The sequence below is a fragment of the Pristis pectinata genome, chromosome 16 (genome assembly GCF_009764475.1).
Source record: "Pristis pectinata isolate sPriPec2 chromosome 16, sPriPec2.1.pri, whole genome shotgun sequence".
Classification (NCBI taxonomy): Eukaryota; Metazoa; Chordata; class Chondrichthyes; order Rhinopristiformes; family Pristidae; genus Pristis; species Pristis pectinata.
In genome coordinates, this window is record NC_067420.1 from 11,748,475 (window position 1) to 11,820,563 (window position 72,089).

General features: G+C 43.1%; 1 protein-coding gene across 1 annotated transcript; it reads right to left on the reverse strand.

Annotated features, from left to right (window-relative positions):
• Positions 1–4,774: 4,774 nt before the first annotated feature.
• On the reverse strand, positions 4,775–49,994 carry LOC127578772 (protein-glutamine gamma-glutamyltransferase 2-like). Its single transcript, XM_052031214.1, is given in 14 exon segments — positions 4,775–5,888; positions 8,848–8,984; positions 14,226–14,386; positions 15,223–15,492; positions 17,812–18,054; positions 19,040–19,143; positions 33,083–33,218; positions 33,990–34,086; positions 34,089–34,169; positions 39,735–39,863; positions 40,683–40,801; positions 41,005–41,244; positions 41,727–41,900; positions 49,890–49,994. Coding segments are annotated over 14 exon segments (2,052 nt in total). The 5' UTR covers positions 49,900–49,994; the 3' UTR covers positions 4,775–5,737.
• Positions 49,995–72,089: the final 22,095 nt, after the last annotated feature.

Here is a 72,089-nt window from a genome sequence, read left to right on the forward strand (position 1 = left end):
AGTGTGTGGAGGACTGCCTACCAAAGAAGACAATCCAGGTGTTCCCAAACAGGAAACCATGAATGAACCGGGAGATCCACTCCCTACTGAAGGAGAGGACTGCTGCACACAAATCTGGTGATCCTGATCTGTAAAAGAAATCGAGGTATGGCCTTTGGAAAGCTATCAGGGATGCCAAGAGGCAATACTGACTCAAAATAGAGTCCCAGACCAGCTGGCAGTTATGGCAGGGCTTACATGCCATAACAGGCTACAAGATGAAGATGGGCTGCATAGTTAACAACAGCGCATCCCTTCCTGATAAACTTAATGCATTCTATGCACGTTTTGAACAAAAGGGAAGTGGACTGTCACCACCCACCCTGACAGCCTCCAATGCAACTGAACCTGTGATCACCGCTGAGGACGCAAGATCAGTCTTCCAGAGAGTGAACACAAGGAAAGCATTTGGCCCAGATGGTGTCCCTGGACGTGTACTCAGATTTTGTGCTGATCAGCGGGCAGAAGTATTTGTGGACATATTCAACCTCTCCCTGTTTCATTCTCAGGTTTTCTCCTGTTTTAAAAAGACCACTATCATCCTGGTACCAAAGAAAAGCAAGGTAACATGCCTCAATGACTACCGATCTGTGGCTCTGACATCCACCATCATGAAGTGCTTCGAGAGGCTGGTCATGGCACGCATTAACTCCAGCCTCCCAGACAATATTGACCCACTGCAATTCACCTACCACCATAACAGGTCTACAGCGGACGCCACCTCCCTGGCCCTACACTCAGCTCTGGAGCATCTGGACAGTAAAGGCACCTATGTTAGACTATTGTTTATTGACTACAGCTTTGCCTTCAATACTATAATCCTCAGCAAACGTCACCAGACTCCGAGAACTAGGACTCAACATCTCCTTCTGGATCCTTGACTCTCTAACAAACAGACTGCAATCAGTGAGGACAGGCAGCAATACCTCCTGCATGATTATTCTCAACTCTGGTGCCCCACAAGGCTGTGTCCTCAGCCATCTACTCTACTCCCTATACACTCACGACTGTGTGGCCAGATTCTGCTAGAGCATCTACAAGTTTGCAGATGATACCACCGTTGTAGGCCATATCTCAAACAGGAAGGAGATAGAGAGTTTAGTGGAATGGTGTCAATGTCAACAAAAGAGCTAGTCATTGACTTCAGAAAAGGGGGCGGTGTACATGCACCTGTCTACATCAACGGTGCTGCTGCCGAGAGGGTTGAGATCTTCAAGTTCCTGGGAGTGAACATCACCAGCAGCCTGTTCTGGTCAAATCACGTAGATGCCATGACCAAGAAAGCTCACCGGCGCCTCTACTTCCTCAGGAGGCTAAAGAAATTCAGTTTGTCCCCTTTGACTCTCTCCAACTTTTACTGATGCACCATAGAAAGCATCCTATCTGGATGTATCATGGCTTGGTATGGCAACTGCTCTGCCCAGGACCGCAAGAAACTGCAGAGAGTTATGGACACAGAGCACATAACGGAAACCAGCCTCCCCTCCATGGACTCTGTCTACACTTCTTGCTGTCTTGGTGAAGCAGCCAGCATAATCAAAGACCCCACCCACCTGGGTCATTCTCTCTTCTCTCATCTTCCATCAGGTAGAAGATAAATGAGCCTGAGGGCATGTATCACCAGACAGGACAGCTTCTACCCCACTGTGATAAGACTATTGAATGGTTCCCTTATACGATGAGATGGACTATGACCTCACGATCTACCTTGTTGTGACCTTGCACCTTTTTGCACTGCACTTTCTCTGTAGCTGTGACACTTTTCGCTGTACTGTTATTGTTTTTACCTATACTACATCAATGCACTCTGTACTAACCCAATGTAACTGCACTGTGTAATGAATTGACCTGTACAATCAGTATGCATGAAAAGTTTTTCACTGTACCTTGGTACAAGTGACAATAATAAACCAATACCAATCTTATAAAGGTGTATGAAAGCATGAGGAACATAGATAGGTTGAATGCACACAGTCTTTTTCTCAGGGTGGGGGAATCGAGAACTGAAGAGCATATGTTTAAAGTGAGGGGAGAGATTTAATAGGAATCTGAGGGTGTCAGTACATGGAATGAGCTGCAGGAAGAAGTGGTACATTAACAACATTTAAAGGTTCCTTGGACAGGTACATGGATAGGAAAGGCTTAGAGGGATATGGGCCAAACATGGGCAAATAGGACTAGCTTAGATGGGAATCTTGGTCAGCATGGACCAGTTGGGCCAAAGGGATCATTTCCATGCTATATGACTCTGACTCTATGACCTATATATTCTATTCCTTGGTTGGGATATCTGGAACCAGGTTCCCAAGGTTAGGGATTGGCCATTCGGGACTGAGGTGAGAATTGTCCCACACAGAGCATAATGAACCTTTGGAATTCACAACCCAAGGTGGCTGTAGAGGCTCAGTCATTAAGTACACGCAAGAAAGAGATTATTAGATTTTTAGACAGTAAAGGAATTAAGGGATATGAGGGAAACTACAGGAAAGTGTGCAGTAGTTAGGATCCGATTGATTGACTGAGGGACCAAATGGCCTACTTTGGCTATAATTTTAGTTTTTTACATAATTTCATACAACATTCATCCATCAGGTCTCAGAGCATTCCCATCAGTCCCATTCCTCCACTTAGTTCCCTGTTATGTACACTGTCTCACAGGTCCATCAACTCACCCTGATTCACCCACCAGCCACGTACAGGCAGCAATTCGCAGCAGCTAATTAGCCTACCACTTTTTAACAGTGCGATGGGCCTCCAATTTCTCATCTCCTCCCTCTCCATGTTTTGCATGGTATTCATGTTACAAACATAGATATAAATAAATATAAATAATAATAGTCTGGAAGCCAGCTATCCTTTTGTGAGGGCCACTTACAGTTTCTGGAAATCCCTGGTACAGCACTACTTCATGAAATACTGTGACATCATTGGGCAGTGAGAACTGGTGGGACTTTTATTCAAAATGATTGGAAACCCCTAGTATATTTATTTTACTTTTGCTCTTCCTTCTCTCTTACAATGACTTGTAAACCTCTGAGCAAAGAAATCTCTCCTCATTTCAGTACCAATAAGCCAGAAGGATGAGCTATTTTTGCAAATGCTAATGTCTCTTTAGTAGGGGCTGAATAGCAGCCTAAGAGTTAATGCTGCTGCTGTACAGCTCCAGACACCCAAGTTCGATCCTGACCTCTGATGCTGCTTGTGTGGAGTTTGTACATTCTCCTATGGGTTTCCTCTAAGATCCCAAAGATATGCAGGTATAGGTAGATTAATCGATTATTGTAAATAACTCCTAGTGTGGTTGGGTAGTGGATTTGATGGGTATGAGAGAGAGAGAACAGGCTACACAGACATGGAGAGGAATGGACTGTTGGATTTGCACTGAGAGCTAGTAAAGACTCAGTGAGCTGAATGGCCTCCCTCTATGTTCTGAGGAAATATGAGAAACAGAAGCTGGGAATGTTGGAGTGGTTCTCTCTCTCAATTGCAGGAAAGAACCTGGTCATCAGGGAGGATGGTTCTCCAAGCTAATGGTAAAAGTCATCTGGCAAGACTTGGCTAGTAGTGAGAAGGTCCTCCCTATCTGATCCATCACACATAGCCAGTCCCACCATGCCACAGTCATTATGAGGATGAGACCATCATCCATCTCTTCTTGGAGTGCATGTTTGCCAAGACTGTCTGGAAAGGGATGGAGTGTTCTTAGTCAAAGTTCATTCTGAGCAGCCATATAGCATAAGACCCTGTGCTTTATGGTCTTAGGCCAGGGACACACTGAAACAAACATTGACTGCTACTGGAAGGTCATCAATGCAGTGAAAGGTGCACTTGGTCTGCCCAAAACTTGGCCTTCCAGTGCAAGGAGCTGCCAATTTGCACATTCCAAAGTACAGAGCTATATGTGCCGAGGAATACACTGGAAGTTGGTGCAGCCACCACAAGGGTCCTGTGGGGAAAGACCATGGTCAGACCACTCCCCATCCATGCCCCAGTGTTCTCTCAATACTCCCCCTGATCTGCAACCTGCCTACTCTCCTCCATTAGCTCTGCAGGTGTGCATTTTCACTTGTAAGTTCTTTCCATTATCCATGGAAAATACCTAGGTTAAACATGTTAGAAGAATTTTATGCAGGGGGTGGAAGCGTCATCTTTGAATAAAAGAACTCACATGAATATCTTACAGAAAGGAAAAGGTTTACATTTAGAAACCGCTTTTCACAAACTCATGACATCCCAAGTCCTTTATGGCCAATGAAATCCTCTGCACACATTTGCTATTGCAGTAAAGGAATCACAATAGGCACTTTATGTAAGACTGCCAGATGAATAGTAATTATTTGCAGATCAGATGTTGATTGAATGACTGATAATAGCTTGGATGTCCTGAACAACTCTCCAGAGTGGCGATGTGGGCTCTTCGACATCTATTTGAATGATCAGTCAGAACTTTGGCCTTTCACCCTCCTCTAAATGCCAGCACTCCCAACAACAGTAGTTCCTGGGTGCCACACTGGAAGGGCAGTCTAGACACTTGTTCTCAAGTCACTGAAGTGAATTTTGAACCCACAATCTTTTGGCTCAGACTCAGTACCTACACAGCAACTTTGCTGCAGTTTACTGAAAAAGAAGTACTTAAGCTATCAACTATAATTACAGGAACACAGGATGGAAAGACTCAAAATTAATTGGCTTACATTATTGTTGGTAGAATGCATAAAATCCAAAAATTACAAAATTGTTTCCTAGTTTTCAATATGAATTTTATTATCTCATGAAAAATGTAACAGTTCAGAGTAACAGAAATCCCAAAGCTTCACACAGGCATTGTATGATGAACTAATAATGCATGCCTCATTTGGGGGAGAAATTCACCCTTGCTACCAGATGCCAAAATACTTAGAACCATAGCCTTGTTTTTGTATCAATTGTATTTGCTTCAAGGATACTTTAAGAAGTTTCAGTTGGCATCCACTGTTCAGTCCAATGGAAGTCATTGATTCGTGAAAAGAATCAACTGGCACAGAGATCATTTAACTAAAGAACTTTAGAATCCAATATGCAATGCACGAGAATAGGCAGAAGGGCAAAAGCGGTATAGGCCATAATACCAGCAATTTGGAACAAACTATGTTGCCATACCTCAAAGAGTATATAAAAACTTACATATGAATATCTCCTATCGCCTTCAAAAATCTGAAACCAATTCAATCAGGCAAATTTTCCACAAAACAGGATCCTACAGGTAGCAGTGATGTTATTAGCCACGATTATATTCCTCATACAGTGGTGCTGTGTGAGAATTAAATTTGGATCGGTGACCAGGGGAACTTTCTCATTGTTCTTATTTGAATTGAACTCTTATGGCCATTTGAGGACACAGGTGGAGGTACAATAAGATAACTGATCCAAAAGTTTATGTTGTTAAGCACTATTTGTACTGGTTGACTGACTCTTCAGTCTCTCAATACTCCATCTGCAGGCTAGACATATGATCAATACTTACAAGCTTATTCCAATAAAATCTCCCACAAGCATAATACCATTCACTAAAGCAGTAGTGTCAAAGCTGGCCATCAATTATAATTACAGCCAATATATTTAAACGTGTAAGCTGGTAGTAAAACTAATAATATGCCAAAATCCCAGAAATTCAGAAAATAAAACAGGTTTCAAGAATGTTTCATGTTGTCCTCTTTCTCTATTTTTCTTGGACATCAATGACTAAGGAACCTTTTGCATTTTGCAGTAAGTTGGAGTCAAAATCCACCAGAAGTTTTCTTTTCCCTGATTTATGGGGAACAAAGTCGCACTTCACTTCAGCGTCTTCATTTGCTGCTACATCTCCAAATCTAAGAAAAATAGGGGAAGCAAAATGAATTTTTCCTTAAATAAGAAATTATTAATACAAGACTAATGCATGGCCAACTATTGTCAGTAACTACTTAACTCCAGTTTGCACTTGAATACTTTAAGGAAAAGTAACGTTATGGATTTTAAAAAACATCAAACAAAAGCACTGGCCACAACTCTCCAACATCAGACTTCCTCTCTGGCCCTGCAAGTGTTCCAAAAATCCAAGCATATTCATCTTTCTGACAGCACCAGTCACTAAGGTAGCTATCCACTGAAATAACACCTGTTGATGCTTGAAAGCAGACCAACAGTTTCTACAACCATGATCTTCACATCGCAAGGAGTTGGTGTACACAAGAATCAGTAAATGTATTGCTACTGACAGACTGTCAAACGTCAGCTCCTCCAAAGTATTGCACAAATGCCCCAATTTTTAATTTTCCCACGTTTTATCAGGTTCATAACTGAACTGGTAGAGATGAAACAAGGAAACTCTTGGTGTTTTCAAAAATATTTAAAGTTAGCTCAATTATATCTTCTGGGGTAACTTCCTTCCAACAGGGCAGGATTTGTTCCCATGCATAACATCTGCTCTATCCCAGTTGAATTCCTGCACTCAAAGGGTAGTCTGTTCATGCAACTCAGGAACCAGTAGTGTTGCCATCATTAGGATGCTAGTACAGCATTCAAAGGAGGAATTGGAAATGAGAGGACTTGAGGATAGAAAAAAGGAACTGGGGAAATATGCCAGTTCAATCTCAGGGCAGGCAAGGAGAGATGATGCAGACATAGTTAATTACCTTATAACTATATTTCTTGAAGTATAGGTCTTAAAGCCCATCGTCTATGCTAACTCATGGACAAATTCCATTCCACCATTAATTTTCTTAGTAATTTTTCCCCACACATTCCCATCAATTCCACCACCCTTCTGATCTACCAGCAAGATACAGTGGCCTAGTAACCTGCCACGTATGGCTTCAGTCTTTGTGACATATTGTCCATGGGTTTCTTGCATCTGTTCAATGTGACGGGGATAAGGCAGGGAAAGGAAGTTTAAGTCCATCTGCAGGAAAGAAAAGTAACTGGGAATGTCATTGCATCCCAGGGGAATCCTAAAACAATGAACAGTTTTGAGAGAGCAGACAGGTCCTGGTAGTGCTTATTGCAGTCCAGCCAGACCTGATGTTGCATGATTAGAACAGTTGTCTTCCATATCTATTTAAATCTATATCCCTTGGATTAAGAAACTAAAGTGAGGACTGTAATAGAGATAATGGCCAAGGTGAGAGATAGTTTTAATGTAACCAGGGCATCAAAGATGGAGATAAGTGATGCTACAGAAATGTCATGATGGATGGAGGAGTAAAGAGCTGGGATTTGGATAGCATAGTTGTAAGTGAACTCTGCTACATTTTTTGTGCAGAAGGAAAAACAGCTGCAAAGGCAAAGAAATCCTCCTGGAAGGACCTGGGTATCTTCTTCCATTTGTTTATCATGAGGTGGTAAGGAACATCCAGCCAAGGTTCCAGCAGGGCAAGAGGACAGGACCTAGTGGTTGGCACCAGAGCTGGAGGTCTTCCAGATGCATAGCTGCACCAGGTAAAAATCACAGCATAGAATTCTCCTCATCATTTCAGCTCAGGTAGACCCTCATCTTGTGCTTACTGCCAAAGTGCCTGACCGCGCAAACAACTGCCCTTGGAGGATACATGCCCCAGCACAGTTTTCCATTAGACCAACTGCCAGCTGGTTAGAATGGCCCAGTGTAGCACTGGAGCTTCCTGAGTGTAATAGACCAGCTGCCTCCCAGAATGGCCTGCCCCAGGCTCACTGGCTGTCACTGCTGGTGTTTCAATTCAATGCATGTGATTGTCTTTGATGTTCAAATTCAAAAGCTCTCAAGTAGTATTTCAGCCTAAAATCCTATTACAGACAATAAATCCTTCTACTTTTTGTAACATTAACACACACAAATGCATCAACACACACATAGTTAAATACATTTAAAATGACTGAATTAAAAGATGTGAAAAAAAAAGGAAGTTGGATTCTCCTTACTGTCCTTAGACCGATGTTTCTTCCCATGATTTCAGGAGAATCACTGGGCAAATTCCAGGTTAACTTGGCACAGACTCAGCTGGCAGACCTCCCTGCCTAAGTGTTGGGAAATCTGAGGAAGTCTGTGCTGCCCACTGGACCCCATGACCCCACTGGTCCATATGCTGACACTTAGTTGACTAGGAGACCAGAGGTCAGGAGGGCTGAGCTTCCATCCAGCTGTGGATTAAAGCAGCTTTTAGAATCTTACATTCAACCATCTTTTTGCCAAGTGGCAGATGGAGTACAATGTAGGGAAGTGCACTTTGGTAGAAAGAATCAAAGCGTAAACTGTTTTCTAAACAGGGAGCAAATTCAGAAATCGGAGGTGCAAAGAGACTTTGGAGTCCTAGAGAAGATTCCCTAAAGGTTAATTTGCAGGTTGAGTCAGCAGTAAGGAAGGCAAATGCAATGTTAGCATTCATTTTGAGAGGACAAGAATATAAAAACAAGAATGTAATGCTGAGGCTCTATAAGGCACTGTTCAGTCCACATTTGGAGTATTGAGAGAAGTTTTGAGCCCCATATCTAAGGAAGGATGTGCTGGCATTGGAGAGGGTCCAGAGGAGGTTTACAAGAATGATCCCAGAAATGAAAGGGTTAATGTATGATGAGCCTTTGATGGTTCTGGGCCTGTACTCACTGGAGTTTAGAAGGATGAGGGGGGATCTCATTGAAACCTACCGAATATTGAAAGGCTTGGATAGAGTAGACTTCCTCAGTCCCAAATATAAGGTTTCAAAATTCATTTGCCTTTTTTGTATCCTTAATTACTTTATCAAGTCTAACATGATTATTGGTAGCCAAATGTTACAGATATGTCTGGTTCTTGCCATTTTCAAAGTGTTGACTTACTTTATTTCCTTTGCACCCTCAATCAGACCTTTTCCCTCGAGAGTCATGACACAGTTCTTCAGTGCATCAGGAAAAGGGTTCTTAAAGCTGATCGTCACATAGATCGTTTTATTCACTTGAGCAAAATAATTCAGCATCTGATGAAGCAAATCAGTTTTTAACATTGTGAGTGATATTTCATATCCTTTGGAACAAAGATTAGTCAAACAGTTTCACAGATATAGCTTGCTCATGACTCAATTTACAACTAAATGGAAACCAACTGAAAACGTACAAAATCACTGCATCCAGATTTAGATGTTGAGCTTTCAATTCAGATATCAGGAGCAGGTCATAAAGGGACAATTAGCAATTGACTATTGAAAAAAGTATCCATATTTTGGCCACCCAAGACAACTACCACAATTTTCAGACAAGTTGTCTGTGGAGGCAGGTATTCTTATTGTTGATAGGAGGCAAGACTTGTAGATATGATTGGTGGCTGAATTAATTGATGCAGGGAGTGCAAAGTCACATGTTTTGATTGGCAAGTCTTGCTTTGTTTTAAATCTTCTCCAAAGTTGCTATACAACCAAGGCCTGTCATTAATTTTAAGTCCTTGGTGCACAATATAACTAAAGTCTGCTTCCATCCTATCTGGCTTCAATGTTGCCCCTGGTTCCATAAGGCCATAAGACATAGGAGCAGAATTAGGCCATTCGCCCCATCGAGTCTGCTCAGCCATTTGATCATGGCTGATTTATTTTTCCCTCTCAACCCCATTCTCCTGCCTTCTCCCCATAACCTTTGACATCCTTACTAATCAAGAACCCATCAACCTCCGATTTAAATATACCCAATGACTTGGCCTCCACAGCCATTTGTGACAATGAATTCCACAGATTTACCACTCTCTGGCTGAAGAAATTCCTCCTCATCTCTGTTCTAAAGGTATTCCCTTCTATTCTGAGGCCGTGCCCTCTCATCCTAGACTCTCCCACAACTGGAAACATCCTCTCCAAGTCTACTCTATTCAGGCCTTTCAATATTTGGTAGATTTCAATGAGATCCCCCTTCATCCTTCTAAACTCCAGTGAGTACAGGCACAGAACCATCAAAGGCTCCTCATTTCATTTCTGAGATCATTCTTGTAAACCTCCTCTGGACCCTCTCCAATGCCAGCACATCCTTCCTTAGATATGGGGGCCCAAAACTGCTCACAATACTCCAAATGTGAACTGAACAATGCCTTATAAAACCTCAGCATTACATCCTTGCTTTTATATTCTTGTCCTCTCAAAATGAATGCTGACATTGCATTTGCCTTCCTTACTGCTGACTCAAGCTGCAAATTAAACTTTAGGGAATCTTCTCTAGGACTCCAAAGTCTCTTTGCACCTCTGATTTCTGAATTCGCTCCCCATTTAGAAAATAGTCCACGCTTTGATTCTTTCTACTGAAGTGCATGACCGCACACTTCCCTACACTGTATTCCATCTGCCACTTCTTTCCCCATTCTCCCAACCTGTCCAAATCCTTCTGCAGACTCCCTACTATTTAATTTAAAGCTCTATCCACAGCCCTAGTTATACAATTCGTCAGGACTCTGGTTCCAGCATGGTTCAGGTGGAGCCTATCCCATCAGAACAGCTCCCTCCTTCCCTAATAATTTGCCAATGTCCCATGGATTCAAACCCACTTCTCCCACACCAATCTTTGAGCCATGCATTTAACTCCAATCTTATTGACCCTGTGCCAATTTGCACATGGATCAGGTAGCAATCTAGAGATTATTACCTTTTTGGTTCTGCTTTTTAATTTAGTCCCTGGCTGCTCAAATTCCCTCAGCAGAAGCTCTTTCATTGTTCTACCTGCATCATTGGTACCCACATGGACCACGACAACTGGAGCTTTCCCCTCCCATTCCAAATTCCTCTGCAGGTCAGATAAGATGTCCAGAATGCAGGCACCAGGCAGGCAACAAAGCCTTCAGGATTCTCAATCCTTGCGACAGAGAATTGCATCTATTCCTCTGACTATACTATTCTCAATGACTCCCTGAACCACAGTGCCATGGTTAAGTTGTTCATCCTTCCTACAGTCCCCACTCTCATCCACACAGGGAGCAAGAATCTCAGACCTGTTGGACAAGCTCAAGGGTTGAGGCTTCTCCAGCACTACCTCTTGGATCCCCCTACCTGCCTCACTCACAATCACACCCTCCTGTCCCTGACTACAGACTGAATTTGAAGTAGTTATCTAATGGGTGTGACTGCCTCCTGAAACACAGTGTCCAGGTAACTCTCCCCAATGCATCACAGTGTTTGAAGCTCATCAGCTTTGATGATGAGTTGCTCAAGCAACCAACACTTGCTGCAGATGTTGTCACCAGGAACCACAATGGGGTCCACCAGCTTCATCATGCAGCTACAACACATCACCTGATCCTGCATCCCTACTTTAGTTAATTAGTTCTGATTTGGTATCTTTTTGTTTAACTTCTATTAAAAACCTTACCTTTTGTTATCTACTACTCACCTGTGCCTCCTCACTGAAGCCTCTTGAGCTAAAGCCTCAAATTCCCACTCCTACACTGGTCCACTCACACAATGGCCACTCCAAAGTGGCCACTCTGCTTTACCCTTCCTTTCTTTTATTGGCTGAGTTGCCAACACTTAACCAACCACACAATTTAAAAAAAAACTGCTAGCTCCTCCCCTCTGCTGCTCTGGCTGCTGCAACTGGAGAAAAATGATGAAGCTCACTGCTTCATCGCCCTCTTTGTCATTGCAGCAATTTGGACCATGAAGTTGGCTCTTAATCATTGAGGCCTGGTGCTGTGGAAAGTAGTAAGACCAACCCCCAGCAGTGCTTTGGCAGCCAACCCCTGGGTTACTGGCTCTTAAAAAAGACTTTGAAAACCTGCAAATGTTTCTATTGGGGGAGGAGGCAGATATCTTCAACACTTATGAAGCACTTGTATGAGTACTTGAATCACTGAGGAAATTCATGGTCAGCATAGACATGATAGGCCAAAGGATCTGTTTCTGTGCTCTATGACTCCATGTTTCTATGACTCTATGACTATTAATAATTAATCAATCTAATAACCATTCTAAATTATTAATTATTACAAGTTAAATTGGCTTGAACATCCTAATAAGTATAAAACACACAAAAAAATTAAACTAATTTAATTGGAACAAAGAAATAAAAGTTATTTGAAAAGTACCTATCTTCCTCATAGCCATTCACCCCCACTGAAATGAATGGGGTTGGTAAATCTGTGCCAGGTCTAACCTGGTGTAGATTCTTTTTTTTAAAATTTTGTTTACAGCGTGGTAACAGGCCCTTCCCACCCAACGAGTCCGCGCCGCCCATTTTAAACCCAAATAAACCTACCCATATGTCTTTGGAATGTGGGAGGAAACCGGAGCACCCAGAGGAAACCCACGCAGACACGGGGAGAACATACAAACTCCTTACAGACAGCGACAGGAATCGAACCCCAATCGCTGGCGCTGTAATAGTGTCACGCTAACCGCTACGCTACCATGCCACCCCAAATTCAATGGGCAGATTCCTCATTATAACTGTCAGGAAACTGTTCTGCTTTTGTTTTGCAATTGAACTCCCTGAGCAGTCCAGCATTGGAGCAGGGTCAGAATGAATGGGGCAAGAACCTCATGGGAAGTTCAGGATTCTGAATCTATGGAAGTAATCCTTTAAAATATTTAGCATTGTCAATCTGTCCCTCCTCGCAAAAGACGTGCACCATAGTTCCAAATTGACATGTCAACCAACACATAATCCTGGTTTGTGGTTGAAGGCCTGGTTCCTAACTGAAAGTTAAAACTATAAAAATCCAAGATAATCCCTCCCTTTCTTCACCAAATATACTGCTGTTCTGGACCATTGTAGAAGCTTCAATGAAAACTATGTTCCAATGCTGTTACAGACATTCCTTAACACTTAACTCAAACATTCTTTTCATGTTCTGAGGAAAATGGCACCAGGAAAAGGCGGAGGGAAGGAAAATTAAAATAGTTGTGATCGGCTGACATTCTGGTGCTTTAGCTACACTCATACTTCCATGAACTATTGGACAGACCTCCAGAATAAGTAAGACTGGGTACAAGAGAGACAAATTGCACCTAAACTAATTAGGATCCAAGAGACTTGAAAGGAATATTTCTAAGTCAGGTGTATAACATTTGAAAAGGCCAAATTCAAAGTAATAGAGCCATAGAGTAGTACAGTATAGAAATAGGCCATTCAACTCACTGTGTCTATGCCGATCATCATGCCTATCTATACTAATCCCTGTTCCCTGCATTAATTCTATACTCCTCTATTCCTCTCATTCAAGTACCTCTTAAATGCTGTTACTGTGGTATGGAAACACCTGAAGTAAAGTTGTCATATATTCAGATGATAGGAAATCCAAAGGCGCATTTTAAAGACTGTTCAGTAAAGTTAATAAAATACTTCATTGGTAGAAAAATGGGAGGTAAATTTAACTCAATCAAGTATAATATTATAAATTTTTCATGACTGATATTGTAATAGGTAAGGACTTAGCTTAGGGTGATCCAGGAGTTTTAGTGTAGATGATACTCAGTATGTTGGACAGTGCACAGTAGCATTTAAAATGAGAAATAATGTGTTGAACTACATGAGCAAAACATAACTATAATTAGGTGTTGAAGTTGTGTACAAACTACTCTATGTTCTAGTTAGCCCATACTTCAATTATTGTGTCCATTTCTGTTCACCAAGATCCAGATTCTTGTCCAAAACCCTGGAATCTTGTGACAAAGAAAGTGAAAACACATAGAATCAAAGTTTCCCTTGGGCTTGCTCACCATTCTCCACTTTAATTCCATTTGCCGATATTTGCTCCACATCTCTTGGAATTCTTATCCAAAGCACTTCTCTCAGTCTTGAAGGTGCCTATTCTTTAACATTGACAGTTCTTCAGGAGAGAATTTCTACAACTCTTCATGTGAAAAAGTAAGGAAATTTCCCACAAAAAGGGTTCTTTCCTGGTCCTTGAAGATATGCCAAACAGTTTTTCTGAACTGTAACTATATTTGATCTTAACACATAGATTTTCCTGTTCATGCTCATTTCACAGATAGGCTAGGCCCTTCCAAAACAATGGGTAATTGGACAATGACTTTCATAACCAACTAAAAATAGTTCTTGTTTATTTCATGCAATAAAAATTCAGCAAGTTGATCTGATTTCTTGACACTCGTACTTTCATTTCCATTCAGTATGATAAAGCCTACCAGCATACACTCTGCCCTGGCTTTGTAAGAAAAGGAGAGAAACATCAACTGAGTTTTGTCTTCCATGATGAACATTCAATGAGGTGGACAGATCTGGACCCTTACCTTAATTGTGATGGGAGGGTTGATCAGAGCAACATCTTTTACAGCAGATGCATTATCTTGAGACGATACATCGGTTACAACAGTTATCAGTTTCATCAGGTTGTACATGTCAGGGAATAATCCATATTCTTGGTAGCTCACTTTCAAAGCAATTTTCTTAGCTATGAAATATCAGGAAATAACAACTGACGTACTTAAGGATCATATGGCATTTTAAAATATATTGATAGAAACAAGCTGTAGATTTTAGAGGGAAAAAAACACAAAACTTCCATCTTAAATTTATGAGAGCTGTATCACATTTTGTTATCACCTCTGATCAAGTTTTTGATAACAATGCTAATAGAGATGAGCACTTTTTGCAATGAGAAGACTTCAGGCAAGCAATAGCAAAGCTGTCTGCACTTGAAAACAAATTAACAAGACTATGCCCCTAGACAGCTGTGTGGATCATATACTTCCTGTTGCAGTTAATTCAAGGTCAGCACAGATCTCACCAAGGCCTTACAGATTGGATACTAGTGCCATTAACTGATGAATACCTAATGTCATATAGCATTGTTTTAGAAGTTATTATTTTGAGTTATGCTTGAAAGTCTATTAAAAATGCTAAATAACAATGTACGAAAAAGTGAAAAGTATACCATAGTGGTTACTTTTGAAGTGCTGAGGCTACATACTATGCATGTAGACATAGAAGTGACACTGCATATAGCAAGATTCTGGAAGTGGTCAGGAAATACATGTCTAGCTAATGTGAAGCAGTGGTGATGTCTGAAAGATGAATGTTTCTAAAGGCCAGAAGGAAGTGGTCTTTTTCTCAAATAGTTCTATGTGAGGCAAACAGGTGAACAATTCAATTCACTATTTAATTCAAAGACTTGAGCGGTCCCTCAGTATTGCAATGAAGAACAAAATCCCTGATGACTTGGCAATTAATCCAAGTTCTCCATAAAATGTCTAAAGCTATTCCTTAAATAAGTAGGGCTTGTGTTACCTTCATCAGAAGCGATAGTGACTTCTTCTTTATGTTTCTTGAAACATTGGCTCTCTGTACCTCCATTATATTTTCTTTTCTTAGCCCATAATCTGACGTTATAGACCTTTTCCTTTGAAGACTTGTTGAAAATGACCACAGAGACTGAAACAGGCTTTCCTATGTAACTGGGCTGGTCGGTGAGCAGAGACACTTGCAATGTCTTTTTGGGTGGTGGAATGTTTTGAATCATGTTAGCCTTTGCAAACACATCTGCTTCTTGAGTGGAGCCTTGGAATTAAAAAAAAGACTAGTATAATTGTGTAAAGACAAGAAGTCTTGCTGGCTTTATTTAATAACTGTGTTCTGATACAGCCAGTCCCTCTGGCAGTTGAAACAAGTGACCTTAAGTTGAAATATTTGTACATAATCAACATGATTCACATTCTGATGACCTCACAACTAAGAACTATTGTACTGTGTTCTTATTTTTAGAATTTAGTAACTTTGTAACCGAACCAAAATTCTTTTTATTGCGGTTTAAATATTATGTACTTATTTCAGTTTCAAACTTTCATTTTGATGAATTCATTTTTACAACACACTACATTTTAAGCACATGCTTTAAGGAAACCTTCTTTAATTTCACACAAAATATGTAAGACTGACCACAGGCAGATTGCCATTACATTGTAGGCCTAACAAATAACACTTTGCACCTGAAATTTTGTCATTCAAGTTTATTTTACCAGAATTCCTGATTGATTAGTGTAGATTCATCACTTTGAAAATAAGTAACAGGGATCTCAGATAAAGAAGAAAATCTCTGAGCATTTGCAGCTAGATCAACCTTTATTTATATAGTAACTTCAATATGCTGAAACAAAAAAAATATTTATAAGGTAAAATTTAATACCAAGGTACTGTATATATATTTAATGTGTACATTGGAGAAAGTTGGGATAGAGGGGCAGGTAAGGTTTAGGGGGAGAGTTTTGCAGCTTAGGATCTGGATAACTTCAGAAGATCATACCAGTAAGGAAAATTGAGACGCACAAGAGTAAAGACTGGAGAAGTGTAAACTTCTTAGCGAGTTAGTGTTGGAGGTGGTTAAGGAGCTGCGACAGGTAGTAAGACCCTCACCTCCGATATTTCCCCAGCACCTCTCTCTCCTTCTGATCCTCCTCCAGTTCCCATATTTTTGGCCTCCATCCCATACCCCAACCCCCCACCTCATCATCACCCATTTTTGTCCCCGTCCCGCTCCTATTTCCATCAATCTACTATCTACGCATTGTACCCACCAGCTCTCACCTTCCACCATCTGGTTCTGGTCCCATCTGCCTTTCACCTCTCCTCTAATGGTTCCCATTATCAACTTCTTTACTTCTCAGATTTCAACACGAGTTGCCTTTGTGTTCCTGCATATCACCCTCCAGCAGCTGTCTCCACCTTCACCCTCCTCTCTCCCACCTGGCCTCATCTGTCTCTTTTCCTTGTCTGCTTCTGTCTATTATCCATCTGCCTCTATCCCCCCCCCTTTCCACCCTTCCCCCTACCTCACCTGATCCGCCTGCCATCCTCCACCTCCGTCTGTCCACTAATTACCCCTGGCACCTGTCTCACCACTCCCCCTCTCTGGCTATGTCCACTCTCAGTCCTGATGCAGGATTTTGACATAGACAATTCCTTCCCCCCCTCCCCCACAGATGCTGCTCAACCCACTGAGTCCCTCCAGTGGGTCATTTGTTGGAGTCAATGTAGATTGCCCAGTGGAGTGAACATAAATTTGGATGGAGGGTGGAGTTTTGGATGAACCGAAGAATATTGGAATAATCACCAATTATAATTTTTTAACATTGCAATGATACTTTCAATGGGTAAAGTATATTTCATTAAAAGAGTGACAAGTAGAAAAAAGTGAAGATAAAATGCCAAAATGCCAAAAAGAAAGAACATTTTACATTTATTTTTAGAAAAAGCTAAGCAAAATGCTATGGAAGCATAATCTATGTGGAAGTAGGTGATTAAGGTTAGTATAAATAGAAGTGTCGTCTACTGACTGTTACATTGGTGACTTCTCCTTACCCTTATACTTGCAATCTTTTGTGCTACTGACTTTTTAAGATATATACCATTTGAGCATGGTATATATTTGAAATATTTTCAACATGGATGAACACAAAATTGTTGATTTTGTTTTATTTTATTTATTCTTTTCTGATATTGTTTTATTCATTCGTTCAGGGAATATGGATGCTGCTAGAAATGCCAGTATTTATTGACTAACCCTAATTATCCTGAATTTAGGAAGCAGCTAAGTGTCTAAAATAATGTTCATTCTGGACCAGATTGGCTAAGATGACAGATTTCCTTCTCTTCGCTTTAACTTACTAGGTGTCACTGAAGTATCCAAATAACACATTGTTAAAAGCAAATTGGTTTATGAGAGAATGTGGATTTTATGACAGCAGGAGAGCATTCAAAGAGGCAGCAAAGTTCATATATATTGAATTCCAGCTTATTTCATATAAAACACTTTAAAGTTTAGAGATTTTTTTTGAATATCTTTGCCTTTTTTAATTTTGTGCAAATTATTCTTTTTCTTACCATCAGGATATTTGTACGTGTCTGTGATGTCCTCACGTTCATCAGCACCACATCTCTTTGTGCTCACTTTGTGACCAACATGTTCTGTATCAACGTCAACTTGCATCTTCGTTCCATCACTGAACAACAGCCATTTCACACAATGTGCATTCACTTCAGCGAAAACAAATGGGACGTCATACTTCATGTCCATATCCCCTTCTTTGACTGCTTTTACTGGAGCTGGACCACAGCAGTAAACACCTTAAATTGGGAACAAATTATTGAGAGTTAGAATAAATGATAGTAATATAAATCTAACAATTAACTTAACATCATGCTTCTTTGTTTGCATATTGTATATGAAAAGGCTACTTGTCTCATGCATTTTGGCAGAGGGAACTATATGTCTGCTGAAACTAGAACCATTCCCTTAAATGAGGTAACTCTGGAGTCAAATTTCTGCAGGAAATTCCTAATTACTCTTAAAAAAAATTACTGCAAAGATCATTTCTCTTGTGATTCCATTCTTGAAGGACTTCTGAAAAATTTCTGGTGATTGCAATCAAGTTGCATTTCAGGTAAACATGAAACATTACAGCAATGTGTAAGACTTCTATTTCTTAAAAAAAAATAGATGGATAGCAGGCAGTGATTGAATTCCTGGGTACCAATTTCATAAACTTAGTTCTCATGATTTATCATTTAATATGATTTCCACAATTCAATCGGTTCTGATATTTGGCCATTGCATTCTACTATCCTCTTTGTAATCAATTCAATGCATTTTAGCGGTGTGACACTGGGGCTAAAAGGCTCACATTATGAGCCTTTTGATTAGATTGTGTTCCCAAAGCGTAAAAGACTGACAATGACTAAATTGATATGTTTAAGATGACTAAAGTATTTGCTAAGGTAAATATGAAAAAAAACAGCTTCCTCTGAAAAGAGGCCCAAACAATTGCCTTAAAATCATAGGTAACCCATTCTAAGGTAACATGGGGAAGATTTTCTTCACATGAATGATTCTGAAAGCACGTAACTGTCTCACATAAGGAGCAAGTGAAATTATGTCAACTAGATAATTCAACATTGACATTCAAAAGTCTTTGTTGAGTAAGAGAATGAAAGATTTAAATGTACATAGATCCAACTAAACTGTGATCTAATTGAATACTGGACTAGTCAGCAGGGATTTTGCCATGTTCCTTTTGCATATAACACGCCCAAACACTAGTTCAGTCATTACCTCCACTTAGCTCCTGTGGTGTTGCATCCACAACCTGCCATCCATCAAATCCTGAGGTCAAGTCAGTTCGTGCCATCCAACATTCATTCCAAACATGAAAGTTCCTGAAATAAAGACAATAGAAATGAGTCTTCAATTACAGAAGCAGAACTGAAAGTTAGTTGAGAAAAAAAGCATTATAATCAAGATTTTTAAACCTTCTTACACTGCAGAAGCAGAACAGATGTAAGAATGCTCTTGGTAACAAACTGCAATCAGTGATGCACTTCCCAAAATGCCATGTAATACTAACATACTTAAACTTCTCACAAATATAAATAAACCCAGAAATCTCATGCATATCTAAACACAATTATAGACATTTTCACAACTACTGACACAGGTAAGGATGTCTCTAAAATATATTGCCAATTATCCAAAGGAATAATTATCCAAATATCCAAATGCTTTGCAGAAAGCATTAAAGCATGCACTCAGAGAGAATAAGTTAGTAAGTCAACAATATAGTGATTTACTGATGCTGATCACCACTTGTCGAAGGACCTCAGTTTGAGAATCTATGTGATATATTAGAACTTTATATAAATTGCTACCATTTTCCACTAGCTCTCAAAACATCAGCCTCAACTAGCCAACATCAACATTCCTAATCAATATCCAAAATCAGTTGCCAATCAGCCACAGTTGATGAATTTAAATGATCTGCAACACTGAGCATGTTTTGTTGCACTTAACATTTGGTTTAAATATTTGATCACTAGGTATGCCAAACAAATATCTAAGTGTGACCAAACTACCAATGCATTCATAGTTTTACATGCAATGCACACTTTCTTTCTGTATTAACTCTTAAACTATACTGTTTTTGTTAATATTTATAATCGACAGCCTTAGCAAAATATTTCATGATGGCAATTCTTATCAACATTTGGGTGCAAATGAAGAATCCAGTCTCCAGTGCAACTAATGAAATTCCCAAGTCTTCCATGTGCCTACACACTTCCAGAAATCCCACATAGACTTAAAGACTTCACACAGATGTTGAGTGAAGATGAGAAGTTAGTAACAACAGATTTACAGGAATTACTTTTGTTTCTTCACTGCCTGGAACAGCATAATTTACGTAGACTATATATTAACTTCTTGAAATGTTAACAGCTGGTCATTTTTCTGTTGTAATAAAATATTCTCTATTACCAAACCTATCACTGCTCTCAAAACCGCAGCCAAAGTATTTCCCAACCTAGCTCCACCTTTTGCTTAGACCTGCCCTTATTCTGCTTAGTCTAATCCTTCCATTTCAATTTCCTTTCTTCCTACCCTTCAGTTTTTCTTCTGACACTGTATTTAAATACTGTCTACCAAGCATTCTTTTTAAATATGAAACCTTTTCCCTGGAGGGCAGAAGGCTGAGCTGTGACCTTTTGGAGGTTTATAAAATCATGAGGGGCACAGATAAGGTGAATGGTCACAGTCTGTTTCCCAAGATAGGGGAGTCTAACTGGGTGGGAGGTTCAGGGGAGATGTCAGGGGGAGGTTTTTCACCCAGAGAGTGGTTGGTGCATGGAATGCACTGCCTGGGGTGGTGGTGGAGGCAGATACATTGGACAGGTTCAAGAGCTTGTTGGATAGGCATATGGAGGAGTGTGGGATGGGGGGGATATGCGGGAGGAAGGGGTTAGGTAGTGTGAGGGTGGTTTGATGGATGGCACAACATGGTGGGCCGAAGGGCCTGTTTTGTGTTCTATGGTTCTAACACTAGAGGGCATAGATTTAAGATGAGGGGGGAAGGTTTAGAAGGGACCTGAGGGGCAACTTTTTCACAGAGAAGGTGGTGGGTATATGGAACGAGCTGCCAGAGGAGGTAGTAGAGGTGGGTACAATGGCAACATTTAAAAAATATTTAGACATGTACATGGATAGGAAAGATTGAGGGGGACATGGGCTAAATGCAAACAGATGGGACTAGCTCAGGTAAGCAACTTGGTTGGCATGGAGGAATTGAGTCGATGTGCCTGTCTCTGTGCTGTATAGCTCAATGACTCAATATCCATCCACCCATTCTCCCATGGCTCTAGAGATTGTTACAATAAGCTTGTGTGTTTTTGTGTTGTTCAGAAGCTTGTGTGTTTCGTGGGCTTTTCTTTTACAGAAGGAGCCCGGCAGCCATTGGAGCAGCAGTTCCCTTTCAGGTCCGATGAGTATATTTCAAAAACTTAATAAGTGGAGAGCGACTGAAGGGTTAAACAGCGTGTTGAGTGCTTGATTAATGGGAGTGTGTACTTGAGGTAATTGACAGGGACAAATATAAGGAGGAGTAACTGGCCCAGGGTAAGAGTGGAGTTTTGAGGCTTTGGCAAGCAGAGGCTGAGGAAGAGCTTGCTCCCAGAGAGGTAAGGCTGGTAAGTTCCTTTAATTTAATTAATTTAGGAGTAGGTAGTGATAGCAGCAGCTAGGGTGGTCGTGTGCTCTGTATGTGGGAAGTCAGGGATGGAACACTTGTCCCTGATGACTATACCTGCAAAAGGTGCATTCAGCTGCAGCTCCTGACAAACTGATTTAGGGAGCTAGAGCTGGATGAACTCCAGATCATTCGTGAGACAGCAGAAATAGACAGGAGTTTCAGGGAGATAGTCACCAATAGAAGTCAGGAGGCAGGTAGCTCGGTGACTATCAGGGAAGGGGTATAGACTGAAAGAGCAGAGCACCCCTGTGGATGTTCCCATCAACAATAAGTATACTGTTTTGGATACTGCTGGTGGGGACAACCTACAAGGGACAAGTTGCAGTGGTTGTGTCTCTGGCACTGAGGTGGGACCCTCCACTCAGAAAGGAAAGTGGGAAAAGAAGAGAGCAGTAATGATGGGGATTTGATAGTTGGGGGACAGATAGGATGTTCTGTGGGAGAGATTGAGAATCCTGGCTGGTCTGTTGCCTCCCTGATGCCAGGGTCTGCAATATCTCAGATTGAGCTCTTGATTTTCTCAGGAGGGAGGGTGAGCAGCCAGATGTCATGGTCCATGCAGGGACCAATGATGTGGATTGGAAAGAGGAGAAAGTCCTGTAAAGAGAGTTTAGAAAATTAGGTGCAAAGTTGAAGGACAGAACCTCCAAGGTTGCAATCTCAGGGTTGCTACCAATGACACGAGCTAGTGAGGCTAGAAATAGGAGGATCATGCAGCTAAATATGTGGCTAAGGAATTGATGCAGGAGGGAGGGCTTCATGTTTCTAGACAATTGGGCTTTGTTCCAGGGAAGGTGGGACCTGTTCCAAAGGTCCAGTTTGTACCTGAACTGGAGGCGGACTAACCTACTTGCAGGTAGGTTTGCTAGTGCTGCTCCAGGGGGTTTAATCTAGATTTGCAGGGGGAGAGGAACCAGAGTGTTAAAGCAGATAGTGAGGAGGAAAAAGGTCATGTGAAGACTGCAGGTATCGACAGAAATCAAAGGTTTGTATGTGATCGAAATGTTCTCAGGTGCATCTATTTCAATGCAAGAAGTATTGTAGGTAAGGCAGATGAGTTCAGGGTGTGGATTGGCACATGGGATTATGACATTATTGCTATTAGTGAGACTTGGATGCAGGAAGGGCAGCTTAATGTTCCAGGTTTCTGTCTCAGGCGTGATAGAGGGGGAGGATTGGCATTACTGGTCAGGGAAAATATCACGGCTGTGCGTAGACAGGACAGCCCAGAGGGCTTGTCTACTGAGGCCATATGGGTGGACCTGAGGAATGGGAAAGGTGTGGCCACACTAATAGGGTTGTATTATAGACTGCCCAATAGTCAGAATTGGAGGAACAAATCTGTAGTGAGATAGCAGACCGATGTAAGAAACAGAAAGTTGTAATAGTAGCTGATTTTAACTTTCTGCATATTGACTGGGACTCCTACACTGAAAGGGCTGGATGGCTTGGAATTTGTCAAATGTGTTCAAGAAAGTTTTCTAAATCAATATAGAGGTACCAACGAGAGAGAATGCAATACTTCTCCTATAAGAACCAGACAGGTCAGGTGACAGAAGTATGTGGAGGTGAGCACTTTGGGTCCAGTGACCATAATGTCATTAGTTTCAAGTTAATTATGGATAAGGACAGGTCTGGTCCTCATGTTGAGGTTCTAAATTGGAGAACTGCCAATTTTGTGGAAATGAGAAAGGATCTAGGAAGAATGGATTGGGATAAGTTGTTTTCTGGCAAGGATGTGTTCAGTAAGTGGAAGGCCTTCAAAGGTGAAATTGAGTGCAGAGTTTGCATGTTCCTGCCAGGATTAAAGGCAAAGTTAACAAGCATAGGGAACCTTGGTTTTCAATGGATATTGGCAATCTGGTTAAGAAAGAGGTGTTTAGCAGGTATAGGCAACTAGGAACAAATGAGGTACTTGAAGAGTATAGAAAAAGTAAGAAAATACTAAAAGGAAATCAGGAAGGCAAAAAGAAGACATGAGGCTGCTTTGGCAGATAATGTGAAAGTAAACCCACAGGGTTTCTACAAATATATGAAGAGTAAAAGGATAGTAAGGGACAAAATTGGTCCCCTAGAAGATCACAGTGGTGGGCTATGTGTGGAGCCTCAGGAGATGGGGGAGGTCTTAAACAGTTTTTTGCATCAGTATTTACTCAGGAACCAGGCATAGTGGATATGGAAGGAAGGGAAACAAGCAGTAGTGTCATGGAACATATAGAGATTAAAGAGGAGGAGGTGCTTGCTGCTTTACAGCAAATAAAGGTTGATAAATCCCCTGGGCCTGACAAGATATTTCCTCAGACCTTGAGAGAGACTAGTGTAGAAATTGCAGGGGCCCTGGCAGATATATTTAAAATGTCATTAGCCACAGGTGTGGAACTGGAGGACGGGAGGGTAGCTCATTTTGTTCCGTTGCTTAAAAAAGGATCTAAAAGTAAACCAGGTAATTACAGGCTCGTGAGCCTGACATCAGTAGTAGGTAAGTTATTGGAAGGTGTTCTGAGAGATTGGATATACAAGTATTTGGATAGCCAAGGGCTGATTAGGGATAGTCAGCATGGCTTTGTGCGTGGTAGATTGTGTTTAACGAATCTTGTAGAGTTTTGAGGTTACCGAGAAAGTAGATGAAGGAAAGGCTGTGGATGTTGTCTACATGGACTTTAGTAAGGCCTTTGACAAGGTCCCACATGGGAGGTTAGTTCAGTAGGTTCAGTCACTAGGTATCCATGGAAAGGTTGTAAACTGGATTTGAAGTTTTGAGACAGTGGTAGTGGATGATTGTTTCTCAGACTGGAGGCTTGTGACTAGTGGTGTGCCTCAGGGATCTGTGCTGGGGCCATTGTTTTTTGTTGCCTATATCAATGATCTAGATGTGGTAAATTGGATCAGCAAGTTTGCTGATGATACTAAGATTGGAGGCATAGTGGACAGTGAGGAAAGCTTTCAAAGTTTGCAGAGGGATCTGAACCAACTGGAAGAATGGGCCAGAAAATGGCAGATGGCATTTAATGCAGACAAGTGTGAGGTGTTGCATTTTGGAAGGACAAATCAAGGTAGGACATACACAGTAAGTGGTGGAGCACTGAGGAGTGCAGAGGAACAAAGGGATCTGGGAGTTCAGATACATAATTCCCTGAAAGTGGTGTCTCAGGGAGACAGTTGTAAAGAAGGCTTTGGCATCCTGGCATTCTTAAATCAAAGTATTGCGTATAGGAGTTGGGATGTTATGGTGTGGTTGTATAAGACATTGAGGCCAAATTTGGAGTATTGTGTGCAGTTCTGGTCACCTAACTATAGGAAGGATATTTGTAAGATTGAAAGAGTGCTGAGGAGATTTACTAGAATGTTGCCAGGTCTTCAGGAGTTGAGTTACAGGGAAAGACTGAACAGGTTAGGACTTTATTCCTTAGACTGTAGAAGAATGAGGGAGATTTGATAGAGGTTTACAAAATTGAGGGGTAGTGACAGTTAATGTGAGTAGGCTCTTTCCACCTAGATTAGAAGAGAAGTACAAGAGGACATGACTTTAGGGTGAAAGGGGAAAAGATTAGGGGAAACTTCTTCACTGAGTGGTGGGAGTATGGAACAGGCTGCCATCTGATGTAATGAATGCGGGCTCACTCTTAAGAACAAATTGGATAGATACATGGACAGGAGAGGTCTGAAGGGTTATGGACTGGGTGCAGGTAAATAAGACTAGCAGAATACAGTTTTGGCACAGACTAGAAGGGCCAAATGGCCTGTTTTCTGTGCTGTAGTGTTCTGATTCTAATAACATTTTCTACAATTAGAACATAGAAAACCTACAGCACAATTCAGGCCCTTTGGCCCACAAAGCTGTGCCAAATATGTCCCTACCTTAGACATTACTAAGCTTACCCACAGCCCTCCATTTTTCTAAGCTCCACATACCTATCCAAAAGTCTCTTAAAAGACCCCATCGTATCTGCCTCCACCACTGTTGCTGGCAGCCCATTCCACACACTCACCACTCTGAGTAAAAAAAAAACTTACCCCTGACATCTCCTCCCCAGCACCTTAAACTTGGGGGAAAAAGCCCTGGGGGGAAAAAGCCTCTGACTATCCTGTCACAAACCAGCAACAAAAGAAACACACTGAGCATGATTCAGTGTTAAAAACTATTTTATTAATCACTACTATTGATAATACGTAAAATAAAAGTAAAATGTTAGTATGTTAGAATTCAAGAATGTTAAACCTCGAACGTTAACCCCAAAACTAAACTCTTCGTGTGTGTGTGTGACAAAGTCCAAAACTCCCAGTTCCTGAATGGTTCTTAAAGTTCAGTTCCGCAAGCCATAAGGTGAAACATGAGCAAGGGCTTCTTCAACAACCACCGTTGTCTGAAGATAAGATGTAGATGTAGAAAAACATAGAGAGAGTACATACGAAATCCAAATGTTCCACGATGGAACCCAAACGACACTTCAGTGTTTACTCGGTAGTGACTTCCTCACCCCGAAAAGCATCCGAACGGTGGTCGTCCACACACAAATACCTGTTTCCTTCTACAGGTCAGCAACAAAGTGAACTCCACCGGATTACTTCCAACTTCCATACATGGATTTCAGTGGCAAACACAGTTATTGTTTCTCATCCATCGATAGAGAAAACAAGCAGGCTGGTGTGTCTCTCTCCCTTCTCTCTCTCTTTCTTCTTCTGACTTCTTCAACAACGTCATTACGTCCTTTATCTTCTATTGACGTAAGCACGCCCCACACACACATACACACACACTCTCTATCTTAAAGGGACTTTCACTGAGTCCGTAACACCTCCCACCTAAAAAAAAAATTTTTCCAAGAAAATTTTAACCGCGCATACAGTTAGTAATGTTAATAATTATCATGCTACACAACTACAGACTATCAGATTAGTACAGATACATGTTTCCCATTTAACATCGGGAAAGACAATCAGCAATCACATTATCTTTGCCTTTAATGTGAGTTATCATGAGATCAAACTCTTGCAAAATTAAACTCCAGTTTAACAGCCTTCTGTTCTTGTTTTTGACTCGGCTCAGAAACACCAATGGGTTATGATCTGTATACACAGTCAATGGTTTCTGAGCGGTGCAAACATATACACTGAAATGTTGCAAGGCTAAAACAAGCGACAGTAATTCTTTCTCTATGGTGGAATAATTCTTTTGATGCTCATTAAATTTCTTTGAAAAGTAAGCTACAGGATGGTCAATATCATCAAGGTCACCCTTCTGCAACAACACAGCTCCTGCAGCTTCATCACTGGCATCTACTGCTAATGAAAATGGCTTTTCAAAGTCAGGTGTTCTGAGCACAGGATGGTAGCATAAAATGGCTTTCAGCTTCTTAAATGCTTCTTGACAAGAATCTGTCCAAACAAACTTTACTCCCTTCTTCTGAAGATTAGTTAGGGGAAGAGCAATATCAGCAAAACTTTTACAAAATTTTCGATAATATCCAACCATTCCCAAAAATCTTCTAACAGTCCTCGTACCTGTGGGAATAGGGAACTCAGATATTGCTTGAACTTTTGCCTGAACAGGAGCTTGCTTGCCTTGACCTACAACATAACCAAGATACGTCACAGTGGCATGGCCAAATTCACTTTTAGCCAAGTTAACTGTAAGGTTAGCCTTGGAAAGTCTTTCAAACAACCTTTCTAACGCAGAGATGTGATCTTCCCAAGTATCATTCCCAGTCACTAAGTCGTCAATGTAGGCATCTGTATGTTTTAACCCATGAATCACTGAATTAATCATTCTTTGAAATGTTGCCGGAGCATTTTTCATTCCAAATGGCAAAACATTGTATTCATACAATCCAGAAGGGGTTACAAAGGCTGAAATCTCCCTTCCTCTATCTGTTAATGGAACACACCAGTACCCTTTTAATAGGTCAATCTTTGTAAGAAATTTTGCCTTTCCCACTCTGTCTATGCAATCATCCACTCTAGGAATAGGGTAAGCATCTGACTTTGTTACAGCATTCACTTTCCTGTAATCTGTGCAAAATCTAACAGTTCCATCAGGTTTAGGTACAATAACACAGGGCGAACTCCAATTTGAAGTAGAATGTCTAATAATATCATTTTCCAACATGTATTTTATTTCCTGATCAACAAGTTTACTTTTTTCCACATTCATTCGATATGGGTGTTGTTTGATTGGTTTTGCATCCCCAACATCAACATCATGGGTAATTATCGATGTTCTGTTTGGAACATCTGGGAACAGATTTTTAAATTTTAAAATTAATTCTCTCATCTGTTGTTTTTGTGAAACTTGTAAATGGTCCAACTTCGTTTCAAGGTTCTCCATGATATTTTGGTTTTTCAGTTTCAATGGAACAATATTTGGTCTAAATTGGCCTTCCTCAACATCAACATCAGGCATTCTAGAAACAACCTTTTCACCATCCACCAAGGCCACAACTGAATCCCTCTCATAATAAGGTTTTAGCATGTTTACGTGACAGAGTTGTGTTTTCTTGCGTCTATCTGGTGTTTTGATTATATATGTTAGATCAGTCACTCGAGATTCAATAACATAGGGTCCAGAAAAACGAGCTTGCAAGGGATTATTTTGGCTAGGGAAAAATACCAACACCTTTTGCCCCACTGCGAATGTCCTAGGCCGAGCACGTCTATCAAAATATGTCTTCATTCTTATCTGGCTTGTTTTCAAATTCTCTCTCGCTAGCTGGCAGACTCTCTCCAACCGAGTTTTAAATTTTTGGACATAGTCCAACAGACTCAAGTGAACTTCCTCATTAACCCATTGCTCTCTTAACAACTCCAAAGGTCCTCTCACCCTATGTCCAAACACAAGCTCAAACGGACTAAATCCGATTGACTCCTGGATCGATTCTCTAACGGCAAACAAAGTAAATGGATACCTTCGTCCCAATCCTTGGTGTTTTCAAAGCAATAAGTCTTCAGCATATTTTTGAGAGTAGAATGAAATCTCTCCAGAGCTCCTTGAGATTCTGGGTGATATGCAGATGATACAATCTGCTTTGCTTCCAGCTCATAGACTATTTGTTGAAAAATTTTTGACATAAAATTACTACCTTGATCAGATTGGATTTCTTTTGGCAAACCAAACAAGGTAAAAAATTTTACAAGAGCCTTTGACACCGTCTTGGCCTTAATATTTCTAAGGGGTATTGCCTCTGGAAATCTAGAAGTGGCACACATGATGGTTAACAAATACTGATTTCCAGTCTTAGACTTTGGTAATGGACCAACACAGTCCACAGTCACCTTCGAAAAGGGTTCACCAAAAGCAGGAATTGGTTTCAAAGGAGCCACAGGGGGTTTTTGATTTGGTTTACCTACCATCTGACATGTGTGGCAGGTTCGACAAAACATCACCACATCTTTTCTCAAACCAGGCCAATAGAATTGTTTCAAGATCTTCCCTACAGTTTTATTCACACCAAAATGACCACCCAAAGGCATACTATGGGCCAGGTTTAAAATCTCATCCCTATAAACTTTTGGAACAACAACCTGATGAATAACTTCCCATTCCTCAGTAACAGGAACATGAAGAGGTCTCCATTTCCTCATTAACACTCCATTTTTGACATAGTATCCAGTTGGCACCTTTTCAATCTCCTCACATGAGAGTGCTTTTTCTTTCAATTCTGTCAATTCAGGGTCCTTTGTCTGTTCCACCATAAAATCCTTCCTCGACAAAGACAAATCTTTAAATTCAGGCTCACTATAAGGATGTTGATCCTCCAGTGAAGACAGAAAAGTCTCAGATAAGGCATCAAAATTTTCTTCCTGTTTAGGACTGTCACAAGGAACTACATCAGACTGCACCGGACTGTCTGTCTTGGCTAATTCTTTAGCTCTAGCTCGAGTCACCGCACATGATGGGTAAACATCTGAATCATCCTCAGACTCATCAATCCTTGGTTTGGTTGTTAACCGTACCACGGGATCACTTTCTCCATTTGCAAGGTCATTTCCCAATAACAAAGAAACTCCTTCCACTGGCAAACTAGGTCTTATCCCTATCTCGACTGGTCCTTCTACGAACTTTGACTTTAAAATCACCCTGTGAAAAGGGACAGACATGGTCTCACCTGTAACGCCTCGTATTAGATTTACTTCACCAGTGTCACTTTCTTCACCAAAATTTAAAACACTGTCCAGCAAGAGAGATTGACTAGCCCCAGTATCTCTAAGAATTTTCACTGGCACCTGGGGTGACTCATCATTCAGTGAAACAAAACCCTCTGATACATACGAATGGAATTCTTTTCTCACCTCCTCCAACTTTTCCGCTTTTCCCTCTTGCAAGGACTGATCTTTAACAGCATCTCCTAAACCTTTTTGATTTTTAATTGCCTGAAAGCAAGCATTGGGCCCAGCTTCCTCCCTTTTCTTCAAAAGGGCACAATTAGATATCACGTGGCCAGGTTTCCTACAGTAATAACAAGTACGCTCAACAGGTTTCTCCAGCCCTGGCTTCTTTTCATCCTTCCCTTTTTGATTACCTCCCAATTTAATCTCTGGTTTACCTGGATTGTCTTTGTAACTCCTTTGAAAGGTTTTAGGTTGTCCCCATTTGGATTTATGGGTTAAAGTATAATCATCTGCCAACCTAGCAGTTTCTTGTAAAGTTTCCACTGCCTTTTCATTTAAATATGTTGTTAATTCAGCTGGAACACATCTTTTAAAGTCTTCCACCAGTATCAATTCTGTCAATTTATCGTAATCCCCATCTACATTTTTAGCCAGGCACCATCGTTCAAAACATATTCTCTTTCCATTGGCAAATTCCATATAAGTCTGATCTGCAGATTTCCTCAAGTCTCTGAATTTTTGTCTATAAGCCTCAGGGACCAATTCATAGGCCTTCAATATAGCTTGTTTTACCTTGGTATAATCAGCTGCATCCTCAACAGACAAAGCAGAATAAGCTTTTTGAGCTTTACCTTTAATCACACTCTGTACCATAAGAGCCCATCCTTTCCTTGGCCAGTTTGAACTCACAGCAACCTTTTCAAAATGTTGGAAATACTGATCAACCTGATCTTCTTCAAACGGAGGGACTAATCGAACCTCCCTGCTGGCTGAAAAACCATCATCAGAATCAGATTCCGAACTCCTACGCTTCATTTGTAACTCATGCTGCCTCTGTTTCTCCTCCTCACTATCCAGCTCCATCCTCTTCAATTCCATCTGCTTCATTGCTAGATCAGCCTCTATCTTCATCTGAGTTAGCTTTTGTTCGGCCTCTAATCTCTTTTGTTCGGCCTCTAATTTCTCTCGCTCGGCCTCTATCTTTAACTGGGTTTGCTCTCGTTCGGCCTCAAATCTCTTTTGTTCTCGTTCAGCTTCTAATTTATTTTGCTCTCGTTCAGCCTCTATCTTTGCCAGCTGCACCTGTGCCTCAGAAATTGCTATTTCACTGCCAGGAAACTGTTTTAACACTTCCTTCTCAAACACCTTCTTTTCCACATAATGGCCAGCTATCAGTCTCTGAATATCTGCCTTTCTCATAGACTGCTTTACTTCTGTAAGGTTTAGCCTTGCAGCAATCTTTATCAGATCATCCTTTTTCGCCACCTCCAATCCCTTTTGGGTTGGTGACTCCAAAAATGCCTTAATATCCATTGCTGCTGGTTTCCACACACACGCCAATTAAAAAGAATTTATCAGACCTCCCTCAAAAATCTTTGGATTGAATCTCGAACAAATCTCGTCAATCTGGGGTACAATCCCAGACGACACTCGTTAACCTTGGGAAACTATCCCGGACGAGCCCCAATTTTGTCACAAACCAGCAACAAAAGAAACACACTGAGCATGATTCAGTGTTAAAAACTATTTTATTAATCACTACTATTGATAATACGTAAAATAAAAGTAAAAATGTTAGTATGTTAGAATTCAAGAATGTTAAACCTCGAACGTTAACCCCAAACTAAACTCTTCGTGTGTGTGTGTGACAAAGTCCAAAACTCCCAGTTCCTGAATGGTTCTTAAAGTTCAGTTCCGCAAGCCATAAGGTGAAACATGAGCAAGGGCTTCTTCAACAACCACCGTTGTCTGAAGATAAGATGTAGATGTAGAAAAACATAGAGAGAGTACATACGAAATCCAAATGTTCCACGATGGAACCCAAACGACACTTCAGTGTTTACTCGGTAGTGACTTCCTCACCCCGAAAAGCATCCGAACCGTGGTCGTCCACACACAAATACCTGTTTCCTTCTACAGGTCAGCAACAAAGTGAACTCCACCGGATTACTTCCAACTTCCATACATGGATTTCAGTGGCAAACACAGTTATTGTTTCTCATCCATCGATAGAGAAAACAAGCAGGCTGGTGTGTCTCTCTCCCTTCTCTCTCTCTCTTTCTTCTTCTTCTGACTTCTTCAACAACGTCATTACGTCCTTTATCTTCTATTGACGTAAGCACGCCCCACACACACATACACACACACTCTCTATCTTAAAGGGACTTTCACTGAGTCCGTAACAATCCACACAATCAATGCCTCTCATCTTGTACACCTCTATCAGGTCCCCCCTCATCCTCTGTTGTTCCAAGGAGAAAAGGCAGAGTTCACTCAACCTGTTCTCATAAGGCATGCTCCCCAATCCAGGAAACATCCTGGTATATCTCCTCTGCACCCTTTCTATGGCTTCCACATCCTTGCTGTAGTGAGGTGACCAGAACTGAGCACTGTACTCCAAGTGGGGTCTGACCAGGGACCTATATAGCTGCAATATTACCTCTCAGCTTCTAAATTCAATTCCACAATTGATGAAGGACAAGACACCATATGCCTTCTTAACCACAGTCAATCTGTACAGCCGCTTTGAGCGTCTTATGAACTCTGATCCCAAGATCGCTCTGATCCTCCACACTGCCAAGAGTCTTACCATTGATACTATATTCTGCCATCGAATTTGACCTACCAAAATGAACCACTTCACAATTATCTGGGTTGAACTCCATCTGCCACTTCTCAGCCCAGTTTTGCATCCTATGTCCCGCTGTAACCTCTGACAGCCCTCCACCCTATCCACACCACCTCCAACCTTTGTCATCAGCAAACTTAGTAACCCATCCCTCCACTTCCTCATCCAGGTCGTTAATAAAAATCAAAAGAGTAAGGGTCCCAGAACAGATCCCTGAGGCACTCCACTGGTCACTGACCTCCATGCAAAATATGACCCATCAACAACCGCTCTTTGCCTTCTGTGGGCCAGCCAGTTCTGGATCCAAAAAGCAATTTCCCTTTGGATCCCATGCCTCCTTACTTTCTCAATAAACCTTGCATGGGGTACCTTATCAAATGCCTTACATCTACTGCTCTTCCTTCATCAATGTGTTTAGTCACATCCTCAAAAAAAAATTCAATCAGGCTTGTAAGGCAGGACCTGCCCTTAACAAAGCCATGTTGACTATTCCAAATCATATTATACCTCTCCAAATGGTAATTGATATACCTCTCCAGCATTCACAATAATACTGTAATGTTGTCCAGAGAGCATTTGGTAAAAAGGTATTGTTCTATTTCAATATTCATCTATTTTAACTCACCAGACACTGTCAGATGATCCTCCCACATCATCCCCTTCTATATTATAGTAGTCATCGATGGTTAGGTTTGCATCGGCATCATGAGCGGAGTCAAAGTTTGTAACCACACGGGTTGGAATACCTAAGCACCTTAAAACTGAAGAAAGAAGTTACTAATTTACACTTTATGCATATACTTTCAGTAACAAAGGAATGTCTTCTTGATTGAGTGAATGAATATTTTAATTTTAAATAAAGGTTTCAGCTAAACATGATGGTCATAGATTTAAATGTTAATAGCAAATTTTTAAAAACACCAGCTAGTAACTCAGAATAAAAAGGTGAACTTCGGTAACTGCTTCTTTCCTGACAGTAAAAGAAAATGCTATGATTAAATATTTCACTTTGATGTAAACAATCTGATTAGCAAATTTTATTGCTACCTGTTACACCTTGCTGGTTCAGTACATTTAGTCTGTCAGGTTATCTTGAATTTCTGGTGTGACATTGGCAGAATATCACCAGATAACCTGAGTCTATGGTGCACACAGTGGATTTGCTATTTTCACCCTTTCTCCCTTATTTTGGTTTGGAGAACAAGCATCTCCACACACCACAGATAATATTTAGGATCTCCTCAGCTTCTGCCATAACTTCATTGGGAGACCAGCAATAATCCCAGTGACATTAAGTAAACTACCATTTATGGTGTTCCATCTGATTTCTGCTGAACTTCCACTGAAGTCCCGTTGCCAAGCAAAATTCAGAAAAATGTTGCTTAATATTAATCAAAATATTTTTTCTATAACAATTTATCAATGAAAATATTTTAATTATTCTTGGAAATGTGTAAATATATATCTACATTTAACATATATTTCAACAATGCCCTTTTATTTGTGAGATCAGACGCCAATTGTCTCTCCACCTGTACAAGTCACTGCTGCAAACACCCAGCATTGCCCATAGCGAACAGCTTTGCAGTCACTAGCATTCCATTGCCGAAGAATTGCACCACTTCCATTCCCATGTCCCTGGATACAACCCCATCGGAATATGGGGGACTCCATCTACCATGCAGAATTCCTCTATCATCCTGAGAATTCACCTGGAAGTGAAATTGTACAGATATTTTAGTGAAGATGGAAAAATGTGACAACACTGAGTACATGATGGAATGAGTATATTGGATAACTTGCAATCACTCACAAAGGAACTCATTTCCTTTTTTGTATCTGGCTCTCATGAGAATTTCACTTTTTGCAACATATAATTTGGTCCTGCATCTCTTTGTTATTTGTGGGTCTACTGCTAAGGAATTGAATAATCCCCAAACATGGTGGTAAGGGACAGCCTTCCCTTATTTAAGTGCTATACTACCCGTAGCAACATGCATAGGAATTGAATTCACTGTGAAAAGTCACCAGAAATATCCGAGTCATAGAGCAATACAGCACGGATACAGGCACTTTGGCCCAATGAGTCTGTGCCAACCATGGTGCCTGCCTATTGAGTCATTAATTTCCTACATTTTGGCCCATATCCCTCCAAGCTCCACCTCTGCATATACCTATCCAAGTGTGTTTTAAATGATACTGTTGTACCTGCCTCAACCACTTCCGCTGGCAGCTCGTTCCATATACTCACCACCCTCTGTTACTAAATTGCCCCTCAAATCCCTTTTAAATATTTCCCCTCTCACCCTAAAGCTATGACCCTGAGTTTTGGACTCCCCTACTCTGGTGAAAAGAAAGCTACTATCCACCTTCTCTCGGCCCCTCATGGTTTTATAAAACCCTATAAGATCAACCCTTAATCTCCTACGCTTCCAAGGAATAAAGACCTAGCCTGGCCAACTCTCCTTATAACTCAGGCCCTCTAGTCCTGGCAACATCTTTGTAAATCTTTTCTGCACTCTTTCCAGTGTAACTAAATCTTTCCTATAACAGGGTGACCAAAACTGTACAAAATACTTCAAGTGCGGCCTCACCAGCGACTTATACAACTGCAACATAATGTCCCAAATCCTATCGTCAATGCCCTGACTGATGACCAGCGTGCTAAAGGACTATTTCATCACCCTGTCCCCCTGACCTATGCACTGGTACTCCTAGGTCCCTCTGTTCCATTACACTCCCTAGTGCACCACCACCTATGCTGATCTGACTTTCCAAAATGTATCACCTCACATTTATCTGTATTGAAATCCATTTGCCACTCCTTGGCTCACTTCCCTAACTGACCAAGGTCCCCCTGTAATCTATGATAACCTTCTTCACTATCATCAACACCTCCTAATTTCGGGGCATCTGCAAACTCATTGATCAAGCCTTGTGCATTCGCATTCAAATCATTTATATGAATAACGAATAACAAGGGTTCCAACACTGACCCCTGCGGCAAAGCACTAGTTACTGGCCTCCATTCCAAGAAACAGCCTTCAACCACCACCCTCTGCTCCCTACCTTCGAGACAATTTTGAATCCACTTAACCAGCTCTCCCTGGATTCCATGGGACCTAACCTTCCAGACCAGCCTGCCATGCGGGACCTTGTCGAAAGCCTTGCTAAAGTCCAAAGAGACAACATCCACTGCCCTACCCTCATCTACCTTTTTGGTTACTTCTAAAAATTCAAAAAACTCCGTCTGTCCAAATGCTGGTAGATCCTGTCCCTCAGAATTCCCTCCAGTAACTTCCCCACCACTGATGTCAGGCTGACCGGCCTGTGGTTCCCTGGCTTGTCCTTGCTACCCTTCTTAAACAATGGGACAACATTAGCCATCTTCCAGTCTTCGGGAACTTCACCAGTGGCTAACAATGAAGAAAAGATCTCCACAAGGGTCTCCGCAGTTTCTTCTGTAGCCACCCACAAAGTCCTAGGATGCACTCAGTCAAGCCCTGGGGACTTATCCACCTTAATGTGCTGTAAGCCTGAAATTACCTCCTCCATGGTAATATGAATGTTCTCCAAAACAACTCCACTAGTTTCCCTTGTCTCTTGAGCAACCATGATTTCCTCCTCAGTAAACACCGAATTCGTTAAAAATCTCACCCATTTCCTGCGGCTCAAGAGATAGGCAGCCCTGCTGATCTCCAAGGGGATCTACTCTCTCTATAGATATCCTTTTACTCTATAGCTATAGAACCTCTTGGGATTTTCCTTAACTTTACCTGCCAGATCCATCTCATACCCTCGCTTTGCCCTCCTGATTTCCATCTTAAGAGTATTCTTAATCTTTTTATAGTCATCAAGGGATTCACTCGTCCCGGACCTCCTAAACACAATATATGCTTCCTTCTTTTTCTTGACCAGAGCCTCAATATCTTTCATCAACCAAAGTTCCCAAAATGTGCCAGGTTTACCCTTCACCCTAACAGGAACATGCAGCTCCTGGACTCTTGATATCACACTCTAAAAAGCCTCCCACTTGCCATTTGTTCCTTTCCTTTTAAACAGATTCACCAGTTGGATCCTGCCTAATTCCCCCCAAAATCAGCCCTGCTTCAGTTTAACACCCTAAGCTGTGGACCTGTCCTATCCTTTTCCATCACTATCTTAAAACTAATAGATTATAGTCACTGGAGCCAAAATGCTCCCTGACTGCTACTTCTGTTACCTTGTTCTCTAACAGAAGGTCCAATATTGCACCCTCCTGAGTACAGCCCTCTATATATTGACTCAGGAGACTTTCCTGGACACATTTCACAAATTTCACCCTATTTAGGCCCTTAACATTCTGGGTAGTCCAGCCAATATTAGGGAAATTAAAATCTCGCACTAATAGAACCCTATTATTATTATTATTACTACTACAACTATAAGCAATTTTTCTACACACCTGCTCCTCAAGTTCCCGCTGACTACTGGGGTAGTCTATAACACAGCCCCATGAGAGTGACCCTCCCCTTCTTGTTTCTAAGTTCTATCCGTATGGCCCCATTGGATGATTCCCCAAGAATATCATCTCTAAATACTGCTGTTCTCCTCTCTTATCTAAAAGACAACACCCCCTCCTCACTTACCTGTACCTCTCACGCCTGTAGCATCTGTATCCTGGAATACTGAGCTGCCAGTCCTGCCCTTCTCTCAGTCATGTTTTTGTTATGGCTATAATATCCCAGTCCTCGGAGATAATTCATGCTCTGTTCATCTGCCTTACCTGTTAAACCTTGTGCATTGAAATAATGCAGTTAACTGGGTATTCCTTTCCCTGCCTTTACTGTGCTCCTGGCTATCCTGATTATTAAACTTGCTCTCACTGGCTACTGCTTTATCCCATGACTGGCTCCTACCAGAGTCTCATTCCCCTTCCAATCTAGTTTAAGCCCTCCCGTATAGCATTAGCAAATTTCCCTACAAGGATATCGGTCCCTCTCTGGTTTAAATGCAACCTGTCCCTCTCGTACAAGCCACCTCTACCCCAGAAGCGATCCCAATGGTCCAAGAACCTGCCCCAGCTCCTCAGCCATGAATTCATCCGGCCTGTCATGGGATAGAACTAGAAATCTTAGTTATGCTGCCAGTGAAAATAAATCTTTGTCCAGTACAGATCAGTCCCAGATGAAGGGTCTTGACCACACTAGCACATGGCACCAGTAGTAATCCAGAGATCGCCACCCTCGAGATCCTTCTCCTTAACTTCTTACCTAACTCCCTATACTCAGTCTGCAGGACCTCATCCCTTATTCTACCTCTGTCATTTGTACTACATGTACAATGACTTCTGGCTGTTTGCCCCCCACTTGAGAATTTTCTGCAGCTGCTCAGAGACATCCTTGACCCTGACACTCAGGAGGCAACACACCTTCCTGGCATCTCTTCTGCAGCCACAGACTCTCCACTCCGCCCCCTCCCCCTCACTACTGAGTCTGCTATCACTATCACCCTGTCTGACTACACCTTTTCCCTCTGAGCCTCAGAGCCGGTCACAGCGCCAGAGACCTAACTACTGCTACTCACCCCTGAAAGAACAACCCCCTCAACAGTATCCAAAGAGCTGTACCTGTTTGTGAGGGGAATGGCCAAAGAGGAACACTGTACTGTCTGCCTACTGCCCTTACTTTTCCTGGTGTTCATCCATCTATCTGAAGCCTGTACCTTGGATGTGACCACCTCAGTAAAAGTCTCATCTATGAAGCACTCAATTTCCCAGATGATCCTGAGTATATCCAACTCCAGCTCCTTGACCCAGTCTGTCAGGAGCTGCAGTCTGTCATCATCAGGGAGACCATGAGGTTCTAATCTAGAATCAAAATATCAAGATGGCAGGAAAGAGAAATGAGAAGATGAAAATGTTAAAATATCTAGCGGTGAGCAGACCCACTTTTGTTCTTACCCAGGTCATAGGATGAACTAGAAATCTTAGTTATGCTGCCAGTGAAAATAAATCTTTGTCCAGTGCAGATCAGTCCCAGATGAAGGGTCTTGACCTGGACATTGACTGTCCATCGCCATCCACAGCTGCTGCCTGACCACTGAGTTCCTCCAGTGTTTTTGTGTTGATAAAGAAAGCTATTGTATCATTCTGCACACCAGAATCTAACTGTACCCAAGGTCAATCACTAATTAGGATCTACCTAAGATTTAACTATCATGGAGTCATAGTCAGACAGCACAAGAACAGGCCCTTCAGCCCACCACCATGCCAACTATCAAGTATTCATCTATACTAATCCCATTTGCTAGCACTTGGTCCACAGCCTTCTATGACTTGGTCTATGCCTTCTATGTTTTCTTTTGTTATAACACACAGACAGACAACTGAGATAATGAATATAGGATTGTCAACAATAATAGCTAATTGCATAGGTGAGGAGCACTTTGAGAACCCTATAATTTATAATCATTTGGATTGCACCAGCTAATCTTATATCATTATTCAGTAACCCTTCATTTGTTATCCTTATTAAATTTGCCCCTTTATTTGTCACAGTGTCAAACGAAGAGCAAGATCGCGGAGAACCCAAATGTGGAACACCGGTACGAGACAGGAGTCGGGATGCTTCCTTGGAACCGAATGCAGGGGGCGACCAGAAGGAATCCCAACACAGAAACAGGATATCCTAGGAGAAACAGCAAAACCAGGACTGCTCTAGAGTGGACAGCTCTAAGCAGCCGGGAAACAAAATATACCCAAAAATTGACCAATACTATGGCAACCAATGCTAGTGAAACCAGGGGTCTTATACTAGTCTCCTGATGGAACTCAGGTGTGTGTTATTATGCAATTAGTAATGCATGGAAATCACGTGCTGCACAACAAGGCACCGTCAATGGGGCCGAATCGAGGACCAGCACTCGGAACCATGACATTATTCTCCTCCTCTTTTTCTGATTGTGCTGATTTGTGGGTTTCTATCAATGCCATGCATTCTCCAGTTCCTCACCCAAAGTGATACTTCTTCAAAGTGAGAACTGGCACATTAATGTATCACTAATTCTCTCAATAGACATCCACAGGAATGGATCAAGGATCACAACTTAACTAGACCAAATTCTTTCTTCCTTGATGCAAAGTTTAAGGCTAACTAGTATGCCAAATGGTCTTTCTGTCCAAGGTCACTTAAGATTGGAAAAGATATCTTGGACCTTCATGCTCACATAGTTTGTGGCACTCTGTCAACAGTACACCAGGGAAGTTGTACCTTTATCCTTGATGTTTAAATGCTTACCATGGCAGATACAGTTCTAGCAACAAACACAGCAGAGTTTCTTTTTTGAATCTCCGTATTTGGTGTTTTCAGAAATTTGGGAGTGTTGTCCAATAGCTTAAGGCAGATGTCCAAAATATCATCTTCAAACTGGAAAAATAAATGTTTATATCAGTATTAAATAGAACAAATTTAAGTCCCGGAGTTACTCTCATGCTATAATATTCCACTTAGTTTTATTTGACTTTTCTTCAGTAATTAATGTAATATTTCAGCTGCTCTCAGTACTCTTGCTCGTTGACCATGATTCGAAAAGTGACCCATTCTTTCTCAAGACTTCAGATTAAGTTCACTTGCCTTAAATTTTTCTTTTCAATTAAAGTACTGACTTTTAAACTCAACCTTGGAATCATAAATCTTCTCTCTTTGTTTCAATCTTAGAGGGTGTCCTGTAATTTACTCTACTATCAAATGCATAGCTGACTGCAGTGATCAATTCATGTAATAGTCCTTCTCTTGCAGATCAGGATTCTGTACTCATAGCTATAAAATTCAACTGTTCACAATTTCAATACTCAGACATAGGCCCAATGCGAGAATCGTCAAATCTTCTGTTACAGCACATTACACACAGCTTAATCTCAGTACATTATGTAATGTGAAAAAGGCAGTCTGAAAGTTCCTGTGTTTAATATTCAGGAACAACTCAAATCAGTACTTAAAAACATCTGTATCTCTGGGAATTAACACATCTAAGCTGATTTCCATTATTTTAGTGCAAAATAAATATATTTAGTGCTTTGTGTATTTAATACAGAGATTTAATACAGAGATACGCAAGCATCAAAAAAGCCATTTGAATTAATACAGAGCTCCTTCCATGTCAATCAGTAGAAATACAAAAATGTTATGTGATTTTACTCTGTCTGGCAAAGCAAGGCAATAAAATGTTTCCTAATACTCCTGTACCTGTCCAAAATTCCAGTGTTTGTCACTTATGTAATCACTACCACCAACATAAATTATTCCATTTTCATTCAACAAGTATTCATTTCGTTGAACATCGCTGTTGAGAAAAACTTCATCCTCTGAAAGATAAAGGAGACAGGATGATAATCATTTTATTTGTAAGATATTAACTGTAGAAATTCAAGTGAGACTTATACAGCACCAGTTCCAGCGTCTCCTGTTAAAAATAGACAAACTCACACTACATTTGAGGGATCCATCACAACGGCTATTGCAATAAGTCACTAATTGCAGAAATACAATTACTTAAAATGAGCTGTACCTGAGCACCATGGATTAAAGAGTACAACAAAGGTTCCAAGATGGTACTTCACATTCTGTTTATAAGAATGTTGCAGAATTAAGGTGTAGTAACCAATTATGGCTTTTGGCGATGGTGATATGGCCAGGCACAATTCATTTGTGGTGGCAGAGGAAATTACTGCACTCCATCTTTTTACATTTATTGACTCTGTGAAGGGAAACACTATGCTGGTATTGTTTGCTTTCTGAGGTTCTCGACCTAAAGCAAGACAAACACAATTGAATTAATAAAATATCAAATGTAAATCATATTGTTTTTAAAAAGCAACAGTAATTCTCTTTTAACCAAACTATTTTGTGAAGATCATGCAATTTTATTTTAGTATACAATAAGCTAAGTATACATTGACTCTCTTGCAAGGTAATATTTCATTAGGACGTATAATTCTCTTACAGTACAGCTTTAACATCACTCAAAATAAGTTTGAAAATTGTACCAATTCTAATTGTTCAGTTCAGATCTGGGGACAAGCTCTAGCTTTGCTCCAAAGGGGTTCTACCCCAATCGCAGGCATTGGACAGCTATTGGTGGAAACAAGCTTAACTATACATGCAAGTAAATGCATCACGTTTGTTCATTTACTAAATAAATATCACAGTATAAGAGTACAGTTTACTATCCTTTTATTTATTTCACATTGCATTGAAACATTAGTCCCTTTAAAGTGCATGCCTCATTACCTGTCTCTAAAATCAAGTTTAGCTTGGCCTCTTGGGGATTGAATCCATCTTTGAAGTTCACCTTAATATTGAAGGACTGTCCCCTTCTAACTATCAGTCGCTTGGTGCTGATCTCAATGGTTCTGTGCTCCTTGTTATTCTTTTCATATTGAAAGTCAACTTGGCACTTGTCACCTTTTAAATAAAAGAATATTTTTAAAGCTTTAAATGTTGCTGAGGTCCCCTGGTTGTGGAGACTGTTGAGGAAGTAAAGGGTTAAAAACTGTGACTAACTGCAGCCTTGCATATAGCTGATGGAAAAATACCTCGCAAGCAAGAGCACGCAAGCTTGCTAACTCAATGGATAAGTGTGAATTACTGTATCCAGAACCTTAGTTGCAGACCAGTTATGCTGGACAATAAGGGTGCTGGGTGCAATAAACAATGAGGTGGAAGCTTGTCTTAAACAATGAGAGGGAGACCTGTCTTTGAATCTCTTGATTATAACTCAATTATGCTGGACAATAGGTACGATGTCTGTCTTTGGTTCTCTGAGGCCTGACTGAGACTTGTAGAGCCGAATTCATTAAATGTGCATGACAATATCTGTATAAATCACTGTCTGCTCCTTTGCACTGTGGAGACCTCCGATAAAGACTCTACATGAGAGTTTGAGGAGAATTCTCCTGCAGTATACTGCTAATAAATGCGTTTTAACAGAATTAATCTGTGGCACTGTGTTACTTTGCAGCAGACAGGAGTGCGAACTTAAAATCGGACAACACTGTGCCTCTTGAAGGGAGAATCAAGATAACCGATCTAAATGAAAAGGGCAAAAAGAAATGGGTGAGAATTCATAGTCGGCAGTAGCCAACCATGCTCACTGCCCATGTTTGTCACCCACATTCATGCCTTACTGCTGGAGTAACTTTGGACTTACCTTATGCATTCCATTCATGGAGTGGAAAAAACTCATGGATGAGGGTGTGCCCGAACTCTGACAGTGAGGCTTTGCATATTGACAGAGCCTTCTGGGTAGTAATGAGATCAGGTGAGGGAAGCAAGGGTGTGGCAGGAGAAGAAGAAACTCCCTACACAAAAAAATTCCCTTGCCTCCCATAGCAGCCTGAGATAAACCTCACTGGCCCTGGGGATTTATCCACCTTTAAGCTTGTTCAGACCTCAAATAGCTCCTCTTTATTTATGGAGACTTCACCTGTCCCTATGTATATCCTCAAAAATTCTAAAGTTGCTGATTTGCAAATGGGGAAATATCAACAAGTTTGCCTGCATGCTCTATAAAAACTGGGCCATCCTTAAATTTACTCAGCGTAAATTCACATATTTATTTCCTTATGATAAAGAATGGGCCATTCTGCCCATTGAGCCACTGCCAGTTTGCAGAGTAATCCCATCAATCCCACTGTCCCACTTATTTCCCTTTAACCTAGACTCCGCCCATTAACTCTTAACTCTTACAAATGCCCATTAACTCTTACAAATTCCCTGATTCTCCTACCAGCCACCCACACTGGGGGCAATTTACAGCAGGCAATTAAACTCTAATCAGGACATCTGTAGGATTTAGGAGGAAACTGGATCACCCAGGGGAAACCCATATGGTCACAGGGAGAATGTGCAAACTCCACACAGATGGCCACTCTGGAGGACAGGGCTGAACTCAGGTCACTGGAACTGTGAGGCAGCTGCACTACCTGCTGCATCTGGTGCCCCGGGGAGAACAACCTTATGACATTCATTTTAATGAAAGTAACTAACCTTGGAAAGCATTGTAGTGCAGCTAGTAGAGCATTTGCCTCACACCTTCAGCAACCCAGACCAGGATCCTTACCTCAGGTGCTGGCTGTGTGAACACCCTATGACTGAATGGATTTCCTCTAGATGCTCTGGTTTCTATTCACGTCCCAATGTTGTGCTGGCTGGAAGATTAATTGCTCACTATAAATTGCCCTCGTGTATAGGTGAGTGGCAGAATCTAGTGGGAGTTGATGGGAATGTGGGAAGAATAAAATGTGATTAATGTATCATTAGTGTAAATGAATGTCTCACTGATAGTCGCCACACAAGTAGTAAAGAAAGTGTATGTCATGCTTGCCTTCATTGGCCCAGGCATTTGGTATAAGTGTAAAGGGGTCATGTTGCCGCTGTATGAAACTTTGGTGTTAGGCCACACAGAATACTGTGTGCAATTCTGGTCGCCGTATTACAGGGAGGATGTGGAGGCTTTGGAAAGGGTGCAGAAGACGTTTATCAGGATGCTGCCTGGATTAGAGGGGACGTGCTGTAAGGAGATGTTGGTCAAACTTGGATTGTTTTCTCTGGACCGTCAGAGACTGAGGGAAGACCTGACATAAAATTATGAGAGGCATAGATAGGATAGATAGTCAGGATGTTTTTCCCAGGGTAGAAATGTCAAGTACCAGAGGAAATGCATTTAAGATGAGGGGGGAAAGTTTAAAAGAGATGTGTGGGGCAAGTTTTTTTTTACACAAACAGTGGTGGGTGCCTGAATCAGGCTGCCGGGGTGGTGTGGAAGCAGATACAATAGAGGTGTTAAGAGGCTGTTAGAGAGATATGGATCATGTACAGGCAGAAGAGATTTAATCATGTTCAGCGCTGACATCGTGGGCCGGAGGGCCTGTTCCTGTGCCGTTCTATGTTCTAAGTTCGATATTCTATGAATGCTTAAATGTCGCCAGGAACCCAATGGCCCAAAGACCCTGTTTCCATGCTGTACGACTCTGACAGAAATCCACTGTAATTTATATTTAAATACTGTATGTGCAGTTACTATTAAATGTCTGCTATTGTGTTCACCAAGGCACAGGGTTTTAAGTTGGCATTCAGGGTGCCACAGGAGGATCCCTGACAGAATCAACATCTTCATCAATTCTGTTCATGTTTTTAGTGTTGAGTTGATTCACCAGCAGCATGGTTTGAAAAGCAGTGCCTCGAAGGAAGATGACAAAGTAAATAAGTGCTTTTAAAGTCACACATAATGTAAACATATGTTCTAATAACACAATTTGAAATTTTTTGATCCATTATTCTGTTTCTTCCAGATAATTTCTTGCTTCTATTTGGTTGATTTCTTTATCCTAACATTCTCAGATTCTCTCAATTGATTTGTTCAGGTTAAACTCCTCAGAGCTTTCCTATCAATCTCACACTGTCCTGACTATCCCACTAGGGTAATTTGCATTAGCAGGTTTTTCTGGTTTCTGATCTTTCTTGTCATGCTTTGCCCAGTTTTATCCTCTCCCTTTCTGGAGGTGCCAAAATTCTGTCAACAGTTTGGGGTGGTGGCTGGTCATATTTAAATTCAGCCACCCACCATGACAAGAAGCTATTAGCCTGGTAGGAGTGTTAGCTGATCATTGTTCCAGATGCAACAACACATCTTCCAACCCCACCCTCAAATACTCCTACACCCACCAATCACCAGGCCATTAGAGGTCAAGAATAACACCCAACATCAGAAGTCAGCAGATTTCATTCCTGTTTTCTGGTTCAACAACATTAAAGTTGGGCCATAAGCCTCCACACCAGATTCACAGGTTGGGATCATCAAATTTGGCACTTGATCAAACCAGGATGAGTTCAGTTTTTCAGAAATAGTGATGTGGCATGTTCAGCTTACCCAGCACAGTGACATCTAATGCCACTGCAACTACTTTAATGTAGAAGTGCTGGCACATCACCAGAATCTGACTGGTATACATATTACTGTAGCGGCTAGCTACACACTACGAAATGAAGACACAGAGTCTCTGGTTCGAAATCAGAAGTCGAATGAACGACAGGAGTGCAGTGCACCTTTGGTATCCCAAAACTTCCCGTGCTACAGTTCCCACGCTGACGCCATGCACGGGTCACCTGACCTTCCCGCACGCGGGCTTTCCTAGCTGGACGATGGGGAAGAAGGACGGCCCCACGCCATCTTGGATCGGGGCCTCCAATGACGTTCGCGATATCGGGAGCTGGTTTGACGCCAGTGGGGTGAGTCGCTACATAAACCCCACCCCCAGAACAGGCAATACCGTCGTGAAAACCAGAATTAAATAAACTATGACTTGGGTGGCCTGCCCCTGCGCTGTGCTGGCTGGACCACCACGGGTTGGTCCAAGTCTAAATAAGCCGGCTTCAGCCGGTCAATCGTAAACACCTCCTCACGCCCCCCAATGTCCAGCACGAATGTAGACCCATTGTTCCTGACGACCCGGAATGGCCCTTCGTACGGCTGTTGCAGCGGTGATTGGTGCGCGCCCCTCCTGACGAGGACGAACTTACAGTCTTGGAGGGAAGTCGGCATACGGGTCGGGGCCTGTCCACGTCGCGAGGTGGGAATCAGGGCCAGGTTTCCAAGCCGCTCGCGCAGCCCCGAGGGGCTGGTAGGAACTCGCCTGGGATGACTTAAGGGCATTCCGTAGACCATCTCCGCGGACAAGGCGTGCAGGTCCTCTTTTGGCGCAGTGCGTATCCCCAGTAGGACCCAGGGGAGTTCGTCTACCCAGTTGTGCCCCTTAAGGCGGGCCATGAATGCCGACTTCAGGTGGCGATGGAACCTCTCCACCAGCCCATTGGATTGCGGGTGATAGACTGTGGTGAGGTGGATCCAGGAACCCCACAAGTTGGCGACGGCAGACCACAGGCCGGAGGTGAATTGAGCTCCCCTGTCCAAGGTGGTATGTGCTGGGACACCGAAAAGGGCCACCCAAGTTGACAAAAGGGCCCGTGCGCAGGACTGGGTGGAGGTGTCTGCGAGGGGAATGGCTTCAGGCCAGCAGGTAAAATGGTCGACAATCGTGAGGAGGTACTGCGCTCCTCAGGAGACTGGGAGGGAGCCGACCAGGTTGACATGGATATTGTTGAACCTCCGGCGGGTAGGTTGAAAATCCTGCAGGGGGGCCTTGACATGCTGCTGTACTTTCAAGGTCTGGTGGTGAGTGCAGGACCGGGCCCATTCGGAAACCTGTTTACGCAGGCCATGCAAGACGAACTTGTCTGACACCATCCGGACAGTAGTCCGGATGGATGGGTGTGCAAGGCCGTGGATGGCATCAAACACCCATCAGCGCCAGGCAGCTGGGACGATGGGGCGGGGTCTACCTGTGGAGATATCGCAGAGCAGGGTGTGCTCATCGGGGCCTAACAGTAGGTCTTGCAGTTGCAGGCCCGAGACTGCAGCGCGATAGCTGGGCATCTCCATGTCCATTCGCTGTGTCCTCCGCCAAGGCGCCGAAATCCACCCCGGGACAAAACTTGGATGGTGGGCTGTGACAGTGCATCCGTGACCACGTTCTCTTTCCCAGACAGACGGCGGACGTCAGTGGTGAACTCTGAGATGTACGACAAGTGCCGCTGCTGCCGTGCTGACCAGGGATCTGAGACCTTGTTGAAGGCGAAGGTCAACGGCTTGTGGTCAGTGAAAGCTGTAAACGGTCTGCCCTCCAAGAAGTAACGGAAATGTCTGATGGACAGGTACAACGCCAACAGCTCGTGGTCGAAGGCGCGATATTTGAGCTCTGGTGGTCGAAGGTGTCTGCTGAAGAACTAAGCTGCTCTGGAACGCCTCCGACCGCTGTGCTGGAGGCGTCGACCGTGAGGGCAGTCGGGACGTCCGTGCGAGGATGCACCAACATGACCGCGTCCGCCAAGGCCTGCTTGGTTTTGACGAACGCAGAGTGAGCCTCTTCCGACCAAACAATGTCCTTGCTTCCTCCTGACAGGAGAGCAAACAACGGGCGCATGATGCGGGCCACGGCTGGTATGAACCAGTGATAAAAGTTTACCACACCGAGGAATTCCTGCAGGCCCTTGATGGAGGTGGGTCTGGCGAAATGGCGGATGGCGTCGACCTTTGCAGGCAGTGACGTGGCGCCGTGTTTGTCGATCTGATGGCCCAGGAAATTGATTGTCTCCAGCCCGAATTGGAATTTGGCTGGGTTGATGATCAGGCCAAAATCCCTCCGGCGAGAAAAGAGTTGGCGGAGGTGCGTGAAATGTTCCTGGCGGCTGTTGCTGGCGATCAAGATGTCATCGAGGTATACAAAGGCGAAGTCAAGGTCGCCCCCGACCGCATCCATCAGTTATTGGAAGGACTGAGCAGCGTTCTTGAGACCAAAGGGCATCCGGACGAATTCAAAGAGGCCGAAAGGTGTGATCAGCGTCGTCTTCGGAATGTCGTCCGAATGCACCGGGATCTGGTGGCACCCGCGGACGAGGTCGAACTTGGAAAAAGTGGACCGCCCGTGCAGGTTGGCAGCAAAGTCCTGAATGTGCTGCACAGATTACCGGTCCGGGTTAGTAATGTCATTGAGGCGTCAGTAATCACCACAGGGTCACCGGCCTCCAGCTGCCTTGGGGACCATGTGGGCTGTTCAACCTGTGGATGATCCCCAGCTCCTCCATTTTTTGGAATTCCACTTTTGCAAGGCGGAGCTTGTCTGGGGGTAGCCGCCGGGCACGGGCACGGGAGGGCCCTGAGGAGTGGTTGCGCAACGGCGGCCAAGATGAACCTCCAAGTAAAGTTGCAGGTGCCGAACTGGAGGTGTACCAAACGGGTGCCAAAGGTCCGAATGGCGCTGCCGTTGGCAGCTCTGAGGGCAGGTCCTGGTGTGCAGTTGCGAGTCTCGCGGCTGTTGGGAAGCATGATGCTGACTTCGGCACCGGTGTCCACTAGGAACTGATGTTCGGAACGCCTGTCCCACACATGCAAGAGGCTATCTGGGTGGCCAGTCGCCGTAGCCATCAGCGGCGGCTGGCTCTGGCATTTCCTGGACCTGCATGGTGGCCAGCATCTGCGGGTGTCAGCGCCCCACCGCTGGTGGTAGAAACACCATTGGTCTGTCAGTGTCTCAGACCTGGTGGCGGGTGGGGTGCGTTCGATTGCAGGGTCTGGCCTGCTGGCCCAGTTTAAGGGCTACTGCCTGTACCTCTTGCTGTGCAGACATCATGGGTCCAAAAACATTTGGGTCCATTGGGGTCACCAATGTAGCGGCTAGCGGCTAGCTACACACTATGAAATGAAGACACAGAGTCGCTGGTTCGAAATCAGAAGTCAAATGAATGACAGGGGCGCAGTGCGCTTTTAATGTCCCAAAACTTCCCGCGCTACAGTTCCCGTGCTGACGTCACGCACGGGTCACCTGACCTTCCCGCACGCGGACTTTCCTAGCCCGATGATGGGGAAGGAGGAGGGCCCCGTGCCATCTTGAATCGGGGCCTCCGATGACGTTTGCGATGTCGGGAGCTGGTTCGATGCCAGTGCAGTGAGTCGCTACAATACATTACATTCAGCCCATCAGGTTCATGCCAGCTCTCAACACAGGAACCTTGCCCCCTCCTTCCTTTCCTGTAGCCCTCCAGCTTTTTCTCTCTCACACGCCTATCAGCCCATGTTTGGTTCCCTTGTGACTTGCCTACACCAAGGTGTGATTCACAGTAGCCAATTAAAGAAACCCATACGATAACGGGGAGAACATGCAAACTCGACAAAGGTAGCGCCTAACATCAGGATTGAACCCAGGTCCCTGGAGCTATGAGACAGCAGCATTAGTTGCTGCACCACCTTGTCACCCTGAAGCCAATCATACCAATACCCACCACCCCCACCCCACACAAACTGTCTCATTATCAACTGGCAATATATAGACCATGTAGAGTACAATTTGATTGTATCACAAAGCTGGCTTCAAAACTTCCTTGATTTTTCATTGCTGAGTTCATTCATTATTATGGTAAAGGAACACCTCTGATTATTCTCTGCTAATATTAAATAGACTCAGATTTGTAACATTCTCTACAATGCTATTCTTCTTAAAACATATTTTAAAATTTTAAAAAATGCATGTTAAGTACCTCAGCAAAAGATAAACATCGACAAGAAAAGCCAGGTACAAAACAGGTATAAATATTCAATCTCAACTTTCATCCGTGATCAAAATAATACCAAAAAGAGAGGAGTTTTAGCTTTTCTAAAAACAAGGATCAAAAGACAGACACCATTGTCACTCACTGAGACAACCATTATTCAACCATATTATATGCTAATTGCTTGCATATTTATAAACACAAAGCAGAACAAAGAAATCATTTGTCAGGAATGAACATTCAAAAGAGAAAGCAAAGGAAGCAATCCTTCAGCATTAAAACTGAACTCACGAATGTCCATGTCCCTGCAACAAGATGATCTTTCTCTCTCTGTCAAACACCCAGATCAACTTCTCTAGATGAGAAAGCCACTTCTACTTCTGCAGTGACTGCTTATACCTATTTATAACCTCAGACTTAAACATTACCACGCCTTAGTAGGTGGTGCTTAAATTAGGACATATTTCTGAAACGGATGTAGATACTATCTTCGTTTAACCTGCCAGGCAATTAAGTAAATGCTTTCAAAAAGTTTCCAAAATACTTGTACAATGTTCTAAACATACACAGCGCCACCCTGTTACTTCTTTAGACTGTGACTTAAAAAAACAGAATACAATAATCCAAACCATAGTTTAATTGGAATTTTTTGACTCACCCAATAGTCAGCCACAATAACTGCCAGTAAACGGATGGCTGCACAACCATCCAAAAAGGGTAATTCAACCCCAATATAAAATGAAAAATGAGGACACTTGCACAATGTTAAGTTCCTTTCACACCTCCTAGGATAGTGCAGCTTCCCATGTCTGCATGATGCAAGACTTAGAGAGAATTCAGGCACTTGTGGTCTCTGCCAGCTAGAAAGGCAACAGGTACAAGCAAGCTCACATCCAAGTTGCACACCACTGAGAATCGGACTCATATCTTTCATTTCGTCAAAATCCTGGAATTTCCTTTTCATAGAACCATAGGAAGGTCTTCATCTAAAAACGTGTAGTGGTTCATGAGAGAAGCTAACTATTGCCTTTTTAAGTGCAATTAGGATGAACAATTGCCAAAGAACCATGCATCCTATTAAGGAATAAGCAAAGGTAAGTTAAATGCTTTGTTGTAGCCAGACCAGCAAGAACAACACATTTAACTATTGCAATATTACAATGGCCAAAAGGTTCAATAGCAAGACACTTTACTGACCTACAGACAAAAAAATGATCACACTTGGTTTTTCAACATTCCCTCAAGAAGCAAAGGACTTTATAGAGAACACATAACAACTAAACGACAGCACAGGCAGCAGTTGAGAAAGCTGATAGCCTCACAGCTCCAGCTACCCATGTTCAATCCTGATCTCCAGTGCAGTCCATGTAGAGTCAAAGTCGAGTTTATTGTCATGTGCACAAGTACACGCATGCACACATGCAACAGAAAACTTACTTGCAGCAGCATCACAGGCATATAGCATCACATAAGCAGCTTTCACAAGAAAAACATCAATTAAACATAAATTATACACAATTTTTACAAGGAAGAACACAATTAGAACAAAAAGAAAACAAGGTCCATGTTAGTGCAAAGTGATCATAGTGTTGTTAAGCTCTCGTGATTAGGGTTGTGCCAGCTGGGTCAAGAACTGAATGGTTGAAGGGAAGTAGCTGCTCTTGAACCTCTGCACGTTCTGCCAGTGACCACACGGATAATCACCAGGTGCTCCAGTATCCTCCCACATCTCAAAGACATGTGGGTTTATGGGATACTTGGCCACCGTGAACTGCCCTTAGTGTGTAGATGAGTGGTAGAATCTGGGGGGGGGGGGAGTTGATGGGAATGTGGGGAAATTTTTTTTAAATGGGATTAGCATAGATGTGTGCTTGATGGTTGGCATGGACTTGATGGGCCAAAAGGCCTGACTCCATGCTGCAGGACTCTATGACTAAGCTTTGACTGAAGGAAATGCCGGAGAGTTGGACATTTGTCTGCTGAAGTTCCATAATCTGTTTTGCACTCTGTATCTCTGCTGTTTAGTTCTCCACAAGACAACAAAAAAAGCATTGGTAGGTTGCAACCCTGGCTGCATCAAATCTGGATACTTTTTCACAAAAGGCTTTGGAGATGAAATCATCCACTTAATGATGGAATGAAATGATTCATCCGTTATTCAAATGATTAATGAACTTTGCGTATCGTTGCATGCTATTAGCTGAACATTAAACAAAATAATATTTTCTTAATGAAAGTACACTAACTCATGGAATTACAACAAAAAATCAAGATCATACTAATATAATCAAAGGAAAAGAGGTTGTGAAATCAGTTGTGGGCAGACAGAGCAACCAAATGTATTTTCTCACGTGCAGAGCAACTTAATTATAGATTTGTGAGCTATTGAATTATACTAAAATAAATGGAAGGTTAATGCAAGATAAACAAAGATAATATTGGTGAATTCTTGCAAATTTGGTATAGGTGATTCAGAGACTTGACAAAGAGGATTTGCAGCCTATGATCAATGTGGAGGGAGGTACCATGAACCAAGTTGGAGATCAGAGGGGAACTGGGGAGATTGATGTCAATGGCCAGAAAGGGTCTCAGCAATTAGGCACTGGGGTCAGGAAGGAGTGGCCCAGTCAGTCACCAATAAATATCAGTGGCATCCTCAGTCAGAAAGGAGAGACATGGTGAATCATGAGAAGTTGTACATCACTGGATCACCACATGGGGTTAAATTCATAATATTGAGAGGATATTGAAGGTTGTAGTGTCCGCGAATATTGTTATTGTAATCTCTCAACTCAATTAACTCTAGATCATCATGGGATAAGAAATTCTGATTCATTGCCATTTATTAAATCCACAGGTCAGACTCTCACACAGCCAATAACAGTTAAATCTCCGTCAGTTATAAATGTGGGGGCAAACATCCAAGTCTCGGCAACCGCAAAGGCAACCAGGATGACAGTTACAAATGACTGATGTTCCTTTGGGCAAGCAGGTGGTGTGGTATATCGCAGGCAAAGGTAGGCTGGGTTCAGGTTTTCCTAAAAGGTGGAGTCTATTAAGTAAGGCCTACTTATGGACATTCGTGTCCACATGTAATGGGGAAAGTGATATGAATGATAGTATATCAAAAATATCAGCACAGTGGTGGGGGCACCAAACTGCACATGCTGGAAACTGGCAAAACAGAACAGAAATTGCTGAAAGTATTTAGCAGGTCAGGGAGTATCTGTAGAAAGAGAAACTTCTAGTCTTTCCACAGATGCTGCCTGACCTCTGACAGCTTCTACCATTTTCTGTTTTTACTTCTAGCATTCCTAAAAGTTTAAAACACAGGTTTCTAACCTATCAGATCATTTGACCCTTGAATGGTTTGTAAGTTATGAGGTCACATGATATTTGGTAACTTTAGTGTTCTTTTGACATACAAGGGAAGATAGAGAAGGAAGAGAGAAGGGAGAGAGAAATGCCAGGGGAGGCTATTTGCACTAGAAAGAAATTTTGAGTTAATCCTATGTCCATCTAAATCAAGATCTGAAATATTCTGTGGTACTTAATTAAGAAGTTATACAAATGTGAGTTGTGTGATGGTTCACTTGCAATTTCTCTTTTCTTCATTATCATCATGAATTATGCCAGAATCTCTAACTCCAGTTATGTGATCCCTATGTATTAAAAAATCATATTCATTTTTGGGATCTGGACAACACAAACCAGACTAGCACTTTCTGCCCATTTCTACTTGCTCATGAGAACATGGTGGTGAGCCACATTCTTGAATTGCTAAAGTCCTTCTGATGAAGCTACTCCCACAGTGCTTTCTTCCAGGATTTAAATGATTCATCATTCTTCCAGCTATGATGAATGACCAGCAGAATATTTCCAAGTCAGTGATGCAAGACTTGGAAGGGAACCTGCAGGTGCTGGTGTTCTCTTCTGCCTGATGTCCTTGTCTTTATTGGTGCTTGGGTTTGCAAGTTTGGTAGGTGCTGTCAGAATAGACTGGGCAAATGACAAACAAAAAAAAAATCTGAATTGTTACCTTGGGATATAATTTGAGACAATTAGGGGAGATCTCAAATATTGTCTTTCCAACAAGGTTTTTCTCCCTGAATACATGATCTTCTTCATGATTTTTGCTGTTCCAACTAACTTTCTGGTTCTTAAAAGTAATATTTGTATTACTACATAACAATAGTAGTAAAACATTAATGATAAAAGTCAAAAAACATATCTATGATATTAATGCCCCAACAATAGTTTAAAATATATGGCAAAAGCAAATGGATTATGTTTGAAATAAAAGTTTGCCTTTTTTGTTGTTGTATGACTAAGTAACTAATGAAGAACTTGTATTCCAAAGCTACAAATACAGATTAGTAATTGGCCTGAAAATAATTGAGTTTACTTTAATTTTAGTTACAATTGAGAACTGTATTTAATAGAATGCCAGTTATAGTATCAATTGAAATATCTACTAAAGCACAGTAAGATTAAGGATGAAGACAGTTGAGAGAATTGTTCCTGTTGCTGAGGGTGGCAGATTTTAAGGTTTGCTGCTCCATTCCAATTTCAGAACACAAAATGTGAACATTATCTGAAATAATCTGAAGAGAACCGGAGGAGTAGGTCAGAGGAAGAAGGGAATGGGGAAAAGTTAGATCAAACAGGTAGAGAGGATTTGGGGAAGGAGAAGCAGAATACAGGCTATAAAAGTAGTAAGGTAGATGGACTGAAGTGTGTTTACTTCAGGAATAAGGGGGATGGAATAAGGGGGATGAACTGAGGGCTGGATAAGTATGGGGGACTATGATATTGTGGCTATTACTGAGACGTGGCTGACGTCAGGAGAGGAGTGGATATTAAATATTCCTGGTTTTCGGTGTTTTAAGAGGGATAGGGAAGGGGGGAGAAGAGGAGGAGGAGTGGCGATACTGGTCAGGGACACTGTTACGGCTGTGGAAAAGATGGATGTTGTAGAAGGATCATCTCTAGAGTCCGTATGGCTGGAATTAAGGAACAAGAAAGGAGCAGTTACTCTACTAGGAGTATTCTATAGGCCCCCCGGTAGCAGTAGAGATATAGAGGAGCAGATTGGCAGGCAGTGTTTGGAGAGAAGCAGAAATAACAGGGTTGTTATAATGGGAGACTTCAACTTCCCAAATATAGACTGGAACCTGCTTAGTGCCAAAGGTTTAGATGGGACGGAATTTGTTAAATGTGTCCAGGAGGGATTCCTGACGCAGTATGTTGACAGGCTGACTAGAGAGAATGCCATGCTAGATCTAGTTTTAGGAAATGAACCGGGACAGGTGAAGGATCTATTGGTGGGTGAGCATTTGGGGGACAGTGACCATTGTTCCATAACCTTTGAAACTGTCATGGACAGGGACAGGTGCAGAGAGGACAAGAGGTTTTTCAATTGGGGAAGGGTGAACTATGAGGCTATAAGGAGAGAACTTGGGAGTGTAAATTGGGATGTCCTTTTTGAAGGAAAATGTACCATGGAGATGTGGTCGATATTCAGGGATCTTATGCAGGATGTTAGGGATAAATATGTCCCGGTGAGGCAGAGAAGGAATGGCAGGGTGAGGGAACCATGGGTGACGAGAGAGGTGGAACGACTTGTTAGGGAGAAGAAGGTAGCATACGTGAGGTATAAGCAGCAAGCTTCAGACAAGACCCGAGAGGAATATAGGGTAGCAAGGAAGGAACTTAAGAAAGGGCTGAGGAGAGCAAGAAGGGGACATGAAAAGGCTTTGGCTAGTAGGGTTAAGGAAAATCCCAAGGCCTTTTTCAAGTACGTGAAGGGTAGGAGGATGGCTAGGGTAAAGGTAGGTCCGATTAAGGACAAAGGTGGGAGAATTTGCCTGGAGGCGGCGGAAGTGGGAGAAGTTCTCAGTGAGTACTTCTCTTCGGTATTCACCAGGGAGAGGGGTCTTGATGATGCGGAAGGGAGTGTTGGTAGGGGTAATGTTCTCGAGGTTGTAGATATCAAGAGAGGATTGTTGAAGTTGTTAAATAATATTAAGACAGATAAATCTCCAGGGCCTGACTGGATTTTCCCCAGGCTGCTTCAAGAGGCGAGGGAGGAGATTGTTGAACCGCTGGTAAGGATCTTTGAGTTCTCGTTGTCCACAGGGATGGTGCCAGAGGATTGGAGGGTTGCGAATGTTATCCCCTTGTTCAAAAAAGGTAATAGGGATAGGCCAGGGAATTATAGACCGGTGAGTCTCACGTCTGGTGGGTAAGCTGTTAGAAAGGATTCTAAAGGATAGGATTTATGAACACCTAGAGAATCATGGACTGATTAGGGACAACCAGCATGGCTTTGTGAAGGGAAGATCTTGCCTCACAAGCCTGATAGAGTTCTTTGAGGTGGTGACCAAGAAGATTGATGAGGGCAGTGCAGTGGACATGGTTTATATGGATTTTAGTAAGGCGTTTGATAAGGTTCCTCATGGTAGGCTTCTTCAGAAGGTCAGAGGCCAAGGGACCCAAGGAAGCTTGGCTGTGTGGATTAGGAATTGGCTTGCCTGTAGAAAGCAGAAGGTTGTGGTGGAAGGAGTGCCCTCGGATTGGAAGGCAGTGACTAGTGGTGTCCCGCAGGGATCGGTTCTGGGACCTCTACTTTTTGTGATATTTATAGATGACTTAGATGAGGGGGTGGAGGGCTGGATTAGTAAGTTTGTGGACGACACTAAGATAGGTGGTGTTGTGGATAGTGTGGAGGGCTGTCAGAGCTTACAGAGGGATATTGATAGGATGCAGAGCTGGGCTGACAAGTGGCAGATGGAGTTCAATCCAGAGAAGTGAGGTGGTACACTTTGGCAGGACAAACTCCAGGGCAGAGTACTGGGTGAATGACAAGGTACTTGGCAGTGTGGAGGAGCAGAGGGATCTGGGGGTTCATATTCACAGTTCATTGGAAGTTGCCTCACAGGTGGAAAGAGCAGTTAAGGCCAATGGGATTTTGGCTTTCATAAATCGCAGGATTGAGTTTAAGAGCCGCGAGGTGATGATGCAGCTTTACAAAACTCTAGTTAGGCCACACTTAGAGTACTGTGTTCAATTCTGGTCGCCTCATTATAGGAAGGATGTGAGGCATTGGAGAGGGTGCAGAGGAGATTTACCAGGATGCTGCCTGGATTAGAGTATTGAATATGAGGAAAGGCTTAAGGTGCTAGGGCTTTATTCACTGGAAAGGAGGAGGATGAGAGGAGACATGATAGAGGTATATAAAATACTGAGAGGAATAGATAGAGTAGACAGTCAGCGCCTCCTTCCCAGGGCACCAATGCTCAAGACGAGAGGTCATGGCTTTAAGGTTATGGGTGGGAGGTTCAGGGGAGATGTCAGAGGGAGGTTTTTCACCCAGAGTGGTTGGTGCATGGAATGCACTGCCTGGGGTGGTGGTGGAGGCAGATACATTGAACAGGTTCAAGAGCTTGTTGGATAGGCATATGGAGGAGTGTGGGATGGAGGGATATGCAGGAGGAAGGGGTTAGGTAGTGTGAGGGTGGTCTGATGGACGGCACAACATGGTGGGCTGAAGGGCCTGTTTTGTGCTGTATGGTTCTATGGAAATAGTCAAATGCCAAATAGTCAAATAATTAGTGGTCAGGAAGAAAATGAAAAGTGCAAGTTGTGTAACTGTTCAGCTAGCATCACAGAATGGAGAACTAAAAGTGGTGGCATGTCTCATGTATTTTGCTGGTGAGGCATCATGAATCCTTAGGGCATACAGTAAATGGCAGTGATGTTTCGCTCCCTGATAAGCTCAACACCTTTTATGCACGCTTTGAAAGGGAGAATAACACTATACCTGCGCAAATCCCTGCAGCATCTGGCAACCCTGAGATCTGTCTCAGAGGCCAACATTTGAACATCCTTCAAGAGAGTGAACCCTCACAAGGTGTCAGGCCCCAACGGTGTACCTGGCAGGGTACTAAAAATCTGTGCTGAACAACTGGCTGGAGTGTTCAAGGACATCTTCAACCTCTCACTGTTGTAGTGGGGGGTTCCCACCTGTTTCAAAGGAGCATCAATCATACTGGACCCAAGAAGAGCAGGGTGAGCTGCCTCAATGACTATTGCCCAGTAGCACTCACATCTATTGCAGTGAAGAGCTTTGAGAGGTTGGTCATGGTTAGAATTAGCTCCTGCCTGAGCAAAGACCTGGACCCACTGCAATTTGCCTGTCACCACAACAGGTCTACAGCAGATGTAATCTCACTGGCTCTCCACTCAGCTTTGGAGCACCTAGACAACAGCAAAACATATGTCAGGCTGCTGTTTATCGATTACAGATTGGTGTTCAACACCATCATCCCCTCAGTACTAATCAACAAGCTTGAAAACCTGAGCCTCTGCATCTCCATCTACAACTGGATCCTCGACTTCCTTATTGGGAGACTACAGTGTGGATCAGTCATAACATCTCCTCCTCACTGACAATCAACACAGATGCACCTCAAGATGTGTGCTTAGCCCACTGTTCTACTCTCTACACTCATGAGAGAGTGAGTGAGTACAGCTCAAAAACCATCACTAAATTCGCCAATGACAACTGTTGTTGGCAGAATATCAGATGATGCAGTGTACAGGTATGAGACAGGTAGGCTAGTTGATTGGTGTCGTATAAACAACCTCGCACTCAACGTCAGCAAGACCAAGGAATCCATTGCAGACTTCAGGAAGGAGAAGTCAGGAGAACACACACCAGTCCTCATTGAGGGGTCAGCGGTGGAAAGGGTGAGCTGCTTCAAGTTCCTGGGCATCAACATCTCAGAGGATCTATCTTGGGCCCAACACGATTGACACAATCATGAAGGCAGCACGCCAGCATTTCTACTTCATTGGGAGTTTGAGGAGATTTGGTACGTCACCAAGACTTACAAATTTCTACAGATGTGTGGTGAAGAGCATTCTGACTGGTTGCATCACTGCCTTGTAATGGAGGCTCCAATGCATAGGATCGCTAGAGGCTGCAGAGGGTTGTAGACTCAGCCAGCTCCATCATGGGAACAACCCTCCCCACCATCAAGGACATTTTTTAGAGACAGTGTCTCAAGAAGGCAGCATCCATTATTAAGGACCCTCACCATCTGGGACATGCCCTCTTCACATTACAACCATCAGGGAGGTGGTACAAGAGCCAAAGATCCACAATCAATGTTTTAGGAACATTGTAGGATGTTAGGGATAAATTTGTCCCAGTGAGGCAGAGAAAGAATAGCAGGGTGAAGGTGACAAGAGAGGTGGAACAACTAATTAGGAAGAAGGCAGCATACACAAGGTGTAGGCAGCAAGGATCCGATAAGGCCCATGAGAAATATAGGGCAGCAAGGAAGGAACTTAAGGGGCTGAGGAGAGCAAGAAGGGGACATGAAAAGGTCTTGGCAAGTAGGGTTAAGGAAAATACCATGGCTTTTCTCACTTGTGAAGGCCAGAAGGATGACGAGAGTAAAGGTAGGACCAATCAGAGACAAAGGTGGGAAGATGTGCCTGGAAGCTGTTGAAGTGGGTGAGGTTCTCAATGAATACTCCTCTTCAGTATTCACCAAGGAGAGGGGCCTTGATGACACCGAGGACAGTGTTGGTAAGGTTAATGTTCTGGAGCATGTTAATATCAAGAGAGGATGTGTTGGAGCTGTTAGAAAATATTAGGACAGATAAGTCCCCGAGGCCTGACGGAATATTCCCCAGGCTGTTCCGCGAGGCAAGGGAGGAGATTGCTGAACCAATCTTTGAGTCCTTGCTGTCCATGGGGATGGTACCAGAGGATTGGAGGGTGGCAAATGTTGTCCCCTTATTCAAAAAAGGTAGTAGGGATAGTCTAGGGAATTATAGACCAGTGAGTCTTGCATCTGTGGTGGGCAAGCTATTGGAAAGGATTCTTAGAGATAGGATCTATGGGCATTTAGAGAATCATGGCCTGATTAGGGACAGCCAGCATGGCTTTGTGAAGGGATGATCATGTCTCACAAGCCTAATAGGATTCTTTGAGGAGGTGACCAGGCAGATTGATGAAGGTAGTGCAGTAGATGTGGTCTACATGGATTTTACTAAGGCATTTGACAAGGTTCCACACGGTAGGTTTCTTCAGAAGGTCAGAGGGCATGGGATCCAGGGAGGGTTGGCTATGTGGATTCAGAATAGGCTTGCATGTAGAAAGCAGAGGGTTGTGGTGGAGGGAGTGCATTCAGATTGGAGGGCTGTGACTAGTGGTGTCCCACAAGGATTGGTTCTGGGACCTCTACTTTTCGTGACATTTATTAATGACTTGGATGACAGGGTAGAAGGGTGGGTTGGCAAGTTTGCAGATGACACAAAGGTTGGTGGTGTTGTGGATAGTGTGGAGGGCTGTCAAAGCTTGCAGAGGGATATTGATAGGATGCAGAGCTGGGCTAAGTGGCAGATGGAGTTCAATCTGGAGAAGTGAGGTGGTACACTTTGGAAGGATAAACTCCAGGGCAGAGTACAGGGTAAATGGGTATCAACATCCATGGAGTGCCACCAAAAGTGTTTCTTCAGGAGAAAAAGCATCCTATCACTCCCCGGATGGCAGGTGAAACAAGAAGAACATCCCCACTGCAGAACCTGAGACCATACAGACTCTGGTACAAAAAGGCCGTTGGGTTGTTCATTACCTAGGTCAGGTTGAGTCTGTGGGCTTCCTTCACTATGGCCTCAACCTCCCAGGTGAGGGCCACCACCACACAGGACCAGGGAAGGATAGTCTTGGGGTTTGGATGGTCCTCCTCGATAGTGTATTGCCAGGAGAGAGCATCGGGCGTCCCATTCTTGGACCCAGGATGATATGTTAACGTAAACCGGAACCTGCCAAAGAATAATGCCCACCGGGCTTGACAGGAATTCAGGCGTTTAGCGGTTTGGACATATTCCAGGTTCTTGTGGTCTGTCCAAACGATAAACGGATGCTCCGCTCCCTCTAGCCAGTGCCTCCACTCCTCTAACGCAAGCTTGATTGCTAGTAGCTCCCGGTTCCCCACGTTGTAATTACATTTGGTGGGGGACAAACAGCGAGGGAAAAAAGCACAGGGGTGCAGTTTCTGATCCAAACTGGAGCATTGTGAGAGGACCGCTCCCACCCTGGAGTTGGAGGCATTGACCTCCACAATGAATTGTCTGGAGGGGTCTGGTTGGACCAGGATGGGGGAGGACGTGAAGTGTTTCTTCAGGTCCGAGAACACTGAGTCAGCTTCGGGGTTCCACAGAAAAAGGGTCATAGGTGAAGTGAGTTGAGTAAGGGGCACCGCCACCCAACTATAATCCCTAATGAAACAGCAATAGAAATTCAAACCTCAAACTGTTGCAGTCACTTGCGTGTCGTGGGTCAAGGCCACTCCGCCACCGCCCAGATTTTCTCAGGATCCGCCCGTACTCAATGATATATCCTAAGAAGCTGATGGAGGGGACATGGAATTCACATTTCTCAGCCTTGACAAAGAGCTTGTTTTCCCAAAGCCTCTGGAGGACCTGACGGACTTGCTGGGTGTGTTCCTGGAGACTGCTGGAGAAGATCAGGATGTCATTCAGATAGACAAACACAAAGCGACTTATGAAGTCTCGTAGGACATCACAGCTTGAGAAACAGCAGGAACATTGGTGACTCCAAATGGCATTACTACGTATTCAAAGTGGCCGAGAGGGCTGTTTTCCCACTCGTCTCCCTCTCTTATCCCGACTAGGTGGTAAGTGCTTCTTAGATCAAATTTAGAGAATATGGTGGCCCCATGAAGTAGTTCAAAAGTGGAATCGATGAGAGGCAGTGGGTATCTGTTTTTGACAGTTATGTTATTTAGGCCCCGGTAGTCGATGCAGACACAGTGAGCCATCCTTCTTCCCCACAAAGAACCCTGCGCCTACCGGGGAGGATGAGGGACAAATAATGCCTACCGAGAGAGATTCATTGATGTACTCCTCCAATGCTTTCCTCTCTGGTCAGCAGAAGTTATATAGCTAACTGGTAGGTAGTGGAGCTCCAGGGAGAATGTCGATTGTGCAATCGTATGGCCAGTGTGGGGGTAGGGAAAGAGCCCATTGTTTGCTAAATACTTGCCCCAGGTCATCATACTCTGCTGGGGTTTCGGTAGCCGACGAACTAGCGGTAGCCTGTACCGGAGAAAGGACTGACTGGAGACAAGTGGAGTGGCAGAACAGACTCCAACTGACTATCCTGACCATGGACCAATTGAAGTGGGGATTGTGGTGGCTCAACCAGGGGTACTCAAGAACCATTGGAGTCTGCAGGGAGGCTATCAGGTGAAATTGGACCTGTTCCCGATGGTTTCTAGAGATCAACAATGACGGTGGAGGTGTACACTGCGTGACTTGGGTCAACAGTCTGCAATCTCGTGCCCGCACCTCTAGAGGGTTACTCAGCGGCTCCCAAGGAAACTCGGCCCAGGAGACTACATCTTTATCCAACAGATTTCCCTCAGTGCCAGGGTCCACCGAGGCAGAAAGGGACAGGGACTGTTGGAGGTGCCTTATGGTAGCTGGGATCAGCATTTGGTTCTGGGGAACAAAAGGGAAAGTTGCCTGGCTCACCAGGACCCCATCTCTACTGGTGAGCCTTCTCCTTTTGACCAAAGGGTACAAGTAGCAAGAAAATAGCCAGGCTGGCCACAATAGAGGCAACTCCCAGCTCTTAACCTCTGATGTCATTCAGAAGGAGAAAGACAGTTCCATCCCAGTTGCATTGGTTGCTCCCCCAGGGTGGTGCAATCAGCTGGGTTGGGAATGCCTCTAGGAGCAGAAGGGCTTGGGCCAGGAGAGGCTGGGAAGGTGACCCGTGGGGTGAATGGAGGTGTTGGACGAACCATCCTCTGTCTCTGCCATTCCTGGAGTTGGTTGTCCAGCCTGGTGGCTAGGGAGGTCAACACATTCAGGTTGGTTGTCTCATCCTATGCCACCAACTCATCCTTTACCCAGTCACCAAGGCCTGGCCAAAAAACTCCCTGGAGAGCCTCCTCATGCCACCCCAAGTCAGCTGTTCACATCCAGAACTCCACGGAGTATTCCACAACACTTAAGGAGCCCTGACGGAGGGTGAGTAGTCATTTGGCTGCCTCTTTACCCCTGATGGGATGGTCAAAGACCTCTCTCATTTCCTCAATGAAGGAATGAAATGAAGAGCAGGTCTCTGGCTGATTGTCCCAGATGGCAGTGGCCCATTTCCAGCACACTTGCTCACAACAACCCCATAATAAATGCGATCTGGAATCTCTCAGTGGCGTACATGGAGGGCCACTGCTCAAATACTAATGAGCATTGTAGTAGGAAGGACCTGCATTTTCCCAGATCCCCAGCATAGGGTTCCGAGTCAGGTACATACAGTTCCTTGGGTGGTCAGGTCATCAAACCATAGGGTGATGCTCTTACAGATTGTCCAGGCTGGTCAGACAGAATTCCCAGAGTGGAAGAGATAAGAAGAACAGAGACTCAGCTGACCTGCCCAACAGTCACTGTTAGGGTACAGAAGTTTGCCATAACTTCCCAGAGTTGCTGGTTATGCCAGCCCAGAAGTAAACCCTGGCTGGTGAGGGCTTCTGGCAGGGAAATCACATCCACTGGGTTCATGGTGGACCAAGTATTCCATCAGAATGTCAAGCAAAGAGCAAGATCACAGAGAACCAAAATGCAGCACAACAGTACAAGACTGGAATCAGGATGCTTCCTCAGAACCAAATGCAGGCAGTGGCCAGAAGGAATCTTGCCTCAGGGCTCTGAGGTGGAGTCCCAACATGGAAACAGAATATCCTAGGGGAAACAGTAAAACCAGGACTGCTTTGGAGTTGCCAGCTCTAAGCAGCCAAGAGACAAAGTATACTCAAAGATTGACCAATACTCTGGCAACTAGTGCAAGTGAAACCAGGGTTCTTATGCTAGTCTCCTGATGGGGCTCAGGTGTGTGTCATTATGTGATTAGTGGAGCATGGAATCCATGTGCTGCACAACAAGGCACCATCAATGGAGCTGAATTGAGGGCCAGCACTCGGAACCGTGATATTACCAGGATGCCGCCTGGTTTGGAGAGTATGGATTATGAGGAGAGCCTAAGGGAGCTAGGGCTTTATTCTTTGGAGAGAAGGAGGATGAGGGGAGACATGATAGAGGTGTACAAAATATTTAGAGGAATAGATTAGGCAGCCAGCACCTCTTTCCCAGGGCACCAATGCTCAATACAAGAGGGCATAGCTTTAAAATAATGGGTGTGAATTTCAAGGGAGATATCAGAGGGGGGGGTTTTACCCAGAGAGTGGTTGGGGCATGGAATGAGCTGCCTGGGGTGGTGGTAGAGGCAGGAACATTGGTCAAGTTCAAGAGATTGTTAGATAAGCATATGGAGGAATTTAAAATAGGGGGATATGTGGGAGGAAGGGTTTAGATAGTCTTTGGTGAGGTTTAAAATTTGGCACAACATTGTGGGTTGAAGGACCTGTATTGTGCTGTACTGTTCTATGGTTCCATTAACAGCTTCTTCCCCTCTGCCATCAGATTTCTGACCATTCCATGAACCCATGAACACTACCTTGTTATTCCTCTTCTTGCATTATTTGTTTATTTTTATAACTTATTGTAATTTTTATGACTTGCACTGTACTGCTCCTGCAAAACAACAAATTTCACGACATACAGTATGTCAGTGATAATAAACCTGATTCTGATTCTGATTCTCACTGTGTAACCAGTCTGTGTTGCTGCAAATTCAGCATGGAATATTGTGAATCAAAAATCTATGATTTAGAAAGAATTCCACCATGGACTAAACACATTCTCCTCACATTTAATAGGATAAAATGTAAGACCTTACAACCAATCATTAAGGTTTTTAGGATCAGGATTAGCAGAAAAGCATGTATTAGGTGTAGAGCAGAAATTAATGCCACATCGTGTGATAGGCATGGATAGACAAGATCCTTATACAGGAGCAATATTAAGATTTAATAGGGGAATTCAAGAAGGTATGGTAGATGTAATGTATAATCAAGTCCTGAAAGGGATTATCTGCTGGAATATGATGTGCCACCAAATAACAAAATAATGGTGCTTGGAATAATATGGTCATTCCCGATCTGACAGGATGTACTCAAACCAGAAACATTACATTAGGGAACACACCATGCCTGTATATGAGCTTGATGGGAATAAGGTTCCCTGGAATTGCACCATGATAGGAACTCCAAACCAGTATTTCTCCTTGTAATCAGCCTATTAAGGAAAAAGGGAGTATTGCATAACTGCACTTGATCAGAAGCACAGTTATAGGACAACATGTAACTAGGGTGGAGGTGTTATTAAACATGCATTTGCATGAACAAGTAAATGTTGTAACATTGGAGGGACTTCAGAAGCAGCTGTACCATTATGCATCGTGGATCGGATTGGGTATTCCATCATTACCAGAACATCTGGCAGAGTTGATAAAATGAGTTAACAGTCACAAAGGCATTATTACACTCCGATACAAGATAATAAACACATTAAGAAGGGGATCCCACAAGTGGGAAGTAATTCATCCTGATGGAATATTGGTCAGAATATTGAAGTCCATCCTTGGATTAGAACCCCATCACAAATTCTGATCACAACACAAGTGCTGATTAAATAAGGACTTTCTCTGATCTCAAAGGTAGAGAAGGAAAACTTTATCTGGACCATTACAAATATAATGGCAACAAACTGAGAGGGGCGTTATACTTGATTTCGAGAGAAGGAAGGAAAATGCCGAAGGATTGGATCTGTAAGAATAGAATGAGTTGGATTGAAAGTCACCAGCTTGCTGAGGAATCAGAATGTCAGCCACTTGGTGAACTTCTGTAGCCTAACTCCCAACTGAATCAACATTAAAGGGTCCAGTAACTGTACAGTAAAGGCAGTTTTGTGGCCTTCATCTATTAACTGACCAAACTTAATTTCCCAGCATGCAGTGAGAAAACAAGTGGCTCTGTAATAAACTTCTAATGTACAAATTGTCAATGATAGAACTGCAGGAGGGACTGACATGTATTTGAAGTTTAACAAGTTATTTTCTTTGGTGTGGTTTAGCTGTTAACAAGGCTCAAAAGTGTACAGAAAAGTAGCAATGTTGGCTGCATCAAGTCTGGATTCATCCTGAAAAAGAATATTAATGATTGCAGTGACAGCCATTAAACAGACAGTGTCATATGGTAATACAGTACGGAGAAGGCCCTTCAGCCCAAATGGTCTATGTTGACCAGAGCATCCTCCCTGCTAGTCCCAGTTGCCCACATTTGGCCCATAACCCTCCAAGCCCCTCCCCTCCATCTACCTATCCAAATGCCTCTTAAATGTTGCAATTGTACCCGCTTCAACCACTTCCTCTGGCAGCTCATTCCACGTACTCACTACCCTCTGTGTAAAGACTTTACCTCTCAGGTCTCTTTTAAATCTCTCCCCTCTTACCTTGTGTCTGTGCCCTCCAGTTATGGACTCCTCAACCCTGGAGAAAAGCATATGACCGTCCACCTTATCCATACCCCTCATGAATTTATAAACTTCTATGAGGTCATCCCTCATTCTCCCACACTCCAAGGAATAAAGATTCAGTGTGTCCAACCTCTCCCTATAACTCTGGCCCTTTAGTCCAGGCAGCATCTTTGTAAAAATCTTCTTCACCCTCTCCAGCTTGACAATGTCTTTCCTATAACAGGGTGACCAAAACTGTACACAGTTCTCCAAATGCAGCCTCACCAATGACTTATATAACTACAACATAATGTATACTTATATAACTCCTAAACTTGATGGGCTGACTGATTCACCATCCTGTCTACTTGCGCGGCCGGTTTCAGCGAACTGTGCACTTGTACTCCCAGGTCTCCCTGTTCCACAACACTCGTCAGTGCTCTGCCATTCACTGTATAAATCCCACCCTGGTTTGACTGTCCAAAATGCATCACCTTCCACTTATCTAAGTTGAAATCCAGTTGCCATTCCTCAGCCCATCTCCCTAAAATCTCTTTGCAATTCATTGTAAACCACTTCACTATCAACAAGACCCCTTAATTTAGTATCATCAGCAAACTATCAAAGTGATAGTAGATCTTGTCCCTCAGAATTCCCTCCAGTAACTTCCCTACAACTGAAGTCAGGCTGACCAGCTTGTAGTTCTCTGGCCTGTCCTTGCTACCTTCTTGAACAATGGAACAATGTTAGCCACCCTCCAGTCTTCTGGAACTTCACCAGTGGCTGATGACAAAGCAAATATCTCTACAAAGGCCTCCGTGATTTCTTCCCTGGCCTCTCATAGGTCTGGGGGTGCACTTGGTCAGGCCCTGGGGAAATGCCCACCTTAATGTCCTTCAAGGATGCAAATACCTCCTTCCTGGTAACTCCTCCTTCCAAGACTTCACCACTTATTACCCTCATTTCTCAGGCATCCATGATATTCTCCTTAGTAAACACAGAGGAGAAATAGACATTAAAAATCTCAGCCATCTCCTGCGACTCCACAGATTGACAGCCCTGATGGTTGTTAAGATGACCTAGTCTCTCCTTAGTCATCCTTTTTACTGTTAATATAACTGAAGAACCTCTTGGGATTATCTTTATCTGCCTGCCAAATCCATCTCATACTCTCTTTTTGCCCTCCTGATTTCCCTCTTAATCCTGGTCTTGAACTTTTTATATTCATCGAGGGATTCATTTGTACCCAGCCGCCTAAACACAATGTAAGCTTCCTTCTTTTTTCTGACCAGAGCTTCGATATCTCTCATCAGCTAGGGCTCCCTGAACTTGGTATGTCTACCATTCACCCTAACAGGAACATACTGCCCCTGGACTCTTGATATGACCCTTTTAAAAGCCTCCCACTTGCCAGCTGTTCCTTTGCCTTTAAATAGGGTCACCCAGTCAACCCCAGCAAGATCCTGCTTAATGCCCTCAAAGTTGGCCCTGCTCCAGTTCAGGACTTTAGCCTGTGGACCTGTTCTATCTTTTTCCATAATTACTTTAAAACTAATAGAATTATAGTCACTGGACCCAACGTGCTCCCCAACTTCCATTTCAGTTACTTGGCCCACCTTGTTCCCTAAGAGGATGTCCAGTATTGCTCCTTCCTGAGTAGGTTCCTCCATATATTGTATGAGGAAACAATCTTGGATGCACCACACAAATTCTGCCCCATCCAAGCCCTTGCACTCTGGGTGGCCTAGTTGATGCCAGGAAAATTGAAATCTCCCCACTAGCACTACCCTACTAGTCTCACAACCACGTGCAAGTTTTTGACACATCTGCCCCTCAAATTCCCGCTGACAATGGGGGATCTACAATCTAGCCCTGCCAAGGTGACCATCCCCTTCTTATTTCTAAGTTCTACCCAAATGGCCTCGTTAGATGATCCCTCAAGAATGTCCTTTCTAGGCATTGCTGTTATGTCCTCCCTTATCAAAAAGACAACACCCCCTCCACTCTTACCTATTACTACTGTCACACCTAAAGCATCGGTATCCCAGAACATTGAGCTGCCAGTCCTGCCCTTCTCTCAGCCAAGTTTCTGTTATGGCCACAATATCCCAGTCCCTAGAGGCAATCCACACCCTCAGTTCATCCGTTTAACCTATTAAGCTACGTGCATTGAAATAGATGCAATTCACAGCAGTGGTCCTATCTGCCCTTTTACTGTAAACATAGCTATCCAGATTGCTAGACTTACACTCTTTGTTTGCTGCACATACCCCTGACTTCTCACTGACTTCACTCTCAAGTGGCAAAAGCAAATTTCCCCACTAGGATATTGGTCCCCCTCCGGTTTAAGTACAATCCATCCCTCTTGCACAGGTCACCTCGACCCCAGAAGAGATCCCAATGATCCAAGAATCTGAATCTCTGCCCCCTGCATCATCTCTTCATCCATGCATTCATCTGGACTATCTTTCTATTCCTAGACTCACTAGCACATGGTACCCGTGGCAGATATTGTAATGTGTCAATTGAAGTAAAGGTAGATCATGACAGAGTAGGAAATTATGATCGGTCATCATCTGCTAACTGCCCAGGTCCGTCTCCTGTAGAGCTGGTGGTAGGTCTGCCACAACTTATTGTAAACACAGGTCCTGCATCACACCGGTGCAATGATCAGAAAGTTAGCTGGCAGGTGATATGGCATATTCCTGTGTGTTGACTATGTAACTGTTTCCTTGTTCCCATATTCCAATTTTTTCTATACTTTGTATAATATGGAAGGAAGACATTTAGCCCAATAAGTCTATACCAGGTCTCAGCACAATCCCATTTTCCCTCTTGTTTTCCTGTAACCTATTCTCTGTTATTTGCCCATTTACACCTACTTCCCAAATTCTCCCTTCAGCCACCTAATTTACTGTAGTTAATTAACCTAATAACCAGCACACTTGTGGGATGTGGGAGGGAATCAGAGCACCTTAGGGAAGCTCCATGTGGTCACAAAGACAATGTTTGAACCCCACACAGACAATGCCAGAGGTCAGGATCAGACCCAAGCCAGTGGAGCAATGAGTTAGCTGCACTACTTGTGGCACCTCTGTGCTTCCTACAGATTTTCTCTGACTCATCAGGAACACAGTCAAGCATGGACCCACCCTTAAAAAATCCATTGCAACACTCAAAGAATAATAGGTGTGGAAATTTTCCCGATGTATTTTTGTCTTATTCTGTGCTGCTTTTTTGAGGGGATTTCTTTGTTTATAAAATATGGCCTGATCCCAATATCCAGATGTTCAGATGTTTCTGTGAGGTTCTGCAGTGGAGGAATTCAGATAAACTAATGCTAAATTATCAACTCAAAATTACAAGTTAGTTTGGGGACTCTTCCAAATGTACAGGTGAACTTTTGTGGAACTAGTCTCATCCATCACTTAAAATTGAAACTCTTCAGCATTTGAGACAAGTAGGGAGCAGAATGAGAGCACATACTTTTTACTGCACACACTCCACAAGCAAGTGGTGAAACGTTGGACTTCCCTACAACTTGACTGAGTCAAACAAGTCAAAAAACTGCAGATGCTGGAGATCTGAGTGAATTTCAAAACACCAGCAGTCGACAGTGGTGCGTTAAATTCAGCCAAGCCTCAGAATGTTTTGTGGCAGAAGCCATGGTGCAGAGCTTCCTCTGAACTATTTCCTACCATTACCAAGGCTGGAATCAGCTATTCCACAGAAAGGGAGACATCCAAAGGTCCCTGGTTACTTAAGAGAGGATCTGCTGCATATTGTCATGAAACTGCTGCACAATTCAGCAACTTCTGTCATACTATAAATCTTCCGAATATCACAGTATCAGTGAATTGCAGTTGGGATTACAATATATCCTCCAAGACAAGGCTTATAGGTTGAATCTAGGCACCATGGTCTTTAATCATCTGCTACGTTATCCAGAAATTCTGAGTCCACTCCAGGTGGCATTCTTTCCAGCTCCACCTTCACCGTACTTATCTGGTTACCTTGTCCTAAGCAATTCAACCTGTGCCACTTCTTGCTAATTCATCCCAGGTGGAAGTACCCGAGCCAGTGCTTGGAGTGAGGAGATGGAGAGCAGAGCAATGAGTTATAGAGTCATACAGCATGGAAACAGGCCCTTCAGCCCAACTGGTCCCTGCCAACCAAGATTCTTATCTAAACTGGTCCTATTTGCCTGTATTTGGCTCATATCCCTGTAAACCTTTCCAAAACAAATACCTATCCAAGTTCCCTTCAAATGTTGTTAACATACTTCCTTCAACCACTTCTTTTGGCAGTTCATTCCATACTGACCACCCTCTGCGTGAAAAAGTTGCCCCTCAGGTTCCTATTAAGTCTCTCCCCTCTGATCCTAAACTTCTGTCCTCTAGTCTTTGGTTCCCCAACCCTGGGCAAAAGCTACAGCATGGAATAGCTTCAACCTTCAAGAACCTCGTTCTCATTAATTCCCATCGTTTAATAAAGGTGGTGAAGAAAGAACCAAAGAAGCAAAGAACAATACAGCACAATACAGGCTCTTTGGCCCACCATGTTGGGCTGACCTTCAAACCACTCCTAAGACTATCTACCCCTTCCTCCCACATATCCCTCTATCTTAAATTCCTTCATATTCTTATCTAACAATCTCTTGAACTTGACCAACGTATCAGCCTTCACCACCACCCCAGGCAGCGCATTCCACACACCAACCAGTCTCTGGGTGAAAAACCTCCCTCTGACATCTCCCTTGAACTTCCCACCCATTACCTTAAAGCCATGCCCTCTTATTTTGATCATTGGTGCCCTGGGAAAGAGGCGCTGGCTGTCCACTCTATCTATTCCTCTTAATATTTTGTATACCTCTATCATGTCTCCCCTCATCCTCCTTCTCTCCAATGAGTAAAGCACTTTAGTCTCTCCTCATAATCCATACTCTCTAATCCAGGCAGCATCCTGGTAAATCTCCTCTGCACCCTTTCCAATGCTTCCACATCCTTCCTATAATGAGGTGACCAGAACTGGACACAGTTCTCTAAGTGTGGTCTAACCAGAGTTTTGTAAAGCTGCATCATTACTTCGCGGCTCTTAAACTGGATCCCACGACTTATGAAAGCTAACATCCCATAAACTTTCTTAACTACCCTATCCACCTGTGTGGCAACTTTCAGTCATCTGTGGATATCAACCCCCAGATCTCTCTGCTCCTCCATACTGCCCAGAATCCTGCCATTTACCTTGTATTCCACGTTGGAGTTTGTCCTTCCAAAGTGTACCACCTCACACTTCTCCAGCTTGCATTCCATCTGCCACTTGTCAGCCCAGCTCTGCATCCTATCAATATCCCTCTGTAAGCTTTGACAGCCCTCCACACTATCCACAGCATCACCGATCTTTGTGTCATCTGCAAACTTGCTAACCCACCCTTCCAACCCCTCATCTAAGTCATCTATAAATATCACAAAAAGTAGAGGTCCCAGAACCGATCCCTGCGGGACACCACTAGTCACATCCCTCCAATCCAAATGCACTCCCTCCACCACAACCCTCTGCTTTCTACAGGCAAGCCAATAATGAATCCACACGGCCAAGCCTCCCTGGATCCCTTGGCCTCTGACCTTCTGAAGGAGCCTACCATGTGGAACCTTGTCAAACACCTTACCAAAATCCATGTAGGCCACATCCACTGCACTACCCTCATCAATCTTCCTGGTCACCTCCTCAAAGAACCCTATCAGGCTTGTGAGGCAAGATCTTCCCTTCACATATCCATGCTGGTTGTCCCTAATCAGTCCATGATTCTGTAAATGCTCATAGATCCTATCTCTTAGAATCCTTTCCAACAGCTTACCTACCACAGACGTAAGGCTCACTGGTCTGTAATTCCCTGGACTATCCCTACTACCTTTTTTGAATAAGGGGACAACATTTGCCACCCTCCAATCCTCCGGTACCATCCCTGTGGACAACGAGGACTCAAAGATCCTAACCAACGGTTCAGCAATCTCCCTCACCTCACGAAGCAGCCTG